General features: G+C 34.8%; 6 protein-coding genes across 7 annotated transcripts; 1 reads left to right on the forward strand and 5 right to left on the reverse strand.

Annotated features, from left to right (window-relative positions):
- Positions 1-1,046: 1,046 nt before the first annotated feature.
- Positions 1,047-3,977, forward strand: LOC108807043 (transcription factor GTE12). The gene is made up of 10 exons (XM_056990093.1): positions 1,047-1,187; positions 1,553-2,323; positions 2,399-2,456; positions 2,534-2,637; positions 2,738-2,798; positions 2,912-2,971; positions 3,049-3,173; positions 3,243-3,309; positions 3,396-3,505; positions 3,607-3,977. The coding sequence occupies exons 2-10, from the start codon at positions 1,574-1,576 to the stop codon at positions 3,811-3,813; spliced, it is 1,542 nt and encodes a 513-aa protein (XP_056846073.1). The 5' UTR covers positions 1,047-1,187; positions 1,553-1,573; the 3' UTR covers positions 3,814-3,977.
- Positions 3,978-12,034: 8,057 nt separating this feature from the next.
- On the reverse strand, positions 12,035-13,843 carry LOC108808066 (accelerated cell death 11-like). The gene is made up of 4 exons (XM_018580267.2): positions 13,648-13,843; positions 13,262-13,434; positions 12,475-12,623; positions 12,035-12,186 (listed from the first exon to the last, which is right to left on the reverse strand). The coding sequence occupies exons 1-4, from the start codon at positions 13,822-13,824 to the stop codon at positions 12,080-12,082; spliced, it is 606 nt and encodes a 201-aa protein (XP_018435769.1). The 5' UTR covers positions 13,825-13,843; the 3' UTR covers positions 12,035-12,079.
- A 5,293-nt stretch (positions 13,844-19,136) lies between these two features.
- On the reverse strand, positions 19,137-20,695 carry LOC108809326 (membrane protein PM19L). 2 transcript variants are annotated; one of them, XM_018581475.2, is made up of 4 exons: positions 20,458-20,695; positions 20,008-20,221; positions 19,819-19,864; positions 19,137-19,363 (listed from the first exon to the last, which is right to left on the reverse strand). In XM_018581475.2, exons 1-4 carry the CDS (start codon positions 20,582-20,584, stop codon positions 19,283-19,285), a joined length of 468 nt encoding a protein of 155 aa, XP_018436977.1. In that variant the 5' UTR covers positions 20,585-20,695; the 3' UTR covers positions 19,137-19,282. The 2 variants fall into 2 exon arrangements, with proteins under 2 accessions (XP_018436977.1, XP_018436976.1); XM_018581474.2 differs by having other exon boundaries at positions 20,008-20,227; positions 20,458-20,693.
- A 369-nt stretch (positions 20,696-21,064) lies between these two features.
- Positions 21,065-26,415, reverse strand: LOC108813550 (disease resistance protein RPS6). The gene is made up of 6 exons (XM_018586132.2): positions 25,665-26,415; positions 23,794-24,925; positions 23,405-23,710; positions 22,923-23,330; positions 21,319-22,419; positions 21,065-21,231 (listed from the first exon to the last, which is right to left on the reverse strand). Exons 1-6 carry the CDS (start codon positions 26,120-26,122, stop codon positions 21,217-21,219), a joined length of 3,420 nt encoding a protein of 1,139 aa, XP_018441634.1. The 5' UTR covers positions 26,123-26,415; the 3' UTR covers positions 21,065-21,216.
- An 8,722-nt stretch (positions 26,416-35,137) lies between these two features.
- Positions 35,138-41,041, reverse strand: LOC108813551 (accelerated cell death 11). The gene is made up of 4 exons (XM_056988242.1): positions 40,831-41,041; positions 36,845-37,017; positions 36,506-36,654; positions 35,138-35,511 (listed from the first exon to the last, which is right to left on the reverse strand). The coding sequence occupies exons 1-4, from the start codon at positions 40,993-40,995 to the stop codon at positions 35,405-35,407; spliced, it is 594 nt and encodes a 197-aa protein (XP_056844222.1). The 5' UTR covers positions 40,996-41,041; the 3' UTR covers positions 35,138-35,404.
- Positions 41,042-47,278: 6,237 nt separating this feature from the next.
- On the reverse strand, positions 47,279-52,570 carry LOC108813549 (disease resistance protein RPS6-like). The gene is given in 6 exon segments (XM_056988208.1): positions 47,279-48,597; positions 49,814-50,221; positions 50,358-50,663; positions 50,743-51,411; positions 51,413-51,875; positions 51,961-52,570. Coding segments are annotated over 6 exon segments (3,522 nt in total). The 5' UTR covers positions 52,428-52,570; the 3' UTR covers positions 47,279-47,388.
- Positions 52,571-53,248: the final 678 nt, after the last annotated feature.

Consider the following 53,248-nt stretch of genomic DNA (forward strand, 5'->3'; position numbering starts at 1 on the left):
ATCAGTGATACATTTTAGGTTAAATGCAAAATTATTAAATTACTTAATTTAATATGATTACATTTACAAATATAACATTTAGTACACACAAAAATTAAAATTTAAAATTTAAATACCGAGTGAGATTATTTTCTTAACAAATTTATATTAATAAAAATTCCAAATATTTGGAATTCGAAAGCATTATGATCCACACCTATACTATTTTAATTATGATAATTGAATTTATATAAGATTATTTTATTATAATTTTTTTTTTTATAACCGCAAAAAAATAGTTTTTGATCTAAATTTATGATCAAATATTACAAATATATCATTTAATACAAACTGAAAACTAAAAACATAAAATAAATACCCGTGCGGTCGCTCGGGTCAAGATCTAGTTACAATTATTAAGAAAATTACATAGACGATTCGACAACCGACAATACTACCTGTCTTATGAAGATCTACGCCTAACTGTATCATCTGAGCCGTCCTATGAAGATCCATGTCTGACCAGATTTACTTGCACCTTGTTGAAGATTCCTTGTAATTCTTCCTTCTATAATCTGCATAGTTGTCTAATAAATTACGCTCTTTCCAGGACTTGAAACCTGGATTTGAGATAATTTACAATAAATTGCATAGTCTCTAAATCAAACCCCAGACCTAGATGTAGAAATCTTTAGACCTTAAACATTAGACTACAATACTTCAACAGCTATCTTTAGTTTTAAAATATGATTCTGCAATATAAGGTACATCTAATATTCTATAATTTTTAATTTTTAATCTATATCGATATTCTAAGTCTACCAGCATAATCTTTTATTGATTAGTTATTTTTTGTATTATAAATACAGAACCTAGAAGTATATTTTCGTATGTAGATTGACATCATTTGTTAATTATTACGAAAAGGAAATTTTCTCCTCTCAAGGTTACTTTTAAATACGAGATAATTACAATTAGTTTGTGTTGTGTTGTGTAATGTTATTTTAACGTGGTTTGATCGAGTAAGTAAGGGTTAACAATACACGTTTTTTTTTAACCCAGCCTATAAAAGCCTCACTCCGAAAGAAAAAGAGAAAGTTATTTCGCCGTCTTTTTTTTTCTGGAGTGCTCTTCATCACTCTGCTTAACGCCGAGTGCACTCCCCTACTCATAATCGCTCCCCTCGTTCGATCAATTCCTCCCCCCAGGTAAAAGCTTCTCCGATCTCTCTCTAATCATTCTTCTTCTCGGATTCGTTATTAAATTTCGTTTCGAAGCGTAATGCTTCCTTCTCAATCGTATCGCTTTCGATAAACCCTAATTGTTGAATCGATTTGATCGTGAAAACCCTAATTTTCGAGTTTTCCGCAGCCGCACTTATAAACCCTAATTATCATCGTTCTTCTGGGGATAGTTTGAACCCTAGGTTAGTCAGAGTTTGCTTGGGTGTCTAATCTAATTGTTGAATCGAATTTAAAAAAAATCCCTAATTTAAGGTTTGTGCAGCCGCACATTGGAAACCCTAATTTCAGAGGCTTTTGATTCTGAAACTTGTTTGATTTAATGTGTTCAGGTGTTTTCGAATAAAGAAACAATGGTTGGAATAACCAAACTGAGGATAAAGTTTGGACCTGAAGGCTCTGTCAAAGCTATCCAAACGTTCAACAACTGCACTAACCCCAAGAGCACTGAGAAACCAGATATAATTAAACCTCTGAATCAGTCGAGGAAGCGTGGACCTGACGAGCTAGAGGAGGTTCAAGCTAACAAGAAGCAGAAGCTGAACCGTGTTTTGTCTAGTCAGTGCCTCGCCCTCTTGAAATCGTTGAGGGGGCACAAGTTTGGGTGGCTGTTTGGCGAGCCTGTGGATCCCGTTAAGATGAAGATTCCTGATTACTTCTCTGTGATATCGAAGCCCATGGATCTAGGCACTATCGGTTCCAAGCTTTTGAAGAATGTGTATAGCAGCGTGGATGAGTTTGCGGCGGATGTCAGGTTGACTTTTGATAATGCGTTGAGCTATAATCCTCCGGATAATTTTGTTCACGATGTGGCGAGGGAGCTTCTGGAGAGTTTTGAGGCTAGATGGGAATCGCTTATGAGGAAAAAGGTTTTGGATTTACACGGTGACAAAGTCACAGAAGGTTCTAAAAGGCAACCAGTTGAAGTGGGTTGGGTTAGACAGAGCAGCCCTGAAACATCAGCTTCCTCCGGGAGGTTCTCTGTGGAGTTTCCTAAACGGGTGAAAGAGAAGTCACAAAAGATTCCTCTTTTGTCAAAATCAGTGACAAAGCTGAGCAAAAAGGATACAACTGTTGTCACACCGACGGCTTTAGCAGCCAAGGTATGATATATGATCATAATGATAGACTTGTTGCTGTGATAGTGGTTATATTTGACATATGTTTGATATTTTCAGTTGAGGATTAAGAAATTGGAGCAGGGCCTTGGTTCGACTGTGGAAAACCCAAGAAAAGGTACTACGTTGGGACCTTTTACTTTTCTAATAACTGACTTCTCTGCAGTGTATATAAACTGTATGCATATTATGTAGGTTCGACTCCAACTTCAGCCTGCAAATGTAGTTCATGTGGTAGGATAACTTGCATATGCCTCAAGTCCTGTAACTCATCTGGAAGTGAAGTTTCTACATTGACGGTATAACCAGATTATTGCTTGATCTTTGATGAATTCGATTTTCCTTTAGTTATTGTCATTGGCAATAGGAGTTTTAATTTCAATGCTCTTGTGGATACAGGATTGTCTGGTAAAGGACAATTCAGTCTCACAGGCGAGCGAGTCAGATCCACATTCCAATGGTGAGGAATCATAAGCTCTTTCGTTTCCCTTTCTTGTTTCAGTTAAACTCCTCTTGATTCTATTTCTGCTATTTCTCTAACACATTATATGCACTTGTTTTGTTTCTTTTTAGGGTCTATAAGCTCAAAGAATGATTGTGTCAGTTCTCAGCTTGATACACCTTTGGATAATGGCAAGTTATCATTCCTCTCTTATGGTCTATGGGATTCCTATAGTATGGTTTCTTAGGATCTCTCTCTGATTCTACAGAGTTGAAAAAGCCATTACCTCCTATGCCTCCGTTGCCACCAGAGAAGGCTATTCGTGCTGCATTACTCAAATGTCAATTCGCAGAGACCATCCTGAAAGCTAAACACCGAAAAGTCCTTGACAAGGTATCATCATCACTTTCTTGATTCCATATACATAGAAAGAGGGACTAAAAGTTGATGTGTTGTTGACAGAGTAACAAATCTGATCTAATTAGAATACAGATAGAAAAGGAACAGATGGAGAAAACTCAACGTGAAGGTACATCTTATTACATGTTCTAATGAAAGTAAGAAAACGCTTGAACTTTTCGGTTTTCTCACCTGTTGACTTTTACAAAATTGCAGAAAAAGCTAGAATTGAAGCAGAGATAGCAGCCGCTAAGCTTGCCGCAAGAATAAGAGCACAAGCCGAGTTGAAAGAGAAACGTGAGAGAGAACGGCTTGAGCTAGAAAAGGTATTTGTCAGACTTTTAGAAACCCCTTTTCACAGTTTCTTGAAAAACCCATTTTAGCTGATCGAAGAAACCAAGATTCTGATTTCTTTAAATGTTGACAGATGGTCAAAGAAGTTGACTTTGAAGAGAATAACCCCTGGAAGTTTAACGAGATTATGATTAATCTCTGTGGTACCTGTGATCCGACAAGAACTTGGTTACCTGAGTTGGGTCTGTTTTTAATAAACGAGGATGATTCGGATGAGGACGACTCAGAAATTTCTGATGCTATGAGAATCGACGATCTTGAGGAGGGAGAGATCATGTAGGTTCTCTAGAGAACCTCTTGGTTGTAATTTTTGATCAGAACAAAGGTTATATTATGATGACCTGAACTTTGTTAATATATGAAAGTAGATAAATGAGATATTTTCTTGTATTTTTTACAATCTTTATGTAAAAGATTGCTAGACAAGAAAACCTGACTTTATCATGTCTTTTCTTAAGCAACACACATGATTGTAAGATGACAAAAGAACATTTTAAAATTTAATATTTAGGATACTTGCTATAATATTAAATACATAAATTTCAATGTTTCATTTAAATTATATATAACAATTTCAGTCTACGGACACAAAACCCAGAATGATCCAAAACATATAAATAACAATTTAAGCCATTTGTGTAAGAAATATTTTACGTTCAATTCAGTCTTTTACCAATTTTTTAAACTATAGAGACTTGATTTTCTTTTCTTTACCATATACAATCTCTAAGCATTCCACGTTGTGCTGCACAACTTGTGCAGTTCACTCTAATTGATAGTGTTCATAAAAAAATAACGCATTCTTGCAACTTAAGCCGTTCGGTGCAGTCAAAAACTGAAATCGTTGTACGGTGGAGGATTAGAAGTTGACATTTGAAAAAGACCCACATGGTGCCAGTGTCACTTATATGGTTGAAGATTATTTAGTTTCAAGTTTTTTTTTTTATATATTATTAAATTAATGAAACCCGAACCAGGATTCGGAATCGAGTACAAGCACGCATTAGAGAACCCGTTTCTACCCGACATATTAAGCTTCCCTTACACAAACCTAACCGGCGCGGTCCACCTAAAAGCCAAAGTATAAACGGAACCGATAACGTTCTCTTCCAGAGGAGACCTAGCTCGTGAAGATGGAATTAACGCAGGCTAACCCACATTGCCGGTACTTCCCAAATCTAGGAGACTGTACAATCGTCCTAGTTGGACTTTCAACCGGAGTAACTGTAAACCGGTTTTTTCTGCAATGAAGAACCTATCCGACCATTCCTCAGCACAAAACCGGTATACCGGGGGAAGAGACGAGCCACCGAACACTACAATACCTGCACAAGCCGGAAGAACGCCACACCTTCCTAGCAAGAAAACGGGCTGTAATGGAGGCACCACCGAGAAATGAACTTCAGACCCTGCAAAAGAGAAGGAATGTGATCTACCGGAAGAACCAATTAGCTAATCCGGTATCGGGATAATCTCACTCCAAGCAAGTCTCCACCGTCGAAACGAAGAGCCAAATGACACCATTAGCGCCTCAAGACGACGCCTTGCCCCGGGAACAGAGAACCTGTCCCAGTCTTTGTTGCGCCTCGTCCGATAACACCGAGAGAGAGTCGGATCACCAAAACAAAGCGAGACTGAAAAGCTCCAACCTCAGCGCAAAAGGCAGAGCATCCACTACCCGGGGAAAGAGAACGGCCAAACAAAGAAAGAACAGCCAACAAAGACGATGAAGACAAAGCCATAGACGACAAGCCTTCAACTCGGCTTAAGAACTGCAGACTAGGACTCACAGAAACACAGTAACCACGCAGCCACCATATTCATGTGTACGAAGCGGTAGAAAGCTTCCACCGCCTCCCTTGAGCAACAGCAAATCTCCTTCCGCTGCAAGACACCAAGCAATAGAAAAGAGGAGAGCTGGAAAACCCCACTCCACAACGAAGTTCAACTTCACATACACAAGCAAACACAAGACCAGAGGAGAGAACTTGACCCAAATCCTCAACGCCACCATCACCAGAAGCTTAGACAGAACCGCAAAGTAAAACCGGGATCTTTCGAAGCTTCCACCCTGAAACGCCGACTCCACTTGCCCTCAACCCTCACCGCCGTGCCGAAACTCCAGATCGATGACCACCAGCCTCAGATTCAGATCTCTCCGGAGCAGATCTAAAGGAACCGCGGCGGCGCACCTTCCACAGAAACAAGCAAGACGACAGCAAGACGGAAGGAGGGTGAAGTGGAGCAAATATCAAAGAGGAGAAGGAGAGGAGGAGGCCTCCGGTGACCACGCGCTCAACCGCCGATCACCAGAGCAGAGCGTGCCGGATTTTTGTTTTTAACGGAGAAAAGGAAGAGAGAAGATGGAGAGACTCGGGGAGAGAGAAGATTTTCAAGTTAGGTAGATAAAAAGCAAAAGACCCCGTACCTGATGTGGAAAAGAAAAAAAACGTACATTTTTAATAATTTCAAATAGGCTTGGGCATCCGGGTCTTCGGGTCGGGTTCGGGTCGGGTCCTATCGGGTCCGGGTCCTTCGGGTCCTAGAAATTTAGATCCATATAGGTAACTATAATTTTTCGGGTAGGTTCCTGATAGACCCCAGCCCAAGGATCTGTACATGGAACCAGCTCAGCATGGAGTTCAGGACATCCAGATCAGTTCAGCCGAGGTTCATCCATCCGACCGTACCAGACAGGCAGACCGAGCCGTGTACCGGATCGACCCGTGTGCACCCGGGAAAGACCTTAGGCCGGATCCACGACTAGACGATGGAATTGATCGACCCACATCACTTCTTTCCCGACCCATTCATCATTCTAGGACTAATAGTCGAGCCATAATCCATGATCATCGTGATCAACACCCGGATCATCGTGATCAACATCCGGATCATCGTGATCATCACCCGGATCATGCTGATCACGACCTTTCCGACCACTTTGATGATTTTATGATGATCGATGCTTCCATCTTCTCCAAAGGAATGTTTCTTAAGCTCTCTGAAGATTTGGGTCAAGAAAATTTGCCATCCGTTCATGAAGGTTAATTGAACAGCCCGCGGACAGTCCTTCTTGCGTCCTGGTCCATACCGTGATGAACTTGATCAACACAGCAAGGTTCATTGAACCTGGACAGAAGAATTTGAAGGGTTCAACTGCAGTCAAACTCAATTTTCGTGCCTTAACCAGATCTGGTCAAGTTTGCATTTTCTATGTATTGTTTTCATCATTGTCCTTTATTTCTTTTGACTAGAAACACTATAAAATGTAATCCTCTGTCATTGCAATGCTATCAACGTCCTTTCTTTTTATGAGTTTTACTCTATGTTCTTTGTCAAGAACATTTCTAGTTTCTTGGTGAGGTTATTTCCAAGTCTCGATCCTTCCTTTGTTGGACCGGTGCGTCATATCCGGCAACAACTGAAGTCTGGTAGTATCATTGGACCTTTCCGCATCCCATTGTGTCACCATTCATCCCACCAGTTCTCTATCCTTCCGGATCAGAGTCCATATCATCCGTACCGGTAGACTGATCCCGATTTTGGTTCTATCAGTTCCGGGTCGGATCTTGTCGGATCCGGGTCGGTTTGGGTCTATAATTTTAATACCTGTAAAATACCCATAATTTTTTGGGTCCATATCAGGTGGGGTTCGGGTATTTAAGCTCTGAAAAATATATGATATACTCAAATTTACTCAATTAATCAATATTTGTCATATATATCTAAGTATTTACAAAATAACTAAAATTGAACTATTAATAATTAATATAAAACATTTTGAATTCTAAATTTTATATTTTAAAATTTTATATTACTTAAAAATGTTACAGAATAATAATAAATATTGTCAATAAAAGATATTTCAACTAAATAAAAAATAATATATATAAAACAGAACACAAAAAATCATAATTTTAAATATACATGTTTTTAGTCGGGTACAAATGGGTTCTTATCGGGTCGGGTCTATTCGAGTCGGTTCTTTTCGGGTCCGAATCTATTCGGGTCGGTTTTCTTTGGGTCCAGGTCTATTCGGGTAAAAGAAATTTAGACCCAAAAAATACTTGTAAACTTTCAGGTCGGGTTCGGATCGGGTATTTTTGGACCGATTCCGGATCGGGTCATCGGGTCCAGGTTAAAATGCCGTGGCCTAATTTCAAACAACACCAAAGCGGTTCTAGTAATAGTTCAGCTTTTGGATTGTAATGTTATTAGTAATAGTAACTCATTACATAGATTGACAGATATAGAAGATAAATATAAAAGAGTTATCACGACGGGATACCATGACTTCAGTATAGATAATCATACATGGGTAGAAACGCATAGACATGCATCCTAGTTTCAACTAACAACCGAATTTGCTTATTCACCTTCATGTTGACCTATTTTGGGACCGGTCAGACAAGTTTGGTAAATTTATAAGAATTATAAACTATCTTTATATATAAAATAGAGTTTTCATCTCTCCCATGAAGCCACATAGGATGCCAGCACATAAATTAGTCTCACCAGGTCTTGACACGTCACTTATTAAAGACTCGGAGAATGGGTCGAAACTCACCGTTTCACTAAAACTCTTCTACTGTGGGCTTGGGTCGCGTATATTTGGTTTATGCTCTGAAGATTGAAGATTTTTCTGGGCCGACGGAGAAGAGGTCGCCTCTAACCCTAATATGGGTAAGGCGATGAAAAGCGGTTCGTCTTCGTCTCTACTCTTCGTGTGGCGGCGGCGATGCGGTGACGATTGTGTTTTTTCTCACAACCTGAAACGGTCGGTTTAATGGCTTCGTCTTTAATCCCATCGATTTGCACCTCCACGCTTCAAAGCGTTGCTTAAGATCTGAGTGGCGGTGTGGGTTCGGTATAAATATATGTGAGATCCCTCTCCTTGAACTCATCGTATTTCCGTATCACTTTCTTACGTGAAATCATCAGTCAAATCCTCTCAATCATAAGTTTTTACAAAAATTCACAGTCGCAAGGTTTGCAGTTTCAGTGACCTTTAGCGTTAGCTTTTGCATTTGACTAAGGTTTTTCGATTTATTAGATCAATTCATGGAATCCGTTTCATCTTCTCCATTTAATTTGCAGAGCTTGAGCAGAACCAGTGATTTTGTGGTGGAATTTTTGTTTGGATAATTTTATAATTTTGTTGAGGTGGTGTTAGACTGGAGCAGGAATCTGGTTCTTTTCTAATATTAGATACATCGCATAGGAAAGTGTTGCTGATGGGGTAGGGACGATTGGGATATATCTCACAGGGTTCATTAGGTCGATGATAACTGTTAATAAATATTTCTTTGAGAGTTAGAAGCGAAAATGTATCTTGCAGCTCCAGATTGTAATGATTCGTTCTTTGAATTAATGATATTTTCTGTATGTTTGTTTCAGATATGACCGAACAAAAGCTGCTGAAATATTAAGATCTGGAAGTTTTACAAAGAGATCACAGTGATTCTGACACGAGAGAAATTAAGGTGAATTTTGCTTTTGCCTTGATATAATTGAAGTATTGGATTATCGAAATTATAAACACTGTTAAAAGTGTGTGTGTGTGTTTGATACCTCCATAGGGAAAAAGGGCAATAGTCCAGTTATGGTGTTACAAAATCAGCCAGGTACGTGGATTCAAAGGTAGAGGTAAATGTGCATTGGATTTGTCTGTATGGATTTAACTGGAATGGATTTAACTTGAGTTATTGAAGTTGTTTCTATGTATGGTTCAAGATTAGCAAGCTCTGAGTTACTATGAAGAGTCCAAGAGTTATCAACGTTGATAACCGCAACATTTGTTCTTTCTTTATGATATTGATGACTCTTTGTTTTATCACTGATCCAGGAAGCTGCATTATTCTATGAGACCATCGTCTATACGTACATACACATATGGTGAAGTTTAATGTGTCTAGCTTGGGGTGTGTGTTTGTAAGTCATTATTTATTCAAAGCGCAAACATCAACTCAGTTGTTTGAGCCTAATACTAATTTGGCTACCGTCTCTACTTCTCTCTCAGGTTCATTGGTTAATGAAGTTATAAGGGAGTAATTTTGGTAGTAGTTTTACTGTCTTAAGCTCTGAGATGGGTGGTCATTCTCAAAGGACTCGAGTAGGAAGAGCAGCAAATCATCCTCAAAAGTTCCAAGAAAGCCCCGTACAACCATTTTAGGAAGTTTTACAGTTCAACACATTTCTCACATATTGTTTAGAAATTTATAATTTTCTCATCTAGCAACTGTAGACTTTTCTTTTTTTTCATAATTCTTTGTGTTTATTGTATATAGTTGAGTTTTCTTTCTTTCCATAATACAAAATAATCAAGTAAAAACACCACAAATAAACACACCATCAGTATTTTTAATTTTTCAAAGCTGTTTAATATATTTCAGTTGAGTTTTCTTTCTTTTCATTTGACCACATAATCAAGTAAAGCACCACAAATAAACATACCATTATGATTTTTAATTTTTTGAAGTTTAGCATATCTTTTATTCGTTAGTTATTTAAACCATATATTTTACTACAACACTTAATAGTACACACAACTTTTAATAATCAATGACATTTTTAATCCCCCGCAGATGTGACCGTTTAAATAAAATATTCAAAGTAGTTTCTTAATAAGTTATAATTTTAATAATTTTGGTATTAAAAAAACTTAGTATAAAATATTTTATAATCAGACATATTTTTTTCAATAAAATATTTTTATGATATAATTTAAAACTTATTAATTGTATTATTGCTACAAAATGTGTTTAATTTTTATGATTAAAATGTTATTTGAATCAATATTACATGCACACCAATTCACCTTACTACTTGCTAAGAAAAATTCCAATTCTCGCATTTGTCAAAAGAATGACATTACCGTTATATATACAACTGAGTACAAGTTATTAATCAATATTAAATATCGATTAAAAAATATATACCGACTCACTTAAAATATTATTCAAATCAATAGATTTAAAAGAAAATATATAAGAGAAAAAATAACAATACAAACAAATGTATAAGATAAAAAAATAATTTCTAATTATGGATTGAACTTCAAATTAATTTTGTATTTATGTATTGAAATTTAATTTATCATTCCAAGTAATTTAATACAAATATTTCATTATATAAGTAAAATAAACATTACAATGAAAATATTTAAGATATATATATAAGTAAAATATTTTTATTATTTTTCTATTTACTCACACGTCCGCCCGTAGGGCGGATTTACCCTAGTTTTAATATATGAATTTCTTGAAAAGAACTAAGATATATTATAGGATCTAAACATTTCAAAATTTAATATTTAGCAGACTTACTGTAATATTAAATACAATTTTTCAATTCAATTATAAATACTAATTTCAATATACGGACACAAGACCTAGAATGATCCAAAACATATAAATACCAAGCTTAAGCCTTTTTTTTTATGTTCAATTCAGTCTTTTAGCAATTTTTAAACTATAGAGACTTGATTTTCTTTTCTTAACCATATACAACAATCTCTAAGCATTCTGTTAAGTTAGATGTGCTTCACACTGAAAACCAATCGGTGATTAGTGGAATGGCTCATCTATCTTATATATTGCTTAAAATCTCTTCCAATATCCGATGTGAGACTTATGTCTCTAATACGCCCCTCGAGATGATGGCTCTTTGAGCGTCAATCTCGGAATATTCGGGCAATGATCGATGGGCCAACTTTGGGCCAGATCGATGTGAACCGGGTTGGACTATGTAGATCGGGCTCTGATACCATGTTAAGCAAGATGAGATTCACACTTAAAACCAATTGGTGATAAGAGGAGTGACTCATCTATCTTATATATTATTAAGGATCCTTTTCAATATCTGATGTGGGACTTATGTACCTAATAATTAACATGGTATCAGAGCCCGATCCACGCAGTCCAACCCGATCCATCATCAATCCAGCCCAAAGTTGGTCCATCGATCCTTGCCCAAACATTCCGAGATTGACGCTCAAAGAGCCATCATCTCGAGAGGGCGTATTAGGGACAAATGTCCCACATCAGATATTGGAAAGGATCCTTAATAATATATAAGATAGATGAGTCACTCCTCTTATCACCAATTAGTTTTAAGTGTGAAGCCCATCTAGCTTAACACATTCCACGTTGTGGAGTTCATTCTAGTTGATAGTGTTCATAAAAAAATATATTACGCATCTTTGCAACTTGAACCGTTCGGTGACAGTCAAAAACTGAAATCGTTGTACAGTGGAGGATTAGAAGTTGGATGTTTGAATAAGACCCGCATGGTGTCAATGTCACTATTATATAATTGAAAATTATTTAGTTTCAACTTAGGTAGATAACAGCAAAAGACCCCGTACACTATTAATAATTTAAAACCAGACCAAAGCGGTTCTTGTAATAGTTCAGCTTTTGGATTGTAATGTTATTAGTAAAAGTAACTTATTACATGGATTGACAGATATAGAGTATAAAAGAGTGATCACAAAAGGATACCATGGTGTATAAAATTGGCCTAGGCCATGTAAGTTTACAGAATCTTCACCAATCAATACCAAGGTTCTTGGAGAGGAAGAGGTTGTCAAGATAATTGGTTACTGATGCTGATGCAGTAACGTAGCTTTGAGCATGGATCTTAAACGTTTCCTCTGTAAAGATTCAGAAGGATATGAAAGAATGTATAGTCAGACTTATCAAAAAAGAAAAAGAATGTGCAGTCAGTAATTTTGTAGCCGTCAAAATATAACGAATGTTAGAGAGCGAGCCGACCATCTACCACCATCATTGTGATTTTTGTGATTTTTCTTAGCCATTAGTGATGCATTAAACAACCAGATTATCTTGCTTGTATAGCTCTCATGGATTAATTTGGGTTCAGTTCATATATTATTCCAGTTACCAAAAATATATAAACGATCCAAAAGCTCATTACTTACCAGTTTCATTGAACATTGCAGATAGTAGAGTCTTGGGAAGAAGAGACCCTATTCCTGTAGCAACAGCCTGCTGAATAGCCCAGCCATGGTGCGGAGCAAACACTTGATTGTAAGCCGTGAATGTTGCATCCCTTAGGGAGTTATCAGATCTGCGAATCAATTTTAAAAGCACATCAAATTTTGTGATCTTGAAAGATAAAAGACAATGATAACAAGAAACATGATTTCAGAAAAATCAATTATTTAAGAATAAAAAAATTATAATGTGTTAATTTACAAGGTTCCTGGGGTAAATTTTTGTTTTTATAAAAACCCCTACATTTATTTAAATTTGATTTATAATAATATCTAAATAAATTTTCAAAATCGGACATGATTTTTTTTATATAGTTACTAACTAATTTTATTTATTGTTGCTTCAAATCCATTTATATAGTTACTAACTAATTTTATTTATCGTTGCTTCAAATCTATTTATTAAACCAAACTTTATTTATCAAACCCAAATAGATGGATGTTACCCAAACTCAATTTTGACATAATGTAAAACGGCACCCCTTTTATTGTTGGACCTGATCTCCAGGACCATCACAGCTCCCGTCCTATATGCTAACCCTTTCGAAAAAAAAATGATAGCTACAAAATAAATGCACTTCTTGCAGATTTTGCACGTAATAAAATAAAAACTATTTAACATTTTGGTTAACAAAAAACAATTGCAATGGCATATGGAAGGTGACAGGGCATTTCATTAAATATGTTGTGAAATGTCTTGAAGAACACTTACTCAGTGTCTAATAGCACTTCGCACATAACTCTCATCATTTCAAGACTACGCTTTATCCGCAAAAGGTTTCTTGTATGACTGCCAACTTTCCTTACACAGTTTGCCTCTATATCTCTGTCAACCATTAGGTCTAATGTCGGTGTTAAGTTCGACGCCTCAGCAAGATCGTTCACCTAAGAAAAGGTTAGATAGTCAATACTTTTCAGTAAGAGTCTAAAAACTAAGATAGTTTTCGTAGGTTGTATGTTAGCATATGCAGCTTGAATATATAAAAACTGTAGCTTGCTTTCCAATTTTTTATTCATTAAGTGTTATTTATTTCAAAATTTTGAACCGTGTATAACTATGTTTTAAATTCTTTTCATAATCACGTCGAGGAGACATACCTTGGTAACATAGTCTATCTCTGCAAACCTTGGAAACATTCCTGTTTTGAGGACTTTAAATAAGACGAAAAAGCGAGAGCAAGCATCAGAGAAGTTCTTAACAGGCACGTCCAAACCAGGCGTATTCACAATGACAGCTAATTCCTTGAACGCATCCGCAATTCCTTTCGACGCCATTGCCAATTTCTATTTTTTTTTTGCTCTCTATTTTCAGTGTATATTTTCTTGTGAATGATTTTCTTCTCTTTTTTTTTTGAGGGAGAAACGTTGGGGTTTTAAAGATGAGTCATTTGGAAACTTGTCCCGCTTGCCAACAAAACACAAATTTCCTATATATTTTACATCTTTGTTACTAATTCAAAATTGTATAGTGCGAATAAATGTCAAAGAAAACGGATGAACAAAATACTAGAACCCACTTCAATATGCATTCACACTTGATACACACAGTAATTTTTTTAAAATAAATTAATAAGGTTAAGACTATAATATTTATTAGTATTTCTCTTTATAAGTTTAGCAAAATATTTCTCTTTTAGATTTATATATTTTGAAGTATATTTTTAAATAAAATATGAAAATTATTTTGTAAAGTATATATATTGGAATTTTTCATATATAATTTTTATGTTTTCTTATTCTATTACTTGGTGTATAGAAAATATGTACCTTAAATACAAATGCATTTTTAGGTTTAAAATGATAAAGAAAATCAATATATTTTGAAATGGTTAGAAAAAATTAAAGATGACTTTCAATGTAAATAAAAACAAAATATTTTGTTTCTATTCACTTAAATTTTATATTCATTAATTTATTTTTATACTGAGACCATATGCTAACATAAGATTTTTTTTAAAATTTTTTTTTAAGTTATATTAAATTTTGATTTTATAACTGAGAAAATTTATTAATTTATCGTTCTTACTAATTTATTGAGTATAAATTGTAGAATTTTTTTGTATATATATATATTGTATATATATATGTACGTATATTTAGCTCTATAGTATGTATATATATTTAGCTCTATATGTGTGCATTTAAATTTAGGTCTATATAGGTGTATATATATTTAGGTTTATATATGTATATAAAGGCCTATATATATGTACGTATGTGTATGTATATGTTTAGGCCTTTATATGTATATATATATAGTTCTATATATATTTAAACACATGTGTTTTTATAATTCTAACATCCAGTCAATTCAATCTTCTATATAAAAAAAAAATCAATTACCCTTTGGTATTTATGTATATGTATATGTCTTTATGTATATACATGTTTCTATATGTGTATACCAATCATAAAACATTAAGTCATAGGTAAAAGCACAATGTATATTTATATTTTATGTTATTTACAGAAAAATTTATTACAATGTTCTAGAAAGCTAATATCGGAAACATCGTGCTCTACTGGTTAACATTTAAATGTTTCTACACCAATTATAAGTTTTGATTTCCAAAGAATATAATCTTTTACAGATTATAAGATGCAAAGATTATCAGAACTTTCAGAGTGCTGTAGACAGAATCATTCATTGTGGTTGTACGATGGGAAATTGCATTAGAAAAGCTTTAAGTGTTCGCGAAATTGTTCATCTTTATTGCATATGTTGTAAATATTTAATCATTATATGTATAGAAGATGTATTTATGATTTGATCAGTATTAAAAAGAAAAGAAAAGAAGGAGAACGCTTCCAAAAAAGTTTGTAAAAGCTTTTAGTGCATCAGAATTCTTAAATTACAAGAGTGCTTTGTAATGCTATTTTTTGGCTAAGAATGGAATATCATTTTAAGAAATAAAGGACGAGAATCATAAATAGTGATTAACTAAATGAGAGACCTCAAGAATTGGGTACATGGCAAAAAAGTAAAGAAGTGCTAGGAAAACCCAAACGGTATTTCATCCGTTCTGCTCAGTGTTTTTAAAACCGCACCGGCAAGTCAACCGGAAATATTTTGGATCACGGATCAATGTGCATATTACTGTGTAAGGAAAGTTGGCAGTCATACAAGAAACCTTTTGCGGATAAAGCAGTCTTTGAAATGATGAGAGTTATGTGCGAAGTGCTATTAGACACTGAGTAAGTGTTCTTCAAGACATTTCACAACATATTTAATGAAATGCCCTGTCACCTTCCATATGACATTGCAATTGTTTTTAACAAATAGAAAATAACAAACTGAAATGTAATAAAGATAATAAAACAATGTAATAATTTAAATCTAAATCAATAGAAAAATACATTTAAAGTTTATCATCCAGGGTTTTATCACTATAAATCTTTATCATCTTTGAAAAAAAATATATACACATTTTGTCGGTTGTTGGTTTTCTATATTTGAATTTGATGGAAGCGGAATTTTTTGATCATTATCTTTCATTGTTTAGTACACTGTAAAAGTTTTACAGAGAACATCAAAAACACAAATGTAAATTTTCAATTATTAATTTCACCTAAAAAGATAATACCTTGAAAAGTATAAAATACATTTTAAAACGTCACAGACTTAAAAAGAAAAAGATGTCAAAGACAAAAATACTTTGAGTTGTAGTTTATCATATACCCTATTTTTTATTTGAAAAAACTAATTATTTTATTAACAAAATTTTTGTTTTCTATACGAACCATGGTTGAACCGGTTCGTTGGGTCACCGGTTCCCAGATTTTTAACGTTTCAATATGGGTGTTTAACCGATTCAATTTTGATTGGGTTTTGGCATTAACCCAACCCGGCTTGGTGCCGGTTCACGGTTGAATCCGGTCCAACCGCCGGTTCGGTCCGGGTTTAAAAACACTGGTTATGCTGGGTTGCTAACTTGAGAAGACAACCGATATAAGTAGGTTTAAAAACACTGGTTCTGCTGGGTTGCGAACTTGAGAAGACAACCGATATAAGCTTGAATTACTTGGGAGATCAACCGATATTGGTACGTGTCTTAAAAATGAAAATTACGTGAACAAGAAGCTAAGGTTAACCTAATTGACGGTCTTAGATTCTTCATACTTTTTTTATCCCAGAAGCTGGTAGAATTATTTATTAATACTGGTAGATTAATTGTTTTGTATTTGATGTTAAATTTACTTGTTAATTTTGTAATGATTTTAGTTTTCTTGCCAAAATAGATGATATATTTATTTAATGTTTATGGTTAATTTATGAATTAAGACAGTTGATGGTGTACAAAAAACATCTAATACACAGTTAATGATTGGTGTAAAATGATAAGCATATTTAATGATATTAGCAATAGAACTGTGGAATGCTAGTCAATTAATAAATTAATAGGTTAAGATCCGCGCTTTATGGAGGATGATATTATATATAAATCACTTTTATGTATTATATTTTTTTTTTACATTTTATAAAAAAAAATATATTGAATAATTAAATTTTAGTACCTTCTATTTATATAACTAAATTTGCGAAAATACATAAATAAATTTTATTAATCCAAACAAACACTTTTTCTATTTTTGATCATTTTTCTTTTTATTACAAATTTTTAAAATCACAAATAACAAAAAAAATTGTGGGGGTGTTAAAATAGTTTTAGTAATTTATAATTTTAAAAACATTCAATGCAAAATTTGAAATATAAATATTAAGTAGTACATATTTGTTCAATATTTTTTCTCAAAACAACCAAAGAAAATTTTGAAATTTAAATAACTATGAATTTTATATGGTATATAATTATTTAATATATATATATATGTATATATAATTATATAATTTTGTAGTCATTTGTATCTGGTTATAATATAAATTTTAAACTATGGATAACAAAATTTCAATGTGAGATTTTAACAAATTTAATTATTTATAGTCGTTTTTAATAATTCAAAAATATAACATATACCAAAAAACTAAAATTTTATTATATAGTTTATGTGGTTGTTTAATTTATTTTAATAATTTACAATTTTAAGAAATGATAGAGAATCGACTAATTTTTATCAAATATTTATTATTCAAAATCATTAATTGTCATATATACTTAAGCCACATTACGCAATTCTGAGATTTTTATATAAGAAAAAATGAAGAATAATAATAATTAATTTATGGTTAGTTTAATAAAGAACTTATTATATATTTAGAAGTACCAACATATTTTTCTAATGATTTTAAGAATGACTGTGGCGATGACACGTGATTACAAAAAATGTTGTAATGGTTCTCTTTTAATATATAAGAAATTCGCCAAAAACCCTATATATTCCAACTTACTAATGATTTTACTGTTAGTTATTTATTACTCCATATGTTTCATATTACATGTCATTTAGCCATTTTTGTGTTGCATAAATGTGTCGTTTTACAAATTCAATGCAATTTACATTTACTTTTAGCTCAATATTAATTACAAAATACATTGATCTTATAAATACATCTATTTATCTAAAATACTACTCTCTCCGTATCAAAAGATATATATTTTAGTATTTTCACATATATTAAGAAAACACTTTAAAATTTGATTGTAAATGCATTATTTTTGTGAATAATAGCTTTCCATAATTGTAAGTCAATATAAATCCAACAAACACAATTTATTTTTTTGAAATTTATTTTTTTCATTAAATAATATATTGAAAGGGTAAAAAATATATATTTTTTAAACAATTTTTTTTTCTAGAATATGAATTTTTCTGAAACGGAGGGAATCTTGGTTAAATAGATAATATTAATACAAATATAAATGTATTTCAATTAGTTTCTTAATATGTCTTAAAGGGTAGTTTCACAAAAATAATTCGGTAAAGATGCTATCTACAACTAATTTTTTTTTTGTGGGTTAGGCCTTTAGGGCACGCACATATCGCATCAAGAAGACTTGTAGTGTACTTGTGGCAGACATGGAAAACTAATAGGAAGTTTCCGGTATTCATATCATCCAATGACTCTGAGTCCAAATATGTACCCATTTCAAACCTCTTTTTTTTTCTGACCTCCTTCTCCTTTCATCTTTCTTTTCGATTCGTATATTTCTTCACAAAAATTGAAACGTAAGCACGCATCTTAAAAGTCCGCGATACGCTATTACACACGGATGTCTGACTTTCAACGAAGACTCTTCGTATCAATATTCTGAAATTCGAGAAGAAAGAGATGCGGATCCCTTGTGTTCTTGACTCCTTAATATTGTTGTCGGCAAACTGTCATTGTCAGACGATCAAATTATATTGTTTTGGTTTAAATCCTATCAAATAGTTTTGTATTATTAAGAAGAATGCCTTGGATTGATAATAGCCATGAGAGGAAGGATAGAGCTTATGAGAGGTCAAACCGTAGGTATTTTCGTGGGCATAGCAAATGGGAACAAGAGAATCCGGACTGTATATGCGTTTCATGGAATATTCCATTGACATATTTTAATATTATCTTTTCATTATTTTCCATTATTTAATCAAATAACTTTAGTTATGCGATTATGAAATGCATGCACAAAATATTTTTTTAATTAAACACACACTCAAAATAAGATTTTTAGTGTAAATCCAATCAAATAATCCAAATCACACAAATACACATCTTCAAATAAAGAAATTGGGTGCGTATATATAAATTTTACAAAACAAATAAATAAAAAGAAAAGAAATCCGTTTTATTTCTTTAGTTCCGAACTCCATATATAGCAGCGATATAGAGAAGTTGTGTCGCTGAAAGTATTATCAGAAATGCCTCCATTGTCCTCTGCCAAAAAATTTCAAAAAGTTGAATTATTTTTTTGCTCATTAAAAGTATTCTACAAATGGTTTTAGTTATTCACATGATCACATCTAAACCACTCTTTTGGATTTGTTTATTTAAACAACTACTCCTTCTGTTTCACAAAGTTACATATCATAGAAAAAAATCTGTTTCAGAAAAATCTATTTTTTTTTACATTTTCAATACATGTTTTATTTACTAATTGCAAACTTCAAAAAAATAATTGCACTTATGCAATTTTTATTGGTTTAAAATTATAGGGAAAAGATAATCACAACAAACTATACATATATAAATGAGATTTAATATGTTTTATTAATATGTGTAAAAAGTTTAAAATATCTAACATTTTGAAACAGAAGAAGTACTATATATATGTTTGTGCCATAATCCTTTTTGCAATAATGATATATACTATATAATAGAGGTTTACTTACCAGGCGGGCATTTCTCATCCCAAGTTCAATTTCCTTGCATCCAAATCTGTATCAGTACATTCAAGAAAAAACGAGTTTCAAAAACTACAAATTATATGTTTATCTTTGGTGTGGAAAAAAAGTAAAAAGGAAATAAATGAATGAATGCTATGTCAAAGACTCAAAAATGTGTTTTGATTATTAGCATACCCCATGGCTAGAACTGTAAGAGACCAAGCAATCATGGCAGCAGAGACAGCTGCCGGATGACTAGCTGTAGTCCAGGACTGGAGATGACTGACACCGGAGATAACAGAGGCTGCTCCAGCAACTCCGGCAATTAAAGCAAACATCACAAAGAATCCAGTGGCCGCATTGCCCATCGGAAAATATATGGGCGAAAAATGAGCGGGAAGACTGAAATCTGCACCTTTAATTTTTGAAAGAAAAAACAACTTAAGATGATTTATTCAAACCATTATTAATTTTTAATGAGAATGTTTTAAATTTATTTTCAAACTACCAAATTATTTCATCTTGATTTTTTTTCAGATTTGTGATGTACAGTTAGTGACACAAAATAGTAAAAACAATTTGAGAAAAATGATTGATTAGTTAAGAAATTACATGCTTTTCTATTACACAAAGAAAAATATATACCAATAGGGAAGCCATGGCTGATAGCTTTGTTCATGGACCATGCTCCAATTCCGAGAACAATGGCGTACATGCAGAAATTCAGGAGTAGAAGCAAAGAGGCCACTGGTTTCATCTGCTGTTCCGCCATTTTTTCTTGTCACCCTAGACAAGAACAATCTAGAGCTATGTATTTTTTTGTCTGAAAAGTTATATTTGAAGTTAAGATCTTCACAATTTTGGATGTGTAATGATTTAAGACCTTGGGCTTTATTATATATAGGTTTGATTAGACGGTGCCTTTCTTGGTTAAGGCTGTTTGGTTTTTCTGGATTCGTAAAGGCAGTTAAATTCTTGTTCTTGCAGGCTGTAAAGTTGAGTTGCTGTTTTTCTTACAAAGAATCTATGTTTTGCTTCATCCACAGGACATAATTAAATAATTTGAAAAGTAACTAGATTAAAAACCTTTGGAAACTTAAAAATATTCTTTGGTTCACTTAGTTTCTTTCGCAATTTTTTTTTTTTTTTTTTCAGTTACAAAAAAAAATTTCTTTTTTTTTATGTAGCTTTTAGACTTTCCTGTATTGTACATTCACACAAATATTCAGTTCATCATAGATACATCATACATGTATATAAAAATTCAATATCCACTTAATAGACTTTCAGAAAAGAGAGAAGAAACGTTTATGATAAGTAACAATATGCAAAAGTAACGTGTGTAAGAAGTTAATAGACAAATCAACAATGAGGGTCACGTGAAGAGCAAGTCAATAGGATGTCCTATTCCGTATTTATCTGCAGAAATAATCCAGTGGTCTAAATTATGAAAGATTTGTGAATTATAAAGGACGTAATTATGTTCACTGACTTCTGAATGCTTACCCGAATTCGCTTTCTGCATCTCTTAGTCTCTACATCGCTATCTCCACATTCTTCAGTCTTATGACATCCATCATCAACCATATTGTCTTCATCTACTTCAATAGGAGTAGCCAAAAAAGGAGTATTGTCATCTGAGAGTCTTATACCACATCCTTTTAGTTTGAGTCGAATACTAGAAAGGCGAAACTCTATCTCAACTTGATTACAATCTTGGTTTAGAGGGAAATGACAGTCAAATATAATCAGATGATTATATTTCTGATGTAACGAGAAGTGTCTTGGATTAGCAGGCTCAAAGTAGTTTCCATGCTTGTCTTTAAACCGACAATGTACCTGAATGTCTATAAAGAAAAGCAGATGGCTAACCGTTTCCTCGGAAACCACAACACAAGCCTTGAAGTCCAAGAATGATCGTTGGCAGAGAGTCGAAGGATGTAAAGGGACGGTAAGGGAGCTAGAGGTAGATCGGTGAGTAAAATATGGAGGCACTTCTACACCTGGTAAGATCAGGTATTCGGAAGCTGATTGTTGAATGAAGGTTTCTTGATTCAGATTGAAGCAGTTGGTGAAAATAACTAATGACAAGTTGGTGCCAGCATCATTGGTGTCTTTTGCTTCCTCGGGCCATCTAACTTCAGTCAATTTCTCACAGTCTGAGAAGTAAACCTCAAGATTACTAAGTTTGAAAACCTTTGGCGAGATGGATTGTAGCTGCTTGCATTCCCACATCTCCATAGATTCGAGGCTAGAGAAGTTTTCGATCCTTGGAGGAACTTCTTCAATAGCTGTTTGGTTTAGAAAGAGAATTGAGATGTTGCTGGAGATATCTGGGAAGCTCCTCAACTGTGAGCATCCGTTGAGGTTGAGGCGATAGAGAGATTTGAGGTTGATGCCAGTTGGGAGAGTCTCTAGACTTGAGCATCCTATCATTTCCAAAGTCGTGAGTTTATTGAGATTTTGAATCGACGAAAGAGTTAGCTCCACCAAACTAGAACAACCATTGAGATCAAGTTTCTCGAGTTTAGTCATCATGGAAAGATCTGGGATTTCTTTCAAGTTTTCACATCTTGAAAACACCATTTTCTTGAGGCTTGTAAGAGGCTGAACAAAACAATACCAAACACTATTTAGATATTTTAAACTTGGGTACACACCATGTGGATCATTTCTTAACTATTAAACAATTATTTTTGGATGTCAACAACGTGGATATCTACAACATGCATGGATTCTACCCAGTTTGCACCTCCATAGGGGCACAACAATATTACTATCACAAACCAGAGGCTGCATGTACCAGTCTACTTTAAACATATTATTAAAGACCTTTCAACAACTTTATATGATTTAAGATATAAACTTTTGAGTTTTTTTTTTTGACATCAAACTTTTGATGTTTATCTAACAGAAAATCTGTGATCATATGCCATATGTCCAAAAATTACGGAAATCGCAGAAATACTATTTACCTACAATCAATTGATATGGTACTTTGCATGTTTCCAAAAACTATTTTGTTTCTTTTGAAACATTCAAAAACTAACTTTAGATATAATATTTTCAATCACTTGTAACAAAATAGTTTAATAAAAATAATATCATACCTGAACTCCTTCCCAAAATCTCTCACTCTTGATTTGCTCCATGTGAAGTTCAACGAGAGACTCGAAAGGCAATTTAAAGGGGTATTTTACGATAGATGTTTGGCTTAGATTGAGCTTTGAAATGTTACTTGAGATCAAAGGGAAACTTTGCAACCGTGAACATCCACTGAGATCAAGCGAACTTAGAGACTGGAGGTCAATTCCGGTGGGAAAGGTGCCCAGATTTACACATCCTTGCATGTTCAACTCTGTCAGTTTATTGAGATTCCGAATAGAGGAAGGAAGCTCCACCAATCTTGAACAACCATGAAGATTCAATGTCTCAAGATTGGTCGCCGTTGAAAGATCCGGGATTTCTTTCAGGTTTTCAGACTTGGACAAATCCATATCTTTAAGGCATGTAAGTAGCTGAATAAAAGTAGAGGTTCTTAGTCATAAGTATTTTGGATTAAATAAGAATTTTGAAAAAAAAAAAAACTTACCTCAATTCCTTCCCATAACTTCACAAGCTTGCTGTTAGGCATTATGAGTTCAACAAGATATTCAGGACAAAAACTAGAAGGCATGTATACCATTGGACATCCCGGCCAACTCAATAACTTGAGTTTGTCTGGAAAATTATCGAATCTTTCAGGGAGTAACCATCTAACTTCTTTCTTCCTCTCCAATGACTTCTTATAGAATTTTAGAAAACGGAGATTAGTCATCTCGTCGAATGCATTCTCATGTATCCTCACCATACTAATATCATCTAAATTCAAAGATATACCTCTAACCATTTCAGTTCCCTGAAAAAAATATACAAGAATCATTATCTAAGAGGCATGACAACTTTCATTATACTTATGGAAAGAGAGAGAAAAAATCTTACTTTGGAACTTCCAAGTACATTGCAAACATCCTTTGAATCCATCAGGAACTCTCGTTTTCCAGGCTTGTTAGACTGTGTACGTACCACTTCTTTACCTATCTCTTGTACCAAACTATGCATCTGGACGATATTCGTATTGTTCCACGATGGTTTTACGCTAATGAGGGACTTATCAACTAGGTTTGTAAGACCTAAATTAACATCCAAGTCACTATCTGAAAGCATCAGTTTGATTCTATCAATTTCCATACCATTGAAGAAACATGCAACGTGACGAAATATCGCTTTATCTTCTTCGCTATCTAATGCATCGTAGCTAACTCTTAGCCCTTTTACAATATCTCTGTTTGGACTTTTTCCAAGCCTCGACAACGTATCTGTCCAGTATTCCTTGTTCCTGCTTTTCATAGCCTTACCTAGAATCTGAAGAGCTAAAGGAAGACCACCAGCACACAACGCAATTTTAGAAGCAAGATCCACAAAACCATCAGGTGGATAGTTTTGCACAAAAGCTGATCGACAGAACATCTCAAGCGCTTGATTTTCAGATGGAAAACCAACCGTGTAAATATGATCAATACCATGAGCCTTGAGAAGATGCTTATCTTTTGTAACCCCAATGATTCTACTCCCATTTCCAAACCAATCATCTCCACCCGCCAAGGCATCTAGCACCACTTGATCATCCAAGTCATCAATAACGATAAGAACTTTTCTGTGCCTAAGCCTATCTCTCTCAGCTCCTAGATGATCTATTTTTATGTGCACATTGCCTAAAATTTCAGACAAGAACTTTCCTTGCAAACTCAACTTCATGTTGTAATCATCAGAGTTAGCTCTTCTATAATCTTCCAGATTCTTCGATATGAACGCGCTATCAATGAAAATCCTACCTTGGAATTGATGTGAGAGTCGATCGAATAGAGCTCTTGCAATGGTAGTTTTGCCAATTCCCGAAGGACCCCATATCCCAACCATCCTCACTTCCTCAGATTCCATGTTCAACAATACACTCATCTTTGCAATATGATCGTTGATGCCAACAAACTCATCAAAATCCCTTGATGGAGTTAAATTAAGTTTAACCAAAATATCACTTACTATCGCTTCGATCATTTTTGCTTCATTATCCCTGACATGGAGAAAACATTATATCATAAACCATTAAATAACATGTATCAATAGTGTATTAATGTAACAAGTTGGCAGCCATCTCTTTTGAGTATCATATATTCTATTTTATTAATATAGAAAATATCAATTCTCCTAGATAGATCATTTTTATGTTTTTGTCCTCAAATAACACAAAAAAAAACACAAGGAAAAAAGTGACCAAAATATTTCATTTAAGAAAGGCAAAACATCTATATATCCTAAATTTATAAATACAAATAAATAAATAAAAATTGTTAAAAAATAAAAAATAAATAAAAATTTATAGTTTCGAATTAAATGTTTTCAAATTTGAACTTTTTTATAAAGAATAATTTTCGATTTTTTTCAAAAACTTTTTTTTTCAAATTTTATTTTTGAAATTCGAAAATGATTTTTGAAACTATTTTAAATTTTTTATTTTAAAACTTTTCGTATTTATTTTTGATTTTATACAATTTTAAATACTAAACCCAAAATCCTAATTTTTAACTCTAAACCATAAGGTTTGGATTAGTTAATCCAATGAGTATAAATGTAAATTTATGTTTTAATGAAATATTTTGGTCATTTTGATCATTGGGGCTATATTTCTGACAAAAAAAAAATTAGGGTTATCCTAGACAATTTTTCTATAAAAAATAGGTATTATTTATAATTTATAATTTTATAAAAAATACAAATTACAAAAACAAATAAAATGACTAATAAAGTTATACCAGTTTCGAGAATGATGTCCTTCTAGATTTGCTACATCGGTTAAAGCTTGCCGCCACTGTTGTATCTTGTTCTCTGTTCTGTTCTTGCAAGTCTTGTCAAAAGCTTCACCAAACTCACCCAACTGTTTTCTAATATCAGAAGGATCCAAACCGTAGAAAACGGGTATCACAATCTGCTCTAGCTCTTGCTTGCATTTCACAATCTCCAGCAACTCGTCTAGGCACCATTTGGAAGAAGCATAGTTTTTGGAGAACAGGACAACCGCAATCCTTGAATTCCTAATTGCCTGTAGAAGCTCTGGTTCGATTGCTTGGCTTCTTTCTATCTTACTGTCTTTGAAAGCAATGATCAATCTGAGATCCAGCTCCTTAAGGAAGTGACTGAGGAATGTTTTGCGGACATCTAACCCCCTGAAGCTAGGGAAGACGTCAAACACCCAATTGCATGAAGAAGACATAACCACACACAATTCGTAGGGAAGCAACGTTCTGAATAATAATGCAGAATTCTGAGGAGAATCTAAAGGCTTAACATCTTCTTATTTGTAGTGAAAGCCTAATCACACATCAGCCAGGGACATCAGCTAACAGAAACAGAGAGCAAAAAGGTTCATGAATGTCTCTCTGGGCTCTCTTTTTTTTCTTTCTATAGAGAAAATAGTTTGTCTAAAAAGAACACTCAAAATTGAAATGAAGTTTTTTCCTCGAATTTACCAAGATAAGGTGATAGATAGATTTAGAAAAAGACAAAGGGACATTTCGGTTTTTCTTATTACCATGAAAGAAAAAAATGCGTTGTCATAACAAGTCCCACCTTCTTTATCGTCATCGTCAACTCTGAATGTTGTCACATGTTCATGAAAGCGAGTGATTACAACGAGTCAACAAAGGAGGAGGTACGTATGTCAGTTCACATATACATTTACGTTCATATCATTTATTTCTCATTGCTTATGGTAGAAGAATCTTTGTATTTGCATTTACGTGAGAAGAAAAAAAGTCATAATGTTTTTTTTTGTTAATTACAAATGTGAAGGAGAAACACATTTGAAAGATTATCCTTTGAGGTAAAAAGTTATCCACCATCTTCAGTTTCTTATAGAATATTTGATCAATACATTCTTTCGTACGTACCAAGGATGAATAATGAATTGACCTAGTGATTAAAATCCTGGATTATCCCATAGAAATCTGAGAAGTCACATGTTAAATCTCATTGATAGTCAGCAAGATCGATTTTGACTCCTTTTCTGGATTTAAGTTCTTTCCCTCTCTTTAACCACAGCTTGTAGTCTGATGGTGATCTCCTAGACTATATTCGAGAAGTGATTTGTACATATGTCATCACTACAATTACTTTTAACAAAAAATGATGGCATGATTTAAAAGAAATACGACATGACATCAATCTAATTGTGATATGTAAAATTTTCTATATAAAATTTATGTTTTTGGTAATATTTCTTAAATATGGTAATGACTATTTTTTATATACGGATTCATATTTTTGGCAAAGTTTCGTAATATAGTAATAACTAATAAATTTTATATCAAAAATATTATTTTTCTACAATTACAAATTTTGGTAAGATTTTAGAAATATGGTAATACTAATAACTTTTCTATATTTCTATTAAAATAATATAATTATATATAAATAATAATTACAAATTTAACTTTTTTTATCAATTTATGAATCATATTTTTATTATCAAAATAAGTGTAGTTATAGTTATATATTTATCAACTTATATATGTTATTTATATTAATGTATATATTTATTAGAACTAATTTAAAATAAAATTTAACTGAATAAAATATAATATGAATAAAATTACTCTATAAATTTTTAATTATTATATTACAATTTAAATAAAATAAAATAAAAAGTTAAAGTAAACTTGAATAAATCAAACTAGAAAAATACATTATAGTTTTACTTTTGAACTAATAAAATTTAGATTTAAATTTGAATACTGAAAGTTGAAAATTTGTTTATATAAAAATACTTTTAAAATTTTTATATCTGCGCATGGCATAGAAAAACACCTAGTTAACTTTAGGGCAAAACCTCAATACGGTGAAGCTATCAAATCCCGGCCACCGGGAAATTAACATGTTGGCATCACCATGTACAGAGGACCGACACGTGGCAAAATACGTGACTAGTCTGTACCACTTATGTGGCCATGATACCTCTGTATAATAAAAAAAAAATTCCCTTTCCTTCAAAAGTATTTTCTTGTTAAAGAAAGTAGAGCTTATGGTGGGATATTTTCCTTTTTTGTTTTGATAGCTAAAACAGAAAACCACTACTTTTTGGGTTAAATCAAAGAAAATATTATGTTTTTGAGAGAATATTTCTAGGGTTACTGACGCGTCTTTTGGTTTTGAAAAAAGTTTTAATATCATTTTGCTTCTTTCTCTGTTTTGTAAGTCAGAAGATGAATATTGATAAGGTTTTTAAATCCACGTCATTAAAGGAGGAGGAAGTCCCTTTTGACTTGCCGGAACCTCCCTCAATACAGAACTTTGGAGAGGAATAAGATGATATTATGGAAGGACTCTGAATCCAGAGAGCCAGAAGATCAGCAACTTGATCTTAGACATGGCAAGAAAGTGGTAGGTGTACGACAGGGTAAGAGAAGTTGCATTGTCTAAAAACTTTTCCATAGTGTTTTCAAATACGAGCATGATCTTGAAGAATTGTTGAAGAAACATGTGTGGACCTTTAATTAGTGGATCATCGTAATCGATCGCTTGGTGGAGAAACCACCAGAAGACTATTTGCAGTATCTACTCGTCTGGGTGCTCACATTCGCAACATTCCGGTTAACTACTATACGGAAGCGTCGATTATCTCCTTTGGTGATTTGATAGGTCCAGTTGATGTTATTGCTTTTGATCCGAATAAATCACATATTTATGATTACGTGAGGGTAAGGGTTTTCTTTGATGTCTCGAGACCGTAAAGAAGACGAAAGTTATTAACTTGTCTGATGGAGGCTCCAAAAGCGATGTTGCAATTGTCAGCGCCTCACACATGAAAAATATAAATGTCTCTTGCTTATCCAGGCAATAAAAGACCACGCAGCGGACATGAGACAGAAAGCTTTTGCTTCAAAATAATGATCCTCTGTTTGGAGTCTTATCGGAAGAGAAATTTGGACTGGATAAAGAGACTGGGAGGCGAAAAATCAATCCAGAAGTACTCCAAAATATGAAGGAATATCTGATTGCAGCAGAGAGAGGTGAGAGAAGAGTACGGGAGGTACGTGTAAGGCTGTCAGTGATGGTTGTTTGAACCGAAATCGGTGCTTCGTAGGGAGTAGACTGATTTCGATGGTGGGATTAGGAGAAGTCTTCATGCTGAGCTTGAACTGGATAGATGGAGAGTAAAAGAGGTGTAATATGTTATAGCTGGACCCGGTGAAGGGATGCCTACGTACCCCGAAAGGGGATCAAGCCAATCGTAGTTCTACAATAAAGGATCACAAGTGCCTAGATGAAAGCATGTGATGTGGTGTTTCTCTCTCTAGAGAGTGTTTATCTCTCTAGAAGGTGAGAAGAGGAGTATGTGATGGAAAAAAGGATCCTTCTCAAGGAGGGGATGTCTCCTTATTTATAGAAGGATGAGGTCTAGGGTTTTCCTAGTGACCTCTTTTAAATGGGCTGAGCCCATTATCTTATAAGCTTTGTTGAAGGCCAAAGCCCACCCCCAACAATAAGCCCCCCAGTTCGTTGAGAGAAATGGAGTTAATCTATACGAATTTTATGAAGAGGTTTATAAGACAATGGACTCAGCGCTTTTATACTTGACAGGCCTAGGCGAGTAGTACTTTTCTAGGCGAGTTGGCCGGTAAACTCGTGCCTAGGACGCGAGTTGTACTCTTGCTAAGGGAGTTTACTATGAAACCGTCCCTAGAAGAAGTAACTCGGCCAGTAACTCGTGCCCGAGCGAAAATGAGTAGATGTACTCTTGTTAGGCGAGCTGAGTGTAAACTCGTGCTTTGAGAAAAGCAAGTTTACTAAACTCGTGCCTAGACAAAGGCGAGTAGTACTTTTCTAGGCGAGTTGATAGGTGAACTCGTGCCTAGGACGCGAGTTGAACTCTTGCTAGGGGAGTTTACTAAGAAATCATTCCTAGAAGAGGTAACTCGGCCAGTAACTCGTGCCTGAGCGAAAATGAGTAGATGTACTCTTGTTAGGCGAGTTGAGTGTAAACTTGTGCCTTGAGAAAAGCAAGTTTACTAAACTCGTGCCTAGACAAATGCGAGTAGTACTTTTCTAGGCGAGTTGATAGGTGAACTCGTGCCTAGGACGCGAGTTGAACTCTTGCTAGGGGAGTTTACTAAGAAATCATCCCTAGAAGAGGTAACTCGGCCAGTAACTCGTGTCTGAGCAAAGATGAGTAGATGTACTCTTGTTAGGCGAGTTGAGTGTAAACTCGTGCTTTGAGAAAAGCAAGTTTACTAAACTCGTGCCTAGACAAAGGCGAGTAGTACTTTTCTAGGCGAGTTGATCGGTGAACTCGTGCCTAGGACGCGAGTTGAACTCTTGCTAGGGGAGTTTACTAAGAAATCATCCCTAGAAGAGGTAACTCGGCCAGTAACTAATCTAGCCGCAAGTCTGTGTGTCTATGTGGTGATGCCTTTCCTTCCTGTCCTCAACTCCTTATATAGTCCCTTAGGTCGGTTTGCTTTGACCTAATCCCTTCTCCTTGTTATGGGCCTTCTGACTTGTAGGCCCAATTGAGACAACTGTTCGGCCCGATCCGCTTGGTCGCTATTTTCGGCCCGATCCGCGCCTTCGGGGTACGTAGGCATCCCTTCATCGGGTCCAGCTATAACATATTACACCTCTTTTACTCTCCATCTATCCAGTTCAAGCTCAGCATGAAGACTTCTCCTAATCCCACCATCGAAATCAGTCTACTCCCTACGAAGCACCGATTTCGGTTCAAACAATTGGCGCCCACCGTGGGGCATGGGGAAGTATCTTCGAAGAAAATTAAACTCGGAGTTTGTTTGTTCGTCGCTGTTTACTCGTCGCCATTCTTTCGTCGTCGCTTGCTCGACGCCGTTTGCTCGTCACGTGACCATTTGCTCATCGTCGTCTGGTCATCACTTGACCGTTTGGTCGTCGATCGCCATTTGGTCGTCACTCGTTTGGTCGTCTGGCCGTTTGCTCGTCACCGTTTGGTCGTCGCCGTCTGGTCATACTTGACCGTTTGGTCGTCGCCATTTGGTCGTCACCGTTTGTCGCCTGACCGTTTGGTCGTCACCATTCGTCACATGGCCGTCTATTCGTTACTTGGTCGTCTACTCGTTACTTGGTTGTCTACTCGTCACCTGGTCGTCACCGTTTGTCGTCTGACCGTTTGGTCGTCACCATTCGTCACCTGGTCGTCCACTCGTTACTTGGTTGTCTACTCGTCACCTGGTCGTCTACTCGTCACCTGGCCGTCTACTCGTCACCTGGTCGTCTACTTATCACCTGGTCGTCACCTGGTCGTCTACTCGTCACTCGATCGTTTACTCATCACTCGACCGTTTACTCGTCACTTGACCGTTTACTCGTCAAAAAAAAAAAAAAAAAAAAAAGGAGAGAGAGAGCGAGTAAATGCACTTTCTTGTCACTTTTATTCGTCAAAAACGAGTAAATGACAAATTGCATTCTTTACTCGTCCAAAAAAAAAACAAAAAAAAAGACGAGTAAATGCATTTTACTCAAACGAGTAAATAACGAGCACATCTTCCCTCATGATTTTTAGTTCCAGTATAATCATCATTCGCCGAGTAAAAGAAAAGGGGGGCAAGGGACCGAGTATTGGTCAAACACTTTGATCTCATCATGTCACGACCAGACACGTTGGTTTGGGCCCAAAGAAAATATAGAGCAGAAGCCCAATGAAGAATATTCTTCTTTTACTCGGCACAGTTATGAAAATAAATGAAGAACGGAGGAGTGGGACCTACCATGTCTCATTTGCTCGGTCATAAAAAATTGTTACGAGTTGGTATAATCGTCAACCTGAGAATTGGAGGAGCCCAAGCATACATCATTTCAGGCCCATTTGAGTCCTTTACTCAGGACAACAATAAAGAAAATTTCCGAGTAAAAGCTCGTTCTCATCACGTGATCTCCATCTCCAGCTCCATCAAGGGAAGCTTCTTGTCGGCTCCAACCTCCATTACTCGTCATGCCGACTTGAACTCTGTTTCTTAAAACATGGACAGAGCCTGCAATATCTCAGCAACCCATCTCACGAATGTGAAGAGTAATAGAAGCTTTTTGTTCATCACGCCCGAGTAAAAGAAGCTTTCTTTTGTCAGGCAAGTAAGATAACATTCCAAGCAATGCTCTCACCCGTTTCAGTTCGCGAACAAAAAGCTAAAGCCCATGGTATCTCGAGCATTCGCGATATCGTCAAATCTTGCTCGGAAACCATCCCACGCGAACATCGCCAATGAAGAGGCTTGAGCTGGTACACACTCCTAAGTTTCCTTGCCTGGCAATCAAGTAGGACGTCTTAAAAGCTCTGGAACAAGCCGGCTCACCAACTCATCATCTCATTAAGTTGATCTCTGTTGCTCGTCATGTTCTTGCCGATAAAAGGCTTTCCAACGGGTTCTTGTTTCTTCGAGCAAGCCCTCCCGGAATGCAGCGGCTCGACGCCGAGAAACCGTCGTATGCTACACTCGGCACAAGCCAACATCACCTCCGTCATGTGCTTTACTCGGAGCCGACCTAAAGCTCCCCAACAAGGTCTTGCTTCTTGGAAACGAACGATCATACCGTAACCGGCTCATGCTCACGGGATTGAAGAACTCTTCAAAGATTACTCTCTAGTGGTTGGCGCGAAGAAGATCCACAAGGCGACAAGCTCCTCTCAAGCTCCATAATCACAGTTCGAGCTCATCTCTTGGCATCAAGGTTCCCTTTCTCGCAACGACAAGTGGAAACAGCGCGGCAATGAGAGCAACTTGGGACGCCTTGAACATCTCGTCAGTGGAGATCATGCGGCTACTAGGATTTGACTCGTGCGGTTACTTGGCTTGGGATCGTGCGGTTACTCGGCTCGGGTGCATGCGGTTACTCGGCTTCTCATGCGGTTACTCCTAGTAATGTGGTTACTCGGTTTGAGCTCATATTGGTCATTTCCTTTTAGTCGGCAATACCGTGAAGATAACAAGTTTTCACGGAGAAGAAGCGGGCAAAAGAAAAAAAGAAGTATGCAATGCATTTTGGGCCTCACAAGAAGAAGCGAAGAGTTGAAGCCCAATAAGCCCAATATCATGAACAAATGAGATTGGTTAGGCGAGGAGTTCAAGGCCCTTTTGGTCGGCGTAGATCCCATTTGCTCGGCTATGATATCACTCCATCACCTTTCCTCGGCAACTCGCCTATTACTAGGTATGACTTTGTCTCTCAACTTCATTGGATTTGGACCTTTGTCTAGATACTTACGCTAAGGCACGAGTTTAGTAAACTTGCTTTTCTCAAGGCACGAGTTTACACTCAACTCGCCTAGCCAGAGTACATCTATTCATCTTCGCTCAGGCACGAGTTACTGGCCGAGTTACCTCTTCTAGGGATGATTTCTTAGTAAACTCCCCTAGCAAGAGTTCAACTCGCGTCCTAGGCACGAGTTCACCGATCAACTCGCCTAGAAAAGTACTACTCGCCTTTGTCTAGGCACGAGTTTAGTAAACTTGCTTTTCTCAAAGCACGAGTTTACACTCAACTCGCCTAACAAGAGTACATCTACTCATCTTTGCTCAGACACGAGTTACTGGCCGAGTTACCTCTTCTAGGGATGATTTCTTAGTAAACTCCCCTAGCAAGAGTTCAACTCGCGTCCTAGGCACGAGTTCACCTATCAACTCGCCTAGAAAAGTACTACTCGCATTTGTCTAGGCACGAGTTTAGTAAACTTGCTTTTCTCAAGGCACAAGTTTACACTCAACTCGCCTAACAAGAGTACATCTACTCATTTTCGCTCAGGCACGAGTTACTGGCCGAGTTACCTCTTCTAGGAATGATTTCTTAGTAAACTCCCTAGCAAGAGTTCAACTCGCGTCCTAGGCACGAGTTCACCTATCAACTCGCCTAGAAAAGTACTACTCGCCTTTGTCTAGGCACGAGTTTAGTAAACTTGCTTTTCTCAAAGCACGAGTTTACACTCAGCTCGCCTAACAAGAGTACATCTACTCATTTTCGCTCGGGCACGAGTTACTGGCCGAGTTACTTCTTCTAGGGACGGTTTCATAGTAAACTCCCTTAGCAAGAGTACAACTCGCGTCCTAGGCACGAGTTCACCGGCCAACTCGCCTAGAAAAGTACTACTCGCCTAGGCCTGTCAAGTATAAAAGCGCTGAGTCCATTGTCTTATAAACCTCTTCATAAAATTCGTAGAGATCAACTCCATTTCTCTCAACGAACTGGGGGGCTTATTGTTGGGGGTGGGCTTTGGCCTTCAACAAAGCTTATAAGATAATGGGCTCAGCCCATTTAAAAGAGGTCACTAGGAAAACCCTAGACGTCATCCTTCTATAAATAAGGAGACATCCCCTCCTTGAGAAGGATCCTTTTTTCCATCACATACTCCTCTTCTCACCTTCTAGAGAGATAAACACTCTCTAGAGAGAGAAACACCACATCACATGCTTTCATCTAGGCACTTGTGATCCTTTATTGTAGAACTACGATTGGCTTGATCCCCTTTCGGGGTACGTAGGCATCCCTTCACCGGGTCCAGCTATAACATATTACACCTCTTTTACTCTCCATCTATCCAGTTCAAGCTCAGCATGAAGACTTCTCCTAATCCCACCATCGAAATCAGTCTACTCCCTACGAAGCACCGATTTCGGTTCAAACAATGGTAGCTGACAACTGATGAGGCGAGCTTTGTAGCTGGTTCACGGTGAGGCTCAGCTTTCCCAGCGTAGGTGATGGTATCTCCACCTTGTCGACGGCGGAGCCAACACCATTGGAAGCTTGAAGACTGTTCCGGTTTCGATGCTTCCGCCGAGGCCCGAATTTTCTTTTCTTCCAGTACGGATTGATTCTGTTTTGCTTGCTAACGAGTGAGGCATGGTCGCTGGTGAAGCTATTCCGGTCAAGAATGCATCGTTTCGGTTGTCGATGTGCTGGTTCGAGCACTGAATTCCTATCTCTTGGTGACTAGCACTTGTTTTTATTAGATTAATCTTGATGAGAAATAGCTAATATCCGGGCTTATGTTTTTCACTGGTGTGATAGAATGATAGGGGTACAAGAGACAGCTCTTTTGTCTGTGATATAGGTTGTTCTCACTGGGTTTAATTACATCGAAGTATAGGATTTGGTAGTCAATGATCCAATCTAGTGATCTTCTGAGGATACTGAATCATTTTGTATGTAATGTGGTTGAAAATCCTTGTGGTTAAAAATCATGTAATCCTCCATTTGGTAAATAAAAAGTTGATGATGAGACAAAAAAGAAAAGATACATATAGCAATTCATTTTAGAAAACAGTTCAAGGAGTACCCTGACCTCATAAACATACCTTTGATATAAAGATGGTTTATTTGAGTTTTTCTCGGACATAACCAAAGCGGTTCATGAAATGATCCAGCTTTTGGAGGCCGTAATGTCATTACATGCATAGATTGATAAAAGAGATACTTTAAAGAGTGATAATACTTGCAAAATAACCAGGCCCATGCGAGTTTTCTTGAGTTTTCAGTCTCTTCACCAATCGATACCAAGGTTCTTGGAGAGGAAGAGTTTGTCAAGATATGCAATTACTGGTGTCGATGCAGTAACATAGCTTTGCAGATGTACATTAATCGTTTCCTCTGTAAACATTTCATAAAGCGTAAAACAACTGTCAGAGAATTTGCATCTTTCGAAAATATATTGAAGAAACAAATAAAATTTTGTTCTAGTATAGATAGCATGTAAACTTTGTAATGAAATCCAACTGCGTAAATTACCAAAATAACATCAGAGAATATACAATATCATGCTCTAATTTATCACTTGCATATCAAAATAATTTGAAAAATCAGTTTAAAAAAAAAATTGAAAAATCGACAGTCTGTTACAGATTGGTTCATATCCTGTATATATAATATTACTAGAGGTATTTCATATTTTTGGTAACACCATGCATTTACGAATTTGTGACTAGGTTCAATATGGATGGTAACACACTAACAGTCATCTAGAAAACCAGCTTTCAAAAAAAAAAAAACCACACTAACATATGCTACATTATTGGTTCATGACACATACTTATGTTAGTTTAAGTTTTCAGTTTCAATAGAGTTTCATCACAGTGACTTCCATATTTATTTTTGATGTCAGATTTTGATGTAGCGGAAGATACAATAATACAAATATCTTATTTAATTAGTTTAAGAATATCAAATAAATGTTTTCTTAATTAAATTCATTGTGATCTCTATCTATCAAAGGAACAAAAAAAACTATTAACTTTTATTATTTAAATCATAAATTACATAAAATCATAGTCTAAAGATTATATATAAGAAAGCCATAAAAATCATAAATTACTAAAGATAATTATCTAAATAATTAATAAAAAAAATATTTAGAAATATTTCAAATATTTATTTCCATCAGATTCCTAACGTGACTTCATCTAGAGATAATACATATTTTAGTCTAGTCTAATAAATTCTATTTTTTGAATCAAGCGAATATCATGTTAATTAGAATTGACTTTCATTATAAAATCATTTGATAATAATAATAGTATAACTACCATGTCTTATTTGATTTCCGAGATGTGATTCCATTAATTAGGGAAAAAAATCATGTACTAACCAGCTTCACCGAGCAGGAGTAGCACCAAAGACTTTGAGGGGAGAGAGTTCAACCCAGTAGCACAAGCTTTCTGAATATTATACTGATGGTGAGGAAAAAGCACTTGATTGTAAGCCTTAATTGCTGCATCCTTTAGAGAGTCATCACCTCTGTGAATCATATAATATTCCAACACGATTTAACCCCCAATAAAATTACAGCAAGCCACGGTCAAACTGATAGTCTGATACGAGTAATTAAAACTCGGGTATCTTGTATTGCTATATATATATGTGTGTATGAATATATCTGTTTGGTTGGGTTAACATTTTGTGAGAGAGCCTATATAAGAAGACTTACTCAGTAGCCAGTAACTCTTCGCAAAAAACCTTGATCATTTCAAGACCCTGCTTTACCTTCAAAAGGTTTCTTGTATGGCTACCATATTTCTTTACACAGCCTGCCTGAATGTCTTTGTCAATCATTTCCTCTAATGTCGATATTGAACGCGATGCCACGGCAAGGTGATTGAGCTGGAAAAATAAGTTTGTTTTATCAACGCTTGATATATAAACAAAAACTCAGTTTTAAAATCTTCATGATTGAAGTTACATGATCTGGTCTTGTCTAATATATGTTTGTTTGTTACATGGATTATATATCTGTTTCTAAATTGATTTGATGTTACATTGTACCTGGTCAGAGTTACATGGTATATATTATATAATCTTCTAATCACTATAAAAACACTCAAAATATAGAGAAAGTAAAAGAGATGATAGTCTTTTTTTTTTATCAACAAAGAGATGATAGTCTATATGTACTAAATCTCTTATTCCCTCTATTTCATGATATGTGTCATTCTACTTTTTTATTTCTTGTTACACAAAAAGTGTCACTTTACAATTTCAGTGATACTATATTTACTTTCAGTTGAAAATTAACTGGAAACTGCAATGATTTTATAAATAATTTTATTTATCTCAAATGCTATTGGTTACAAAGATATAATTAATAACAACTTATATATATTTCTGTCATTTTCTTAATATGTGTGAAAATATTAAAATGACACTTATTCAGAAACGAAGGAAGTATTAAAAATCACAAGTCCAAGGTTAAAAACCATCCGGTTCTATTTCCTTAATCCAAATAACCTATAGTGATCAAGGAGGTGATTGGTTAGAATTAGCTTACAATTTGCACTATAAGTTTAATGTGTATAATTTTTTTATTGTTGTAGATGTATATGCTGTAACTGTAAAACTTAATGAAAAATAAAGATAATAGAAATATAATTTTCCTACAACGTAAAATATAACTTAAGTAAATTTGTACTATAAGTTTAGTGTGTATAATTTTTTATTGTTGTCGATGTATATGCTGTAACTGTAAAACTTAATGAAAAATAAAGATAATAGACATATATTTTTCCTACAACGTAAAATATTGCTTTAGTAAGTGTTACAACCATTTTTTTTATCTTTTGGTTATATTTTTAGAAATTGACTTAAAACATGACTAATCATTTAAAATGTTTTAAATAGAAATTAAAGTTAAAAAAGTTTTCTATAGCCTAACCAGTCATCCCTTCTATCTCTAATAATCATTTGAATCCGCAAACAATAACTACAAATAATTAAAGTAATAATTTTTAATATTAAAATAAAAGAAAATATCCTATCATTATATGAAAAAAAAAATCTCTAACTGATTTTAACATTTTTTGGACATAGTTAGGTTAGAAATTCTAAATCATTCCCTAGATATCTAATAACCAAGTATATTTGGATCCTCAAAATAGCTACAATTAGTTAAATAAATGATGTTTAACATTGAAATAAAATAATTATCAAATCATTATTTGAAAAAAATCTTAACTGATTTAACCTTTTTGGGACATTATTAATTTGGACATTCTAAAAACTCTATTTAAAAAAATAACTATTTTATCTCGTAATTTTCATTAAAAGAGAAAACATATGATGGGGTAGAAGTATGATAGTGCAAGGATAAGAGTTTTTATAGGGTACACCCCTCTAGAATGAAACTGTAGATTTATCAACCAATAGGATTTTATTATTTTATATTCAATATTTTTAAAAAAGAAAAAATATTTTCCAAGTTATATTATGTTTTTAAAATAAAAACATAAAAAATAAATAGAAACTGTATTAGTTACCAATTTTTTTAAAAAAAAATATTTTTAACACCGTCACCAAACAAAAAATATATTTAACACCGTCATCAAACACACTAAACCCTAAATACAAAATACTAAACCCTTGCGTAAACCCAAAAACCTTTGATAAATTCTAAATCCTAAACCATAAACACTAAACGGACCCTTAATCCTAAACTCTAAACCCTTGGATAAATCATAAACCTAATCCTAAGCTCTAGATCATTGGGTAAACCCTAAACCCTTGGATAAATCTTAAACTATAAACCATAAACACTCAATACTAAATCTTAAAAACAGTAAACTCTTAATCCTAAACTGTAGTTTTTTAAAATATTTTTAACGCAATGGGCAAAAGACTAAACACTAAATCCTCAAAAATAAATCTTAAACACTATACTCTGCGTTCTCAAAAAAAAAAAACACTATACTCTAAATTATTGGATAAACCATAAACCATAGGGTTGAGGATTTATCCAAGAGTTTAGATATTAAGGGTTTAGTATGTTAAAAGTTAGTGTTTAGTGTTTATGATTTAGGGTTTAAAATTTATTCAAAGGTTTAAAGTTTATCGAAGGGTTTAGGGTTTAGCGTTTAGGATTTTGGGTTTAATTAGTGTTTTGGATTTAGGGTTTAGTGTTTTGGTGACTGTTGGGATTGGTAAATCACATGTCCAACTCTTTATTGTCTGATTAGTACGATATTGTCCACTTTAAGCTTAAGAGACAAGCCCACATGATCTTCTAACTTGATCTCTGCCACACATAAGGATAACATTCATCTTGTATCCATCGTCAGGATTTTCTAACTTGATCTCTTCCACACATACATCCCATTCATAATTCGAAGGGTCCCGTTCATATTTTGAAGGTTATTTTGGACTTCTTACAGATTTCTCGTCAACCGCTCTGATACCAACTGTTGTGATTTTTAAGTTTCATGTCTAATTCTTTATTGTCCGATTAGTATAATATTGTTCATTTTAAGCTTAAAGGACAAGCGCATAATTTTACTTTTGGGCTCATTCTCAAAAGGTCTCGTACTAATTAAAGTTGAATATTTCTTTATATATTAAACACCACTTGTCTAGTTTTCCAATATGGAACTTAGTTTGATATTTAATAGTAACATCGTTAGAAATATTTGAAAATATAATATAGTTTGGTAAATATTATGTTTTTTTAGTAAAAGATATTGAATATGAAATAACAAAATTTTATTGGTTGGTAAATCTACAGGTTCATCCTAGAGAATGAACCAAATCTGTTTTTTAGAATACCAGTTAACCAAGGACAAACTAGTTTAATGGTTAATACTTTAGGATTAATTAATTGAAATTTTTGAAGTTAAATGATCTGGTCTGGGATTCATTCTAAAAAGATGTATGAACTTATAGATCCAGACTCTTCTAATCACTATAAGAAAATTATCAATATTCCCAAAGGAAAGGAAAGAAGATAATCTATGTACCAAAGCTCTTATCAAAAATCAAATCATGTTGTTTGAAAGAACAACGTTCTTCGATTAACTATGCATAGCAAGGACCAGAATCCTGGAATTTCAGACTGTTTATCTCTAGATATGGACCGTCGGATCCTAAAATAACCAGATCCGGTTTTATTTTCCTGGATACAAAAACAAATAATGTGATCTAGATTTCTTGATGACCTGGTATATTCGGATTCGTAAATAATAGCTAAAAATAATAAATTAAATAATTTAATCTAAAATACCAGATCATAAAAATAATATCATTAGAAAAAAACTAACTGATTTTAACATTTTTTGGGACATAAATAATCTCTCTATTTCATATTAAAATTACAAATGAATTGATTTTATAAATAATTTCATTTATCTCGAATATTATTGATTGAATATGTATAATTAATAAAAAAAATAAAATGCATTTCAATCATTTTTTTAATATGTGCGAAAAATATCAAAGCAACATTTTTTGTGAAACTGAGGGACTAGTATAGACATGTAATTTGTCCAAAACTGAGTAGGAAAACTAAACCAACTAATACACAAACCAGCTCTGAATTTTTATGCAAAAAATGATAAGAGTTTGATGCAGTCTATAACGGGATACTGATGAAGTTAAGGGTTAGTTTTCATAATCATTTAACTGTACTCAGCAACCACAGAATAGTAAAAATACCTTGCCAACGTAGTCCATTTTTGCAAACTTGAAGGACGTATCAAGAATACCAAAGAGGCCCGAGAAGAGAGAGCATGCGTCAGAGAACTGACTCACAGCCACCTGCGGATTCCGTGAATTCACGGTGGCAGCCAGTCCCTTGAAGGCGTCGGCAACAGTTTCCATTCCCTCTTTTTCTTTTCCGATTTCGATTGAATAATGATATGTTCGAATGAAGAGATAAGGATTGCATATTATAGTAAAGTGACACCCCTCTCATGGTCGATAAAGTCAAAAAGATTCTCTTTTGTTCTAGTATATTAAACACTAGATTTTGACCCGCGCTTTTGAAGCGCGGGATATTTTACGATGAAAAATTTTATTAATAATTTAACAAATATTTTGGTAATTTTTAAAGAATGTGTATTTAAAATATTTTTGTATTTAAATCAGTATTTTTAAATTCAACCCGATTGTGATTATACCGGTTAATCCGAAGATCTGACAATTCAATTTATGTTTTTAAAATATTCATATTAAAAAATCACTAAAACCCGAGACTAACCGATTGAACTGATGGATGACCGATATGTAATCTAATTGGATTTAAATTGTAATAGTTTCATAATTTGTAATCTTATAATCGAAATTTTAAAGTTCACTATTTTGCAATTTATGAAATTATGACGTTTCTACAAAATTTTAAAGAGAAAATGATAGATATAAAATAACTAAGATTAATTATTGTATTATTTGAAAATATTGATAGTAGTATAAAAAATATATTGTTTGGAAACATTGATAGTAGTATAAAGAAATAAGTATATTGTTTGGAAATATTGATAGTATTATAAAGAAATAAGTATATTGTTTGGAAACATTGATAGTAGTATAAAGAAAAGAAATTAGTGATTTAATGTATGTTTAATTATAAAGTATAAAAGTGTATTTAATTTAAAAACTTACAAAATAAATGTTAGGTCCAACAAAATGTTTCTGTTTTAATAAGATAGATATTAGTATTTAATCCCATGTTTTTAGTTGTTAAGTTATCTAGTTTCTTTAATTTTGTCTCCGTTGAATATTTGCTTTCAATATAGTTTTCTTACGCGTTTGTTTTAAACCAAGAAAGGAGTTGGTTCTAGGCTTTTGACTTTTCGGTCTGAAAACCAGTGCATATTATTACTCGTAGGACTAGGCAAAATATCCGTAAATTTTGATTTGATCCGTTATTCTTTCGATTCGATCCAAAAAATCCGAATATCCGTAACTTAACGAATCGAAGCAAATACTAAAATCCAATATCCGTCAAAGACGAAGCAAATCACAAATACTAATATTTTTAGAAACGGATATCTGATACGATCCGTTATATACATATATATGTATACATGTTTATAAAATTATATAATATATATACTTTTATATCTTTATATAAATTTTATAATATTTTATTCACTAAATTAATTATTTAGTTATTAAAAATTTTGAAAGTATGTAATTTTTTTTAAAAAAATTAATGAAATAATATTATTTTATTTTAGATTTTCTTCTTTTTCTTTTATTTTTATTTATTTTTTTAATTTTTTATTACTTTACGGGTCGAATCGGATATCCGGCAAAAATTCGGATATTCGCGGATATCCGGTGTTCCGGATATCCGAAGAGTTACGAATCGAATCGGATCGAAAAATCGAATACTCGCAAGGCACGGATCGGATCACGGATATCCTTAAAACTCTGGATATCCGTTCCGTGCCCACCCCTAAAATTTATTAGTTCATCATGCCAACTCATGCTTCAATTAAATAACTAATCCAATTTTCTCCAAATCATTCGATTTCTAAATGATGAATGTCTTAGAATTTTTTTTCCAAAAATAAGTTTTAGAAAATGTTTTAAAATTAAATGTGTAAATGTTTAAAATTTGTGTAGTTATTGCGCTTTTTCAAAATTCACCTATATAACATTTATTATTTAAATATTAAATTCTGTAATATATAAAACAGTTTGAGGATTCAAAACCAACATTTTCTAAAATCTGGCAATATCTCAAAACATTAATTTATTTAAAGTAGTGGAAGTATATGAATTTTGGATCGATAGCTTTTACTTCCTCTGTTTCATAATAAGTGTCACTTTAGATTTGTACACAAAAATTAAGAAATTATTTAAGTTTACCTATTTTCTATATAAAAACATCATTATCAATACACATATTCATATTTCAACCAATAGAAAAATAAACTAGATAACAAAATAAATAAATCTGCATTTAAATGCTAAAACGACACTTATTTTGTAATGAAATTTTTTTCTACAACGACACTTAATATAAAACGGAGGGAGTATAATTTTTTGGTCGATGGTGGATAGCTTAACATAGAGACTACTTTACTTCTTTCCAACCCGTGCATCAGCTTTACAATTTGACTGGAGATGTCACCGATCTCTCTTGTTTCCCACTGGTCAAATGTGTGTTCGTGGGATGAAAAATACTCCTGAGCAGGTGGGGAGCAGGTTGGGTTTCTTTTGGGTTGTCCCACTAACTTGTATATATCTTTCAACTTATTTGTCTTTATTATTTTCTATGGGTTTTGATGCATGCATTAAGCTATATTACCTTCTCTTGTTGACAATAACATGCCATGTCTTCTTAATACTTACCACTATTGATAGGTTAGGTTTTAACCCAATTATCTAATTACAAGTGCACAGTTAGTAATAATACGAGATCAAATCGACAAGAACCAATAACTATACATAGAGTAGCAGACAAGTTACTAGCTAAAGTGATTAGTTTTTGTTTGTTTGTTTGTTTCTTATTTCAAATAAGCAAGACCAAGCGAACAAGAAACAATTTAAACGAGCTTGTAAACAATTAAAATAAGCCTTGGCAATGAAAATTTTCAGGGATCCCTCTTTATTAAAGATCACATAACAAGCACACAGGGAAACAAAGTGCAGCAACATCTCGAACCCAAATCATAATATTAGAGTTAACCTACATGTAGAGCTAATACCTTATACTCAAAATCTTAAATGTTATAGCTTCCACTATATCTCAGATTTTAAACAAGCTTTAGGTACAGATTTGCTAAGTTCACAAGGTACAGTTCACAAGGCACAGTAACATCAACCTTCTCTTCACTGACGATACAATGTTCTTCGGGAAAACCAACCACTCCAGCTGCTCCGCCCTAATCTCAATTCTCAAGCGATATGAAGAGGCTTCTGGGCAACGCATCAATCGAGAAAAATTAGCAATCACTTTCTCGTCTAAAACTCCCTTGGATGCAAAAGACGGAGTTAAGAGGGATTTGAACATCAGTGCTGAGGGTGGCATCGGCAAGTACTTGGGCCTCCCAAAAAATTTTGGGAGGAAAAAAAGAGATATCTTCGCAAGTATTGTTGACCGGATCAGACAGAAGTCTCATAGCTGGACAGCTAGATACCTCTCGGGTGCAGGGAAAATGGTCCTCCTCAAAGCGGTCCTCTCAGCTATGCGGCATAGCCTATGCCCTCCTATACGATGACGTGCTTCAAGCTTCCCAAATCTCTGTGTAAGCAAATCCAATCGGTTCTCACTCGATTCTGGTGGGACCTCAAACCGGGCATCCGTAAGATGTGTTGGGTTTCTTGGGATAACCTTTCTCTACCCAAGAACGCAGGAGGACTAGGCTTCAGGAAAATTGAAGTCTTCAACGATGCATTACTCGCTAAAACATCTTGGTGCCTCCTGTCCAATCCAAACTCTCTCCTTGGACAAGTCCTGCTGAACAAATACTGCAAGTATGAAAGTCTCCTTGAATGCTCTGCTCCGGGGAACTCCTCCCATGGATGGCGGGGAATCTTAGCAGGGAGACAGATAATCAAGCGAGGGATAGGATGGATCATCGGAGACGGTCGTCAAATTAGTGTTTGGCAAGATAACTGGCTCTCCACGTCCAGTCAACTCTGCCCAATCGGTCCACCACCTGAGAACCTGCAGGGAATGACTGTCTCGGACCTGATCTCTCCAGAAACTGGACAATGGAACTCACTGGCTGTTCGATCCATCCTCCCTCAATACGAAGACCACATAAGAATTCTGGTCCCAAGTACACTTGGTATGAGAGATGTAAGAGTGTGGTTGCCTGAGATATCAGGAGAATACACCACCAAGTCCGGTTATGCTCTATCAAAACTCAATGTCTCTCGTGTTACAATGGATGATTTCAACTGGAAACAGTGTATTTGGAATGTCAAGTGTCCCCGACATTTTCTGTGGAAAGTTAAGCGTGGGGCCTTATTTGTGAGTGATCTTCTCAAAAGAAGAGGGATTGAAACTGATGGTAAATGCAAGAGATGTGGCGGTGACGAAACTATACTCCATGTCTTCCTCACCTGCCCTTTCGCGATGAGGGTCTGGGAGCTCTCCCCCGCTCTGTTCAAGCCAAACCCCTCTGTGGTAACTTCTGTAACAGAGCTCTTCAAGAGCTGCCAAAGAATGGTAAATCAACCTCCCTCTGGAATCTCTCAACCGCTGTTTCCTTGGATCCTTTGGAACTTATGGACTAGTAGAAACCAGCTGGTGTTTGAAGAGAAGTTATTTACGGAGAATGAAGTGATCATTAAAGCTATCAAAGATAGAAGAAAATGGCAGCTGGCTCAGCCTCTCAAGCCTATGATAATAACGCAAACACCTCCCCCGCATCAAAATGATCGGTTACCGATGACTACGGCGATGCACGTCTTCTCAGATGGAGCGTGGGATAAGACAACAAGCAGGGGAGGAATGGGATGGATCGTAAAGAACCCGTCAGGTGCGACGCTACTCCAAGGCTCTTCCCACCGCCGCTTTGTTGTCTCAGCTATGGTCGCCGAAGCTCTGGCCATGAAAGAAGCTATTGGCTCTGCTATTGATTAAGGTTTCAAAGACTAACTCTGTTTTACAGATTGTAAAAGTCTCCAGATCACATCACAGGAAACTCCTCTGTAACTACCATTCAAGGCATCCTCCACGATATTAGCGTGATGAGTCGATCCTTGAATTCTATCTCCTTCTTCTTTATCCCTGGTGTAAAGAATGAAGCTGCTGATAGCTTAGCAAAAGCAGCGCTTGCTGTGTCTCTTAATTTCCCTTAGTTGTAAAACTCTTTCTTTTGAAGCAAGTAATGAAAAGTTTGACCATAAAAAATAAACCTTACTCATCTTTGATATTTCAGGAATTCAAAATTAAACATCTTTGGTTAGATAAAAATCATAGTATCAAAGATTTGGTGATCAGTCAAGTCTCTGCCTTTAGAAAATCAGTAGATAAAGATTAAAAAAACATAAATTCCTAGTCTAAAAGTTTATAGGTCAATACATCAAAAAAGCCCATAATGTGAATCTCTTAACCCAACTAAAGACTACTCATTCATGATCAATGACCAATGAACAACAACAAAATCAATGAGAGAAAAAATAATAAGATTGTACTGAAAATGAGAGAGATCAGAAAAACTTCTCCAATATAGTAGGAAAAAGCATCCTTCCAAAAGTCTACAAATGATTCGAGTGTTGCAAATCTCTCTCAGTATGCTCTCTGGCCGTCAAGAACAGTAACTAGTTAAAAGATACAAAGTAAACTTGGGTTTTTAGGTCTCCAAAACGTGTCTCTTTGCAAATATGGAAAGTTGCTCCATTGTGTCACCGATTGATCGATCTCTTAGATATGGATCTGTCGATCCTTGACATGGATCGATCGATCCCTTACTAAAAGGGTCGGTCGATCGCTTGCCAAACTGATGGCAATTGAATTACGACCGATCTTTGACACCGATCGATGGATGTGTTCATGTTTCTAGCTCTGTTCGTTCTTGTGCTTCCTTTTTTCCAAATTCATTTCCAACTGCGTTTTTTCAGTAAGCTAATCTGTAGCCTGTGTGATATGTATAGAAGAACAACAAAAAGCTCCGAAAAAAAAATCAAAATACCTTAAAAATCAAATCATTTTTTGCCAAATATCAAATTTAATACTGATAAAAACACAAAACACATCAATTATGTAAAGAGGGAGTTTGATTCTTCAAAAAGAGAGCTTGTTTGTCTACGTGGAGCTAACAATCAACTGACGCAAGATTGCTGAATTTGAAAGTGCGTGGCTTGACTGTGTTATCGCTGCCAGAGACACTAAGATCAACTTTTTGAAGAGTCAAGTTGGCAGCTCACAGACCATATTGCGTAAATGAAAGTTAACGAGGAAGAACTGGCTTTTATAATCCACTTTCAAAACAATACATTTCTTCGCTTATTGTTCTGAAAAAGAAAAAAAAAATATGTGTGAGAGAAGCAACGGTAATCGTTGTTAATAGGTTCATAACTTGAAGAAACTTCTTCGTAGAAGTTTATAGAGGATATATTATGATGACGGTTCTTGAGCTGCCCTAAGACCAATATCATGCAATACCTTTTCATTTTCTTCTGAATAAATTAAGGGAAATTTGAAAGTAAAGGATTTTTAACCACAAATATGTATGAAAAACGTTACAGTGGCCGGGCATGACGACCTAAACTAGTAGTATTTCAGGGTAAGAAGAGGTTACATGAATGAAGTCATTGGCATTTTAAACCACATCCTATTAGTCTGAGTCCTGTACTAACGAGACTAAACTCTATCTCAACTTGTTCGCAATTCGGTTCACCACTCTCTTGATTTTGACGGAAAGGACAGTCAAAAATAATCAGATGATCATACTCTTGAGGTAAGGAGAAATCTATTGACTCTGTTGACCCAGAGTAGTTCCCGTGGCTGTCTTTCAACCGGCAATGTACCTCAATGTCTATAAAGCAAAGATTATGGGTAGCCGTTTCTGTTCCTTCAGAAACCGCACCGACATCAGAAACCACGACACAAGCCTTGAAGTCGAAGACTGGTTGTTGAGAAAGAGAAGAATGATGTAGAGGGATGTTAAAGATGCTCCCAGCTGTAGATCGGTGCGTAAAGTAAGGGGGCACTTCAACACCTGGTAGGATAAGATACTTGGAAACCGATTGTTGAATGAAGTTTTCTTGATTCAAATTTATGCAGTTGGTGAAACTTATCAATGACAACTTATTACTGGTGTCTTCTGCTTCCTCCAGCAAGCTAACTCCAGCCAACTGCTCGCAGTCCGAGAAGAAAATCTCGTCAAGACTTTCAAGTTTGAAGATGCTTGGTGAGATGCATCTTAGCTGTCTGCATTCCCACATTTCCAGGGCTTCAAGGCTTGAGAAGTTATTTATCCAAGGAGGGACTTCTTCAATGGCTGTTTGGTTAAGATAAAGATTGGAGATATTGCTTGAGATATCTGGAAAACTTTTCAGCCGTGGACATCCACTGAGATTGAGGCGATAGAGAGATTTTAGGTTGATGCCAGTTGGAAGAGTCGCTAGATTTTTGCATTTCCACATTTCCAAGGATTCAAGTTTGGAGAAGTTTTCGATCCATGGAGGAACTTCTTCTATCGCTGTTTCGTTTAGAAGGAGGGTTGAGATGTTATCTGAGATATCAGGGAAACTCTTCAACTGCGAGCATCCATTGAGGTTGAGGCGTAAGAGAGATTTCAGGTTGATGCCAGTAGGAAGAGTCTCTAGGCTTGAGCATCCTATCATTTCCAAGGTGGTTAGTTTATTAAGGTTCTGGATTGATGAACAAGTTAGCTCCACCAAACTAGAGCAATCATTGAGATTTAGTGTCTCTAGACTTGTTGCCAGTGAAAGATCTGGGATTTCTTTCAGGTTTTTTGATCCAGACAACACTATCTTTGTGAGGCTTGTAAGAGGCTGAACAAACAAAACAAAAGAGAGAAGAATTAAGACAAAATGAAGGATCGTATTAGACTAGTCTTACCAAATATTTTCTTCCTTTCACAAAGAATTTTTTTTTCATTTTTTTTGCACAAATTAAGAAAACACATTATATGTGATTAACGGTGTTCAATAAAGTTAAACTAATAAAAATTTATTAAACTCAATTAATTTTATCAAACTTACCATTTATAATTATTAAATAAGAGAAAAAATTAGAGAAATTATTGGGTTCACCCCTAGAGTGAACCTTTAGGTTCACCCAACCAATAGGATTTCGTTATTTCATATTTAGTATCTTTTAAAAAAGGAAACAAAATATTGTCAAATTATATTAATATTTTTAAACTAAAAATAAAACTAATAAAAATTAATATTAATTACAAACAAAAATACGTTTTAAAAAAATATATTTTTAATACCGTCAGCCAAATACTAAACCCTAAACACTAAATCTTAAACCCTAAACCCATGGATAAACTCTAAATCCCTGGGTAAACTCTAAATCATAAATACTAAACCCTAAACCTTTGGGTTTATGATTTATCCAAAGGTTTAAGGTTTAGTATTTATGATTTATCCAAGGATTTAGAGTTTACCCAGGGGTTTAAGGTTTAAGATTTAGGGTTTAGAGTTTATGGTTTACCCAAGGGTTTAAGATTTATTATTTATGATTTACCCAAGGGTTTATAATTTACCCAAGGATTTATGATTTATCCAAGGGTTTAGGGTTTAATATTTAGGGTTTAAGGTTTAGTGTTTTGCTGATTTTGTTAAAAATATTTTTAAAAAAATCTAAAGATTTAAGATTTATCCAAAGATTTACCATGGATTTAAGGTTTATGATATAGGGCTTAGTGTTTTGCTGACGGTATTTTAAATATAAAATCTTTTTTTGCGACTAATATTATTTTCTATTTATTTTATTTTAAAAATATAATAAAACTTGACAATATTTTGTTTCCTTTTTTAAAAGATCTTGAATATAAAATAACGAAATCTTATTGGTTGGGTGAACCTAAAGGTTCACTCTAGGGGTGAACCTAAGTATTTCTCAAAAAATTATAAACACACACAAAAGTCTATATTTATAAAACAATTTTTTTTTTAAATTATCTTTGTATAAAGGAGGTAGTAACTTATATATATGTCCATTGAGTTTATAATGTTTTTATATAAGCGTTAGTTATACCTGAACTCCCTCCCACAACCTCTTACTCATGCTGTGTTCCATGCGAAGTTCAACAAGATTCTCAAGACGCAATTTAGTAGGGAAAATTTCAAAAGCTGTCTTGTTTGCAATGATGGATTCGATTTTACTAGAAATATCAGGGAAAACCTTCAACTGTGAGCAACCAGTGAGAACGAGGCGGATGAGAGATTTCAGGTTGGCTCCATTTGGAAGTGTCTCCAGATTTGTGCATCCAGCCATATTCAAATCCGTCAGTTTATTGAGATTTTGAATAGAAGAAGGCAGCTCCACCAAGCTTGAACAACCATGAAGATTCAATGTCTCAAGATTGGTCGCTGTTGAAAGATCTGGAATCTTTTTTAGGCTTTTAGATCCTGACAAATCCATATCCTTCAGGTATGTAAGCTCCTGCATGGAAACAGACAAAGAAATAAACTGGACCGTACAAGTAATAATATCATACTTATTTTCCATGTCAATGTATTGGAACGCTATAGTTTTAAATTTCTAATCAACCACATTCTAATAATTAATGGACACTAACCTCAACTCCTTTCCATAGCTTTTTAAGCTTGCTGTTAGGCATACTGAGTTCAACCAGATATTCAGGACAAAAATTAGAAGGCATGCTTTCCATAGGGTACCCTGGCCAACTAAGTAACTTGAGTTCATCCGGAAAATCATTGAGTGTTTTGGGTGATTGCCATCTAACTTCTTTCTTCGGTTCCAATGACCTTTTATAGAATTTTAGGAAACGGAGATTACTCATCCTTTTAAAGGCCTTCTCATGTATCTTCACCTTATCAATCTCATCTAATTCCATTGCTATACCTATAAGCTTTTCACTACCCTGAAGATATACAAGAATTATTGCTTTAAGAAAAGGAAAAAAAAGTTAAATCTCATAGGCAGAGAGTTATAGAACTTACTGTGCGATCTTTAAGAACATTGCAAACATCCTTTGAATCCATTAAGAATTCTCTTTCTCCAGGCTTGTCAGACTGTCCACGAACAACCTCTTTACCCATTTCTTGTACCAAACAGTGCATCTCCACGATGTTCGTATTATTCCACGACGGAACCACACGTATGAGGGACTTGTCAACAAGAACTTCAAGACCCATGTCAACATTCAACTCACTATCTGCAAGCATCAGCTTGATGTAACTGACTTCATCACCGTTAAAAAGACACGCGAGGTGACGAAACAATGCTTTGTATTCATTTCTTTCTAATACCTTGTAGCTGAAGCTTAGTGCTTCCTCAATTCTTCCGTCTAGACCTTTCCGAAGAGCTGGCAACATATTTACCCAATGCGTTTTGTCCCTTCCCCGCAACGCCGAACCTATAATGTTAAGTCCCAAAGGAAGACCACCTAGACGCATTGCAACTTCGGCCGCAACCTCCACGAACCCATCAGGCGGAGAATCTTGTCTGAAAGCAGATCGACATAACATCTGAAGAGCTATTTTTTTAGTTGGGATTTTGACCTCGTAAACACATGTAATCCCATGACCCCTTAGAATCTGCATATCTTTTGTAATTGCAATGATTCTACTCCCGGGACCAAACCATTCAGCTCCACCCGCCAATGCATCTTAACACCACTTGATCATCCAAATCATCGATAAATATAAGAACTTTTCGGCGCTTTAGCTTTTCTCTCACGGCATTTAAGCGATCTACTTTTATCCCTTCTTTATCTAATATCTTGGAAAGGAAGTTTTCTTGCAAGTGCAACTTCATGTTGATGTCATCTGAGTTACCTTTGCGATAAAATTCCTTACTCTTGGATATGAAACGCATGTCTATGAAGACTTTACCGTGGAAGTGACGTGAGAGTCGAGATTCTAGTGCCCTTGCAATAATACTCTTTCCAATTCCGGATGGACCCCATATCCCAATCATCTTCACTTCCTTGGATTCCAAGCACAAGAGTGAACTCATCTTTTTCATATGCTCTTCAATCCCAACAAAGTCCTCGAAATCCTTAGACGGAGTTAAATTCAATTTACCCAAAACATCATTTGCTATTACTTCAATCATTTTTGCTTCGTTTTCCCTAACAATATTAAAAATATATCAATACAAAAACAAGAAATGAACAATAAAAATGTCTTTAAGTATGAACCAAGATAAAGTCATACCAGTTTTGAGAATGATATCCGACAAGATTTGCCACATCGGTCAAAGCTTTTCGCCATAGTTTTATCTCGTCCTCTGTTCTTCTCAGGCAAGTCTTCTTGAAGACCTCTCCAAAGTCTTTAGTCTGATGTCTGACATGACAAGGATCCAAATCATAGAAAACAGGTATAACTATTTGACTTAACTCCTTTTGGCATTTCACTATCTCCAGCAACTCGTTAAGGCACCAGCTAGAAGAAGCGTAGTTTTGGGAGAAGATGACGATGGCAATCCTTGAATCTTTAATAGCTTGCTTAAGGACGGGATCAAGTGATTCACTTGTCTGGATCTTCATGTCTTTGAAAGCACTGATGAGTTTTCGATCCAACTCCTTGAGAAAATGGCTGAAGAATGACTTACGGACATCTTCTCCTCTGAAGCTTGGGAAGACGTCGTATACCCAATCGCAAGATGATGAAGAAGAAGACATGAAGAGAACCAAAAGAAAATATCCTGAGAAAGATAGCAACGATCTAATCTAAATGATAATGCAGATTTTTTTGGTGAAACTGATCACTCCTTGTATGTTTTGTCTGAAAGTTCGTTAGTCAACAAGATTGAAAAGTTGATATAAAATTTCTTTTTTTTCTTCTGAAAGTGAGTATACTTCATACGATGAATCTAATTAAGATGTCAGGAAACAAAGACAACCCGGAGAGATGCAGGGAAAGCGACAACGCGTCTGTGTTTTTCTTTCTCATTAATCAATTAAGTTTTCTTAAATCCTTTATTATAACTTAAACATAGTTAATAACTATTTAACAGAGTTATTAATTTGCAAGATAATGGAGTACAGGTCTACAACAGTAGGCTATGGCATCCCATGTACATTGTTCATAAAACTGTCTGTAATATTAACCTTTCGACAATGTTATGAGACCATCAAACAAGTTTTAAATATAACTTTTCCGCTGACAAAAAAAAATAAAATAAAAAATTCAGTAATAACTTCATGTTGAAATAGATAAATTTAAAATTAGCATACATATGTAAAATCTTGATTATTAAATAGAAAAATATATATTTAAATGTATTGCCTAACTAATAAAATTGTTAAATAGAAAAACAGAGGACGAGATACACCTACGGCGGAAAGCTTAATGAATAGAAATGTATTGCCTGATAAATAAAATTAAGAGAAACTATTATATATTTGAAGTTTTCTTAAAATTTATCAGACCTATGGCGGAAAGCTTAATGAATAGAAATGTATTGCCTGATTAATAAAATTAAGAGAAACTATTATATATT

The sequence above is a fragment of the Raphanus sativus genome, chromosome 6 (assembly GCF_000801105.2).
Source record: "Raphanus sativus cultivar WK10039 chromosome 6, ASM80110v3, whole genome shotgun sequence".
NCBI classification, from domain to species: domain Eukaryota; kingdom Viridiplantae; phylum Streptophyta; class Magnoliopsida; order Brassicales; family Brassicaceae; genus Raphanus; species Raphanus sativus.

Coding starts and splice junctions, on each gene's coding strand:
- LOC108808066 (XM_018580267.2), bottom strand. CDS start 13,824: ATGGCGTCGAAAGGAATTGCGGATGCGTTCAAGGAATTAGCTGTCATT. Junction 12,624..13,261: donor GAAGTGCTATTAGACACTGA/GTAAGTGTTCTT, acceptor ATTGATTCGCAG/ATCTGATAACTCCCTAAGGG. Junction 12,187..12,474: donor TGCAATGTTCAATGAAACTG/GTAAGTAATGAG, acceptor GAATCTTTACAG/AGGAAACGTTTAAGATCCAT.
- LOC108813551 (XM_056988242.1), bottom strand. CDS start 40,995: ATGGAAACTGTTGCCGACGCCTTCAAGGGACTGGCTGCCACCGTGAAT. Junction 37,018..40,830: donor AAATGGACTACGTTGGCAAG/GTATTTTTACTA, acceptor TTATTTTTCCAG/CTCAATCACCTTGCCGTGGC. Junction 35,512..36,505: donor ACTCCTGCTCGGTGAAGCTG/GTTAGTACATGA, acceptor AAATGTTTACAG/AGGAAACGATTAATGTACAT.
- LOC108807043 (XM_056990093.1), top strand. CDS start 1,574: ATGGTTGGAATAACCAAACTGAGGATAAAGTTTGGACCTGAAGGCTCT. Junction 2,972..3,048: donor TGATACACCTTTGGATAATG/GCAAGTTATCAT, acceptor CTGATTCTACAG/AGTTGAAAAAGCCATTACCT. Junction 3,174..3,242: donor ACCGAAAAGTCCTTGACAAG/GTATCATCATCA, acceptor TGTTGTTGACAG/AGTAACAAATCTGATCTAAT.
- LOC108813550 (XM_018586132.2), bottom strand. CDS start 26,122: ATGTCTTCTTCATGCAATTGGGTGTTTGACGTCTTCCCTAGCTTCAGG. Junction 23,711..23,793: donor ATGTACTTGGAAGTTCCAAA/GTAAGATTTTTT, acceptor TATTTTTTTCAG/GGAACTGAAATGGTTAGAGG. Junction 22,420..22,922: donor GATTTTGGGAAGGAGTTCAG/GTATGATATTAT, acceptor TGTTTTGTTCAG/CCTCTTACAAGCCTCAAGAA.
- LOC108809326 (XM_018581474.2), bottom strand. CDS start 20,584: ATGGCGGAACAGCAGATGAAACCAGTGGCCTCTTTGCTTCTACTCCTG. Junction 19,865..20,007: donor CTTACAGTTCTAGCCATGGG/GTATGCTAATAA, acceptor GTACTGATACAG/ATTTGGATGCAAGGAAATTG. Junction 19,364..19,818: donor GGATGAGAAATGCCCGCCTG/GTAAGTAAACCT, acceptor ATTTTTTGGCAG/AGGACAATGGAGGCATTTCT.